This window comes from Pygocentrus nattereri, chromosome 11 (assembly GCF_015220715.1).
Source record: "Pygocentrus nattereri isolate fPygNat1 chromosome 11, fPygNat1.pri, whole genome shotgun sequence".
NCBI lineage: Eukaryota > Metazoa > Chordata > Actinopteri > Characiformes > Serrasalmidae > Pygocentrus > Pygocentrus nattereri.
Genome location: NC_051221.1, coordinates 20,449,593 through 20,520,713, shown reverse-complemented (window position 1 = coordinate 20,520,713; position 71,121 = coordinate 20,449,593). Strand labels below are relative to the sequence as shown.

General features: G+C 39.9%; 4 protein-coding genes across 6 annotated transcripts; 2 read left to right on the top strand and 2 right to left on the bottom strand.

Moving 5' to 3' along the window:
- Window positions 1–12,440: 12,440 nt before the first annotated feature.
- Window positions 12,441–40,669, top strand: si:dkeyp-19e1.3 (USP6 N-terminal-like protein). Of its 2 annotated transcripts, none has more exons than XM_017717520.2 (14): window positions 12,441–12,608; window positions 28,055–28,128; window positions 29,715–29,800; window positions 30,151–30,190; window positions 30,861–30,941; window positions 31,047–31,154; window positions 31,793–31,902; window positions 33,386–33,434; window positions 35,317–35,437; window positions 36,128–36,222; window positions 36,356–36,421; window positions 37,139–37,238; window positions 38,071–38,223; window positions 38,522–40,669. In XM_017717520.2, the coding sequence occupies exons 2-14, from the start codon at window positions 28,063–28,065 to the stop codon at window positions 39,637–39,639; spliced, it is 2,193 nt and encodes a 730-aa protein (XP_017573009.1). In that variant the 5' UTR covers window positions 12,441–12,608; window positions 28,055–28,062; the 3' UTR covers window positions 39,640–40,669. The 2 variants fall into 2 exon arrangements, with proteins under 2 accessions (XP_017573009.1, XP_017573010.1); XM_017717521.2 differs by having other exon boundaries at window positions 12,441–12,626; window positions 38,522–39,639.
- Window positions 40,670–41,665: 996 nt separating this feature from the next.
- uevld (UEV and lactate/malate dehyrogenase domains) lies at window positions 41,666–48,370 on the bottom strand. Its single transcript, XM_017717523.2, has 12 exons — window positions 48,147–48,370; window positions 47,832–47,916; window positions 47,662–47,727; window positions 47,334–47,497; window positions 46,809–46,950; window positions 46,462–46,553; window positions 46,171–46,276; window positions 45,421–45,591; window positions 44,449–44,622; window positions 43,775–43,862; window positions 43,196–43,319; window positions 41,666–42,144 (listed from the first exon to the last, which is right to left on the bottom strand). The coding sequence occupies exons 1-12, from the start codon at window positions 48,186–48,188 to the stop codon at window positions 41,980–41,982; spliced, it is 1,419 nt and encodes a 472-aa protein (XP_017573012.1). The 5' UTR covers window positions 48,189–48,370; the 3' UTR covers window positions 41,666–41,979.
- Window positions 48,371–49,856: 1,486 nt separating this feature from the next.
- On the bottom strand, window positions 49,857–54,443 carry spty2d1 (SPT2 chromatin protein domain containing 1). 2 transcript variants are annotated; one of them, XM_017717518.2, is made up of 6 exons: window positions 53,823–54,443; window positions 53,482–53,596; window positions 51,991–53,397; window positions 51,419–51,575; window positions 50,669–50,746; window positions 49,857–50,534 (listed from the first exon to the last, which is right to left on the bottom strand). In XM_017717518.2, exons 1-6 carry the CDS (start codon window positions 53,880–53,882, stop codon window positions 50,441–50,443), a joined length of 1,911 nt encoding a protein of 636 aa, XP_017573007.1. In that variant the 5' UTR covers window positions 53,883–54,443; the 3' UTR covers window positions 49,857–50,440. The 2 variants fall into 2 exon arrangements, with proteins under 2 accessions (XP_017573007.1, XP_017573006.1); XM_017717517.2 differs by having other exon boundaries at window positions 49,857–50,338.
- A 188-nt stretch (window positions 54,444–54,631) lies between these two features.
- On the top strand, window positions 54,632–69,767 carry tmem86a (transmembrane protein 86A). The gene is made up of 3 exons (XM_017717519.2): window positions 54,632–55,195; window positions 60,520–60,784; window positions 61,966–69,767. Exons 1-3 carry the CDS (start codon window positions 55,175–55,177, stop codon window positions 62,391–62,393), a joined length of 714 nt encoding a protein of 237 aa, XP_017573008.1. The 5' UTR covers window positions 54,632–55,174; the 3' UTR covers window positions 62,394–69,767.
- The last annotated feature ends 1,354 nt before the right edge of the window (window positions 69,768–71,121 follow it).

Sequence of the window (71,121 nt, the reverse complement as noted above, 5' to 3'; positions counted from 1 at the left end):
TAGTTGTTGACATTATTCAAGGAGTCAAATCTACATTTCTATGAGGAGCAGGCTTTTGTTTTTGGCTTTAGCCACTACTAAACAGACACCAATTCTTTTATAAAGCACACTTTCATCTGCTAGTTTTGCAACACTGACCAAATAGAAATGGTAAGATGATGAACTAAAAATATTACAAGACACTTATGCACTACCAATTGTTAAACAATAAAAGTTTCACAGTTTGCATCACTTTCACCTCTAAAATGTACCCTGAGAGTTGGGCATATTGGAGGGTTTTCATTTGTCTCCCTATGGATTTCCTATTTGAGTGACTGAAAAATTGCACAAAACAACCAGGTGGGACATGCCATTTCTGAAGTGTCACAGGAGCGGGTAGAATGGCTTTTGCATGGAGCTAAAAGGCCTGCTGTCAGAGAAGACGTGAAACAAAACAATCCGAATAAGACGTTATGTCTGAAATTGCTTATCGGGCCAGATATGAGTAAATTGCCTTTGAGGCTTTGACGTGACTGGAGAGCTGAGGCCCTCATAAGGCCAGATCAATGGCACTTCTGAGAGCGCCTTGCGCCTGGGCTGTGACGTGGACATGACACACGTAGTTTGGCTCGGTGGCGGCGGTCACTTCCTCTGGATAATGGCTGCAGCTGTGGCAAGCATCTGTGCCTCCACCCCCCAAACTCACAGAAGTGTCTCAGGGCCTCATCAAGCCACACACACAGCCCATTACTGCTGACTTAGACTGAAGAGGACCTAATAGATCCATAGGGATGCAGGAGCAGGCAGTCTTTACTCAGCTCCCTGTGTTTTGTCAATAGTGCTAGTGTTCAAGTTTGCCCACTTCATTTAACGTAAATCCCCCCATTCGATTATTCAGACTACTGGAAGCGAATATGCAGGACATCAATCTGATCATTTGTTATGTTCATATGCAATCAATATTTTTTTTGCAAGACACACATACAGGGGCAGGGAACAATGTGTGTAATTGTGTGTGTGATATTCTAAGTTTAATTTTCAATATCAGGACCAACAAAATGATTATGTAAAGCTACACACTTCATTTCTAGAAACTACATATTTCTGCTTGGTTCCCTCTTGAGGTTAAGCGTAGGCTTAGATTTTAAGTTTGGTTTTATTTTTGGACATACAAAGTTCTGATTACATTTAGAATTACTGTATCGCTGCTGTCAGAAGAAAACCTTGTATCTCCATTTTTGTCGTTTTTCAGTTTTTGTCATAATTTAAAAATGGCTGTCGTCCTTTACGAATTCATGATGAATGGACCAAAAGAAACAGCCCAAAACAACTTGGAAAAAGCTCTGGTTCTATTGACTGACATTAAAAGTAAAGTAGGTTTTTTCCTTCTCCTGTAAAGTTACCATTTTGGAAATACGAGGTTTTGTTACAACAACAGAGTTATGTTACATATCATTGCTGTCAGAACAAAACAAAATCTCCAAAATGGTAACTTTACAGGACAAGGAAAAAACATAATTAAGTATTGTTTGCAATATATTGGGCTGCACTTATATATTTTATTGTATTGCACTGTGTATTGTAGTTTACTGTATTGTATTGAATGGCACAGAGTTCTGTGTTCAACTCTGTTCCTTTTTCTCTTGGTACCTACAGTGACTTTTGTTTCTAGCAGTATCTGAGCTCAGGACTATACAGACCATCCAGACAGACAAAGCACTTCTTGTAAGTCGCTCTGGATAAGAGCATCTGCTAAATGCTGTAAATGTAAATGTAATTAAATTTTATTGGATGTTAACCCCTTAAAATCACTGGTTTATTACATACTACGGCTTATTCTTTAGTAACTGCAGGGACTTCAATGCAAACTGGTTGAGTTATGCTTGAGTAATAAAAGTGTGTAATAAAACCTTTGGCCCACTGGTGGATGCTGGCAATTTAAGGGCTTAATGTAATATGATTTTTAAGTCATTTTGGACCTTTTCTGTTGCTTCCTTTGTTGTGAAATTTTAACACAATGCAAAGGGTTAAAAAAAAGATAAAAATGGAAATACTATTTTTTTGCGTGACAGCAACAATATAGTACACATCTAGTTACACATAGTCTCTGTCATATCCTTGCAATTTCTTTTTCAGTTTTGAAATACAGTCTCCCCTTTATATTGTGTGAACATTTCATGATGAATGGACCAACAGAAATGGTCCAAAATAGCTTTTATTAAAGTGTTTTTGCTATAACTTACATAAATGTTAAGAATGTTTTTCCTACTATAGAGCTTTTGTTTCAATGCATAAAAATTCTTTGAACATATAAAATAATCTCATCTTTCAAACATCTTTCAATATAATAAAAAAAAAAAATTCTTAAACAGCATGGCATAGCATGCCATAATACATATACCACTGCTGTCGAAACAAAACCTCTATTTTTGCCGTTTTTCAGTATTTGAAAGTACCAATGGTTCTACGTCATCTACGTAAATTTCATGATGAAAGGACCAACAGAAATGACCCAAAATTCTTTAGAAAACGAGGTTTTGATCTGACAACAGCGATATATATATATATATATATATATATATATATATATATATATATATATATATATATATATATATATATAGTTGGGGTGGGGGGCAGATTGTGGAGCCTGGGGTGAGGCAGATATCAGTGCCTGAGGATTTTACAGCCTTTATTACATCAGAGCAGAGCAGCCAAATTCATTGCAGCCAAATTCAGTCAGTCAGAGCAGCCAAATTCATTGTAGCTCAGTCTGTAACCTTAACTGCATTAAGCTCAGCGTCTGGCCTCATTTAGTGGTTGCTTCAAATTGTTTTGGGAGAAGAAAGTTAAAAACGCATAAAATTACATAAAGAGTAAGTTTGCTGTCTGGTAATGGGATACATACTGTGTATATATAATCCACCATTCATTTAATTTCCTATCAACATTGGCTGGAAATGAAATAAATTACATTGAGACTGTATCTGATTTTTGCACTTTACTAGGGTTGTATAATAGTACTAGGGTAATGTTTACAGTACTGTGTAAAGCTGGGTGTAATGTTAAGACGAATAAACATAAAAACAAACAGAACTTCATAATCAAAATGAGCTCTGTTTGTAAGACATGCTTTTAGCACTGAGTATCAGTAGTTCATTTACTTTATTAATGCAATCTTAATATAAATATCAGATAAATATCAGATATCAGATATGGTGATACTGAATTTTATCAGTACTGCCAAACACGGGGACAAATTTTTGCACTGATGAGAAACAGCTTTTGTATCTCTTAAAAATACACTCTCTAACATCACTAACCAGCTCCTACAAGTAGAAGCTCTTTAAAAATAGGAAAACAGTCATCCTGCCTCCTGTGAAGAGACAAATGTGGAGGAGGTGTGACAACTGTTATCAGCCTTTGGCACATGTGTAGAGCAAATACCACTCAACACACACACCCTCCCTCTGACCAGCGGGAGTCCACTCTCTCTCTCTCCATACAACCACTGTCTCACACAAAACCTCCAGACACCAGCGCCTGGTCTGTCCAGGCAGCTAATATTTGTCCAGGCGGCTATTTAGGTAGCTGCATATGCCTGCTGGTCATGCAGAAAAGGACATAAGCAGCCTTCCCTGAGCTGTGTAACAGCCCGATCGGTGAAAAGGCCCATCGTCCGTCGCAGGTGTCTCTCATTGTGCATCTGACAACACGTCACACCACGCACATTGACCCATCTTGTTGTCTACAAATTACACCCCTCAGAACAAACAGGGCCGTCTCCTTCACGCTGGAAAGGATACTGTCACCGGCGCTTAACGCTGAGAATAATGTAACATTGTCATCGTAGCGTCAAATTCAGCTGGAGATTTCTTTTAAATGGGCTGAGGATTGAGCATATAAGAGTTTGATGTAAATGCAGACTGTTTTGTCATGACATAATGATCATAAAGGTGAAGACAAGGATAGGTTTATGAGCACTCTGATCATAGAGAGTGAAGAGAGAGAGAGAGAGAGAGAGAGAGAGAGATGGAGAGAGAGAGAGAAAAAGAGAGAGATGGAGGTGACATTAGGCACCAGAACAAATTTAAAGAAATGCTGAGGTGCTGCTGAGTGTTGGTGTTACTGATCTAGCAGCGAATTCAATCAATAAAAAACAAATCAGAAAAGAAAATAATGACCGCCACTGCATTTATTTGCCATTTGTCATTAAGAAAAATACTGGACTATATAACGTCTTACTATAAACCAGTTTAGATGAAATCATTCAAGGATTCAAGGATTCAAGGATATTTTATTGTCATTCGCATCACATGGTACATGAGGTGGAACGAAATTAAGATCTCATGGTCCAGTTTACACCCAAGAGCTGTTATTAAAATAGATAAATAAATAGAAGTACACAAGAGAGGGAGAGTAGGAAGTTAGCAGCAATATGAAGTCCAGAGTGCAAGTTTGCTATAGCAGCATGATATTGACTTAGAGCAGTGGATAAAGTGTCTAGATAAAGTGTCTCAGTGCGGTTTTTAATAGATGATGAAAATTACTAAGACTAATAATATACACACACACTCAAAAAAAGGTACTAAACTTTCACTAGATTGATGCTTCTTATGACACTCATTGGTATTGGCTTTGCAGATTGCATTGACTCCACAGACCCTTTCTTGAATGCAGGTTTTTAATTTTATGGTGTTCTGTTTTGAAACACTATGTTGTGAAAAGGTATGAACATTTACCTTCTATGAGCCTTTTTTATATAAATCAGTGGTTTATATATATGGTTCTTTACTATATGAGGTTTTTACATGTTGAGTGTACATTAAGCCTTTGAAAAGGAATGTTAAAGTCGCTGTTATGGTTATGGCCTACTTGATATTTCGCTTATTCTGTCCTAAAAGGACAGCAAGTTCATCAAGGAGCTCATTCTGGTTTCCCCTTCTGTAATAATTACTCTTTGATTTTTTTGTTCATTGAGCTGATGCAGTTTGTAATCAGTCCTTTGAAATAGTGTCATTCAATGTGATCTGTTATCATCATTTTGATTGGCTGTTTCATGAAACGTGTTCCATGAAGTTGAATTTCACATGAGAGTACAATTCATTTTCATGTTGCATTTAAGTTTTGCTGTGTGAAGCCAACCCATAGACACTTAAGCAAATGGTCTAAAATCATTTATCTGGGCAGTAATTGAGTTTCTCCTAATAAAACACCACATTACATTAGAATACACCCAAAAAACATGAATGCATTTTTTGTCAATACCCGCTCCGTTGCACAGATTTGGGTCCATATCATAGGGAATTACATTTTCTTCACCTTTGAAATTTTGAAGTTTGATGTTATTTGTAAACACTATCAAAACTTACCAATCACTTTGCAGTCCATACAGTCCTTATCTTGAAACTAACCTGCAAAGCCTGTTTTGATTTCACTGTTTTTGTAAGGCCATGAAAATCAATGCATTTACATGTTATACATATAAAGTCCAAAATCAGCTGGTTCAGATTCTTCCCCCGGTCATCAGGCTGCTGATCAGCCAGTAGTGCTGGTGTATCAGTCTACAGGCCTGTCACTGCACCGTTGAGTCATCATCTCCATGGACAATCGCCACCTCATCCACATCTCATCAGCTTCACTCTGATCCTCCTGCACCTTCAATCTAGCAAATCTGTATTTACACATATAGATTAACATCTTGTATATCTTCTATCCATATCCTGTACAATCTGGAAGATTTCTATATCAGTATTCTGTGTACCTGCATCTCATTTATTATATACCTCAAACTAACTGCACATACAGAATGTGTACAACAGCAAATTTATAGTTTTATTTCATAACTTACTACTGTACAACTGTACATTGGAATAGTGCAATACTAGTGTATATTGTGTATATGTGTATATTCAGAGTTGGTGGGTGTGTGTGTATATATATATATATATATATATATATATATATATATATATATATGTTTTTTTTTTGTTTTTTTTTTGTTTTTTTTTCACTGTAAATGTGATGTGACAATAAACGTGATTTGATTAAACGTGATTTGATGCCTGCTTATTCAGCCTACAGGAACTTTGCCTGGACTGATTTTTTAACGAGACATGATACAGGACAGCCACTTAAAAAAGAGGATATTTGCATACATCATTGTTAAAGGCACAGTAACAAATACAATCTGTTAGGTGATAAAGAGAGGTTTGAAATGATCATATTAAAATGATTTTCAACACATAAAAACACAAAAATGAAATTAGTGGATAAATGTAGGATCAGAGCCCTTTAAATTCAACAGTACACCTGGTTTGATTTAGTGAAGCATTATTAGCTAAAACAGCTCCTGGACGATAATTATCAATAATGCTAGGCTTCCTTGAGGAAAGGTTTGGAAATGGTTAGACAAGCATATTAACATAAAATCTAGGGGTGTAATGATTCACAGAATTCATGATTTGTTTTGATTTGATGGTGTCATACATTTTTTGATACAATAAAAAAAGTTACTGACTGATAACCTGCTTTTTATTAATGTTCCCATTTTCAGTTTATGAGGGGAACAGTATAAAAGTATTTTCTAATAATGCACTAGTCAAAACACTGATGTGTGCTGAAGTGTACTTTTCCTCCCTGCTTTTAGTTCTGAGGTAAAGTGATATTTTGCCCTCAGTGTGGACTTTTTTTTGTGGATTTTTTAGTAAACACCCAGCTATATAATCAGTATTAAATGCAGGCCTGCATTGAATGATAAAAAATGATGCACTGTATTATTACACTCACAATAAAATCACTACTCACTGTATTAATGTTTTGATAAAATGTATTTTAAAAATTGTTCTAGGTCTCTATATACGCTTTTGGCAATACAGTATTTTTCAATATTTTTTTAAGTACTTTTGAAGGTGTTTATTTTTCCAGTAAAATATCTGGATATTTTTGAAAGGTTAAATCCTCTAGTGCACTGACTACTAAACTCCACTTCAGTCCTCTTGTAAATGCAATCAACGTCTAAAAATAGCTATTCCTAAAAGTTGCACAATCACATTTGATCTTCTGTTATAACACAAAGCAACTGGTAAATGTCAGGCCATACATGAGACTTTCCAGAGACACCACACTCATACCCTCCAGGCTGAAGACCCTGTCACTTCCTGTCCACTGCCTGGCACTGGCACTGGTTGTCAGGCAGGAGACAGAATAAGAGCAGAGAGTGACCTGCGCTCGACCTCTTACCCTACCTAGCAGAGACATAACTCCTTAACACTGGTGCTTACTGGAACAGACCACTGCAATGTAGACAAAATGTACAATCATTGCTAACAGATGTAAAAAAAAACAAAAAAAAAACAACAACTATAGAGCCATCTAAAAGCCATAGCTCAGCCTAAAATTCACCTATCCTCTGCTGCATCACTAAAGAGTTCTAAACTATCTCTGGAGGTGACATCAATGCAAGACCTGTGGATCAGGAGCTTCATGAAATGTGTTTTCATCAATGAGCAGCTGCACACAAGCCTAATATTAATATTATTATGATCTTAGGCTTGCAATTGCCAAGCACTCATTGGAGTAGTGTAAAGCACACTTGTCAGTGAACTCTGGAGCAGTGGAAATGTTCTCTAGCGTGCTGAATCACTCTTCACTATCTGGCAATCTGGTAGACAAATCTAGGTTTGGTGGAGGTCAAGACAATGCTGCCTACACAAATGCATAGTAGTGCCAACAGTAAAGTTTGGTGGAGGAGGGATAATGGCCTGGGCTGTTTTTTGGGGCTTGGTCTCTCAGTTGCAGTGAAGGGTAACATTTTACACTATTATAGGCTCCCAACTTCATTGCAACAAGTTGGGGAAGGCCCTTTCCTGTTCCAGCATGACTGTTCACCTGTGCCCAAAGACATGGTTTGATGAGGTTGGTGTGGAGGAACTCCAGTGGGCCTGAGCTAAACCCCACTGAAAACCTAAAGGATATATAGAAACATCCAGCACAACCAAAGCCCTCTCGTCCAACGTTAGCGTCTGACCTTACAAATGTTCACAAATATCACCATTTTTGCTTTCAACAAATTGGTGTGAAATGCTAGTAGTTAAAAGCAATGGGCTTTGTCTAAATAATTTTATATCAAAGACCACCATGTCATATTTCTGCATTAATACTGTGTTCTAAGTTGAAACATTAAAAAAATGAAAAAGTTCTGTAGCTTCGATTTTGGCCCATGTTATTAAAAAATAATTATGCAATTACAGATGACATTTCTTCAAGCATGAATCAAACTAACGGCAGCAGCTCAGGGGCTGTCATAGAGAGTAAGAGCAAAACAGTTGTGTCATTTTAATCGGAAGAACTGTACAGTTTACTTTCTGCTCTGTCCTCATTGTCTTCCCTTTTTAAAGCAATTTGTATTAGTATTGAGCTTATATTTATCACGTATTCAAAACTGTATCAAGAATTTAAAAAATATAAAACAAACAGCAAAAACCTCTCCAAACAGTTCAGAGGCTTAAACAAAACAAAGTAAGTTCTATCAGAATCCAGAAACCCAGGTCCTAGATATGATAATGATTCTACTGAAAATCCTAAATAATTAACCGCTAATATTAATCTTTGCACAACTATATGTGACAGTAACCCATTCAGTAACAATACATTTTTAATTTTTCAGTGTTTCAGAGAGAAACACAGCACAAACAGATGAATAGAAAAAGAAAAGAACCTTAACCTCTTGCTCTGCCTTGTGGTTGAAGGTAACGATCTGTATTTACAGCTGTTAAAGCTCATATTTAAATTATAATAAATGTGATATGGTCTTATAAATGAATATCAGATTGTAGATATATAGGTTCATCCTATTGCTGAGGACGTTAAACCCACTTTATATTACAGATTAAAATATACACTCATCAGCCACTTTATTAGTAAACCTAGTAAAAGGTTTACTTGCTAGTAAAAGATTGGACCCCCTTTTGCCTTCAGAACTACCTTACTTCTTCGTGGCATTCTTTCAACCAGGTGTTGGAAACATTCCTCAGAGATTTTGGTGGTTATTTGAGTTCCTGTTGCCTTTCTATCATCTCAAACCAGTCTGCCCATTCTCCTCTGACCTCTCACATCAACAAGGCATTTTCGTCCACACAACTGACCGCTCACTGGATATTTCCTCTTTTTCTGACCATTCTCTGTAAACCCTAGAGATGGTTGTGCGTGAAAATCCTAGTAGATCAGCAGTTTCTGAAATACTCAGACCAGCCCGTCTGGCACCAATAACCACACCACGTTCAAAGTCACTTAAATCCCCTTTCTTCCCCCATTCTGATGCTCGGTCTGCACTTCAGCAAGTTGTCTTGACCACCTCTACATGCCTAAATGCATTGAGTTGCAGCCATGTAATTGTTATTTGTGTTAACAAGCAACTGTACCTAATAAAGTGGCCGGTGAGTGTACATCAAAAACAGATACACAGTGACAGTGACTATTGTGAGATTTGCCTCAACCAAAACATGCACAGTGATGCAGCAAAGAGCTTAAGGAGAAGGATTTATGTCCTCTGATAGGTTCTTAAGACACAGTCTACTTTATGATTATTAAAATGTACAATTAATTGTATACATCACATTAAAACATACTGTTCCTGCATTGTTTTTTATAAATGTTTTTGTACATTGTCCAGGTGTAGCTGAAGAGAAGGCAATACATTACTGTCTACTGCAAAAGAGAATAAATAAATTCTACAATTTTCCATTAAAGAGAGAAACTCAACTAGAAACCAACACGATACAAAATAAGTTTGAAATACAGGAAATCAGGGTCTCGATAACTGCCCCTTAATTGGCCTTTCATTGACCTTGCTCAGTATAAGAGCAAGAAACCCTCTCATGGCGAAGGCTGGAATAACAGTTATTTTCCTTATATATTATTAGATAAGATATTTACAGCCTAAACAAAGGAAAAGATGGTTTTTTTTTTTATTGTTTCATCAGATGTCTGATTATAAAACTACATTCCATCAGACTACTCACTCTCTTCTGTATGAAAGTGTTTCTAATTTGTGGTACTGATGGTCCTTATTATAACTATAAGAACTAAAAGATTTTAGACAATTTTCATGGCTGCACAGTTCAATGTAAATCTTCATATAAATATTTGTATACATGATAAAGGATATAGGTAATCAAGGTGGTAAAAAATAATGTGATTTGAAATGTTATAGTTCACATTAATAATCATTTGCATTTGTATGATTCTGAATTACTTTTATACAATTAACTTAATTAGCCTTGGAAATGTTAAAAGGTGTAAATGTAAAAGAATAATGCTGTATTTTTCATGTAGTGTAAATACATATGTACATATTAATAGCAAAATTCTCTAAAAAAATGTAACTAAATTCTATTTAAATTTTTCTGCTAAATATTTTTGTGAGTTTTCTATTGGTGGTGAACTTTCAGTTGTTAGTCTTTATTTTTTTTCTGTTTAATATTTTGAAAACGTATAAACCTGCGTAAGTACATTATGTTAAAGGTTGTTGTTTGAGTACAAGTTTGCCATATTCCTATTACACTAATTGACCTCTTATTAGTGTGAATTACTATGTAAAATGTCAAGTTATACTTTATTTACACTCTAAACATGTTCAGTGATAAATGAGTTAATATTGCAACCGACAGTTTAAATGTTATGCTTTAATGGTTTACTGTATTTTCTCATTTGTCCCGATGCTTAGAAACGGAAAATGCATGTTTTAGTGATATATTGGTACAACAATCTGTTAATGTTAAATAAATTACAACTCATATACTTGTATGTTCGTTGAGCTGATTTAACCCAAGCTGAAGACCAGTCAAAGCTGCGTGACCATGTAGATCACTTATTGCCTCTTTTAGTTGGTTTAAGCCCAATGAGAACCTGCAGCATGGTGAAACATTCCTCAATTCTAAAGCAATGTTAACTTGCTCATATATGTATATATATATATATATATATATATATATATATATACATACATACATATATATATATATATATATATATATATATATATATATATATATATATATATATATATATATATATATATATATATATATATGTGAGTGTGTGTGTGTTATATATATTACATTTTAATAAGACCTGCATAAACAACAGTGAACTTGTCCTTTAGTTTTTATGAAATTTCCTAATAATCACATTTAAACTTATTTGAGAATAGCAAACAGCAGTTTAATAGAATAGCAGTTTAATCTGTCATAATGGAAAACTCACTTCACATTAACAGTGTTATAACGGTATAAATAGTTACAGCTGGTTTACATAGAAAAGTCATATATATGGTAGACAGCTGATGTCAGACACCTTGTTTAAAAACAGGATAAAAAAATCAGTATTAATGATGTGTGTTGAGGTTTTACAATGAACATTGGTATGAATATAAATAAATGGTGTTTCAGAAACATGAAGGAATCATAAAAAGGTCAAACATTTTGATAATTCTAACACAGCTAGGAGGGTCTTCAGGGGTGTGTTATGTGATAAAATTCATTATCTCACCGTTTATATTGATTACATTATATATATATATATATATATATATATATATATATATATATATATATATATATATATATTTCTTTAAATGTTTATTTCTATTTCAATAACAAGTTCAAAGAAAACAATGACATGCAACAGACTTACCTAAAACTAAACAATGAACATGAACGAAACAAAGGAAAAGGAACAAGGAATGAAGTATAGTCTTTTTATTTGGAGATTTCATGCTAATTTGCAACAACAATTTAATGGAAATGGTTAGGGACAAAGCAAAAGTACAAATTCTGAACAGTTATGTAGCTCAAAGCTCATTTTAAGTCTACTTTATTATTGGTTGTTAGTTAAAAAATAGAATTTTTTCCCTTAAGAAAATGCAGGCTACGTACATACATTAAGATCTCTATGCCCAATCAAGAAAATAGGGGGAATACAATCCAGCTATATGAAAGTTTACTTCCCCTCACTAAAGCTACCCTTGTCTGAATGGCCAGGCACACTGAGAGCTGAACTCTGAGGGTTTGTACTGACCGCAAGAGGGCGCCGCAGGACCATTTCTCAATTTCACTCCAATTAGGACCCCAGTATAGTTAGAATTACCTCAAACTACTTAAACTGGGTTGTAATCTTTCTAGTTTTCAGAAAGGCCCTTCGCATAAACGACATTTCAGGTTTACAAACTCTTGGCCTATACTGCGTTACTACGCATGAAGGATTTAATAAACGTTTGAACAATAAATGGTCTATTTTATCACCTCTTGTTCATTTAACTGTTCTGTAAGCGTACGTGTTGTTCTGAACACCGCAGGCCTTGCTGTGTCGCTGCGTTTCTGCCACACAGTGAGAGAGAAAGAGAAAGAGAAAGAGAGAGTCCGTCCTCCTGAAGTCAGGCTGAAAGTTGCTGCCCGCAGCGATGATGCGCGCATAGCCGGTGTGACTGTTCAGCTGCTCACATGGAGCCGAGCTGAGCTGAATGGACGCGTGTCGAGGGCGCCTCGCTTTCTCTCTCCGAACGAGAAGAAACTATGAGACAACTGTGTCTGCATAACCGCCACTGGAGCGCAGAAGACCACTCTTAAACGGTCAGTGGGCGCTTTTAGGTACGAACGTCTTATTCTGGCAACCAGTTTCTGAAACACGTTGGTGGTGATGGCCGAAGGAGGAGAGCAATGGGGACACCAGCTAGCTAGGCAGCTACAACACGAACAGGCACGTTTGAGTTGGAGTCGGGCTAGAGCTAAAATTGAAGTTACTTTCCTTAACGTTACTTACCTGACTGTAGCTGGACGTTAGTCTGAGAGAAACTTATGAAGCTAAACCAGTTAGAATCAGGGCGGGTTGTTTCCAATGCAGGTACGGTTGCATTCCTTCACATGGCTTTGACTCGGTGTCGACTCGGTGTCTGAACATGAGCTAACCCTATCTATCGTTACTCTTTGTGAAGAAGTTTCTAACGACTTTTGCCTCGTTTTCTGTGAGAAGCTTGCTCGTTTACGCTTTATTAGTGACTTTCTTTCTCAAATATGGCAGAAGCCTTGTGTCAAACAGCATTACAGCTGTTTTTCAGTGTGTTTTGTACCTTGACGACTCTGAACTGAACCTGGACTAACGGTCATGTTGGCGTTGCCTCAGAAACCAGAGTCCCCTGCGTTTGTAAAGCTGTCTGTCAGCTGTGAGCGGGGGGAGCATAGCTGGTCTTCTGAAGGGTAGCTAGTTAACGCTGGCTGATGGTAAAATGAACTAACTAGGTTAGCCTTGGCGCTTTGAGTTGTGGCGCCAGTCTGTGTTTTAGGTCCCCCTGTAAAGTCCACCGTGCTCCCTAACCTCTGTTGAAACACAAACAGAGCTAACAGGATGCTTTGTGGTCACACGGCAGTGCTTCCTTCACCACCTAGCCCCACACGGGTGTGGCCAATGTCAGTTTCCTATTCAGGGCCCGTTATCTTTGATGGCTACAACAATCTGTAAAGGTTTGGGGGTAGTTTGTTCCCCGAACTCTCTTTGTGGTCACCGTGTTTCACACGGTGTAGGACTATGCTGGTCAGGGGTACGAGGGCCAGTACTAATCCCGAGTTTCCTGAAAGATTATCATAACAATCAGACCGAGTATTCAGGGTGATCCTCAGCCTAGAGCTTCTGTTTTTTCCTGGCTTTGTGATGGAACATGCCTACTGGTGAGACACAGCAGATGTGCCCATCAAAAGTAGGCCATGTAACCTCAATTTAGTGTCAGGCAAAGTCAGTCAGATGCTGGTTAAATGTGGAGCAGTTCACCCAACTGTGGTAATCCACTCTAAGCCAAGAACCAGGGTTTACAGCTGTGAGGTGATGTACACTGGCATGGCTTTGGCAGGATGGCTGTCAAACACATGGGGCAGTTCACCCAAGTTGAGTGAAATGCTCTACATACAACCTACATTTAGTCAGGCAGAGTCACTCAGAAACTGGTGAACTGTAGAACAGTTCCCCCACCAGTGGTGATCCAGAGTAAAGCAAGAATTTGGGATTACAGTTGAGAGGTGTTGCTCTCTGCCGAGGTAGTGGCAGGATGGCCGTTAAACTCTCTGTTCTGCTTGACCTCAGGCTACCAAGATCTTTCTCAAACTATAGCCTAATTATAGAAATGCGAACGCTTTTGTTTAGCTTGTAGATGAGTGCGGTATGAGTCAGAGTCTCTGTTCTGTTTGACTGGTTTCACAAGATGTGTCATCTGCAGAATTAGGCAGTGAACCTGACCAATGTGGCTTTGTAGTTGTTCTGTTCAGGCACTGCAAAGAGCGTGAAAGAAGCTTGTGATCTGCTCTTCAGAAACATTGCTGCAGATTGTTGAAGGGACAGTTTTTGGTCATACGCAATGGTTGGTCTGCTCCAAATAACTCAAATAACCAGAATAAATAGGAGTTAGGCAAACTAGATTGTAGTATCTGAATTTGGTGCCTGTCAGTATATTCAGATCCCTTATCTTACTTGACTATGGGTTTCATTCGATGTAAAAATGGCTCTCAAACAGTGTGGAAAAAAGAGTTTTTAAGACACATAAGACTGTAGTGGAGCTTCCAAAGATGCCCTCCAAATCTGTTCTGGCGTTGCAGGACAGTGTTGTGGTTTCTTCCCTGGCAGTAGATCATGTAAGCCAGGGGATTATCAGTATAGAGCATGTTGCCCTTCATTTGTGCTGCTTGCTGGTTTCTCAGTATGGAACTCTGTCGTCAGATACACAGTCAGTGGATTTTATATATATACCAGAGCAGAGGTGTCAACTAGTGCCATGCTTAATTACACTAGTGAGGCTTCCTCTTCGTTTATTTTTAGGGTTTTCTTTTGTCAAAACTTCATCAAAGCCCAAGAAGTACTTACAAATAAGAGGATTAAATGATAACTTGAGTAAATGCTCAAATGTAAAAGTGGATTTGACAGCTGAACAAGTTGGAAGCAGCCACAGAGAAGCGACTTTGTATCAAGGGCCAAATGTCTTATTTCTTCCATTTAGCTTTTTTCTTGTTGGTATTGACATAGAAATAGCAGGACTCTATCAGGCTCTATCGTGACTTGCTGAAACACAAGCTTGTTAAGAGAAGTTACAGTGAGGAAAAAACACAATTGTGAGGCAATCCATCTTCTCTAACAAAGAGAGGGCAATAAAATAATTAAAGATCAAATTCAACATTACACAATTACATAATACACTTTCCCCATTAAAAGAAATCTGACAGCAAATGAATGAAACACACTCACCAGGCAAAATGGGCAATGGACGCCACCCAGTTGTGTTATGACCTTGTCTAGGGTCATAACACTAGTGACAGGCTTTAGCCGCAGAGATGTCTTTGTTTTTGTGTAGTTGTGAGCTATGGCTTGTCATTGAAACCTGTGAAAGCCTTTGAACCGATGTTGTCTGTCTGCTTTGTTTCGACAAGATCTGGCTACAGATTGTCTCTGCATTTCATTCTACGTGCCTCAGAGTGTCTTAGTGTCTGAATAAAGAAAGAAGAGAGCAGGTAGGTGTAATAATTGTCCTGTAAAACTTCTGTAGAATAATCTCTTTATTCTGCAGTCTCAGAAATAAAGGTCCTAAACTGGTATTGCTGGTCCTAAACTGGTATTGCTGGAGCAATACCCCTCTTCTCACTGGGGTGGTAGCCTCATCTTGGTACCGTAGGTCAGGGAACATAATTGTACTATAATCCCTTGAAATTACACACACATATATATATTTTAATTATATTTATATTTTTTTATTTGTCTTTTATTGTATTGGTCTGTTTTAAAACGTTAAGCTTTGAAAAGATACAAATATGTGCTTTTCCACCTGGAAAGATTAGGTACACAGTTGGACCTTGAAACCAATGTTGTACCTTTGAGGGCACATTTATATTGTTTGTAATGAAAAATGTGCCTGCACATTACCTCAATTTCTAAAAGTGCAGGGGTACATAATCGGAATTGTCCGGGGTCAGAATCTGCATCTGGGTGCTGTGCATGCATGTCTGTGCATCTGTCAAGCCACACCACCTGCCTTCATTAATTTAGCCTGCAAAATGTGAGCGTCAGTTAAAGTGCAGAAGAACCTGTAATTGCCTGTAAAGACAATCAGAAACAACCATATACATTAATGATCAGTGCACACTTTCTTTAAACAGGTGCTGAATTCAAAGTCACTTAACAGCTGCATGTCAGCTGTGGCTCCACTCAGACATTTTCACAAGCTCTTTAGTGAAACCTTCAGCAGTCTTATTTTTCACTGTGTGTGAGCAGAGCAACCAGAACAGCCTTTTGCTTTTCATGACTTGCCAAATTGGCAGCCCTCCTGGTTTAAAATCTAGCTCTGTATTTGCATGGCCATCGGAGGTGAGAATATGAAAATGTTTTACTACCTGAAAACTACTTGAAAACTCGGCTCTGATTGTGTTTCAGCTGTCGATCACAGGCCTGTATTTTCTCTTATGGCATGAGGGTGTTTGCTTAGCAACAGTTTAATCCATTTTGATTGTTGATTTTCTTTAAATAAATTGTTAACAGCAAATACTTTTTACCCATTTTTCCACTTACCCTTAATACATTTGATCAGTCAGGACATGTTTAGTGGTCAAAGTGTGTGTCTTAAGTTTTGTGCTAGATAAGCCTGTCAACATCATCAAATTTTATCTCATGATTAAATGGTATACAAATATTTGTACTCAGCAGGTTTACAATGTAGCAAACACCCTGTGGTAAATATTGAGTGACTAGATGAGAGAACCTTCCGAGCACAGCAAGAGACTTCTGTTATATTAAGCTCATAACCCTGATTCAAACCTAAAGAAACAAACTTCAGACAACAAACATGTCCTGACTGATCAAAAAAGGATCATCAGTTAAAATGGATTTTTTTTGGTGGTAATTATTGAAGTCTTACCAGGAAAGATTTTTAAAATAGCAGAGTGGTGTTGTGATAAAGACTGCTCCTCTGAGGGATCGGTCATGTCCCTGAGACACATGCTGCAAAACCAAAAATTCTGTTCCCGCTTTTGAAAGATTCAGCCCTGTTCTCTCTCTGCTGTTTGCATCACTGGGTAAAATAAAATTTCTTTGCTTGTGAAACTAGAAAAAGCCCAGCAAAAAAACAGTTTCTTTTAATAGTAAATCTAGCCCGGTTCTGTGTTTACGTTAGACTTTTGAATCCAGACTGTCTCATCCTGAGAAAAAGCGTGCATGTGCCTAGTTTGTTTATTATGTGGAATTTAGCCTATTTATTTTTTGGTGCATGAGTAACCATTGCCTTTTGTAGAACGTCTAGTGTTAAAATATCAAGGGGAAGTCCAAAAATGATCTGAAACTTTTGCCTTATGTTGTGGAGTGTTTCTTTTCCACTCTGGGCTATAGGTATGGGACCCAGTGTAACTACTGTTTCACATGTCACTGGGTTGAGCATACTTTTAGATGAGAAGCATAAGATCCCAATGGATTTAGGTGTTTGGCAATTCATCAATGATGAGAGAAAATGTTTATACGTGCTAGTTTATGTGTAGTAGTTGACTTTTTTGTTTATGGAAGCTTCAGAATAGACCAGAATAATAGAAAAAAATAATTTTATTTGCTTTCATTTAGGCATATACCAATAAAATAACTAGTAACATGATTATTACCAAATCTTTTATCATAGTGTAGGTTATCACAATGTTGTATTATGAAAAAATTACTGCATGTATAAGATAATACATGTAATTTTAGTCTTAATGTGCATCATGTCTTTTTTCCTATTGAATATTGCCATATATCTAATTATTGAATAATGGCATATGTGCACTTTTATTACATAATTTTTGAGTCACTCCAATTAGCAGTTTATCCCATGTAACCAGGGAAAGACTGAAATCCTAGAGCACTATTTGGAGTAAATAAATGTGTATAAAACAAGTACGAGAGTAAATAGGTGTCTTGCTTCCTGGCTGTCTTGTTTCCTAGTAGCTCCATGTAGTTGACGACAGGAACTAATAACGTTTGAGTAAGATATTACAAATATTACTCAGCACTGACCTCTAAAGGTGCAATATCATCAGCATTGAGTTAGAATTGGTGTCATCTTCATAAGAACCATAATCCATCCATCCATCCATTCTCCGTCAGGGTCGCGGGGGGGTGCTGGAGCCTATCCCAGCAGTCTTCGGGCGGAAGGGAGGATACACCCTGGACAGGTCGCCAGCCCATTGCAGGGATAAGAACCATAATGTCTCACAATAACCATGTTGTCTGCTTTCTTTACCCCAACCCAACTGATGAAAATGCACCCAATTCACATTCTTTTTGTTGCAGTGTGAATTATGAAAGCCAACAGCTGTAGAAAAATAATTGTGATCAGCTGATTATGTAAGAATTGTGACAGGCCTAATGGCGTGTTTAGTGTTGTACAGTGGTTTGGTATCTTGTCATAGTTAACTGAGAACAAGTCAACAGTTTCAGCATTTTAACTGATTCAGGATTGAATGAAAGTGAGTGGAATAACTACAGCATTGTTCAGGCTACTGTACCTAATGAGAAAAAACACTTTAAACCAATAAGAGGGGCCATATACACATGCATACATGTAGTCTAATTTTAGATGTGAATGTGATGCGATAAGATTGTTAATTCTCTACCTTTAAATAATTACACACTGCAATGGCACAACTGAAAACTACAATAAGTAGACTCAAGTCTGCATTGTGCAGAGAAAGCTTTACCACAGAAGCTGTTTTCACACCACATAGGCCACCACCAGTTTGTATCAGTGCTTGGTCAGCAGACAGACCTTATGAATGCTATCAAAGAGTGCAAAGTGCTAGCCTGTTATCCTGTGCTCAGTTAACTGAATGCATTTGGTGGTTTGTTGGCCTTTCCTTATGGTCTGTGTTTACGAGGGTTTTTAAGGGTTTTCAGACACCTATTTCTTTGAACCTGTACGCCGATGTCTTTAAAACATGTTTAGTGACACTAGCAGTAATGTCACAGTTGCTTAAACGTATTCAACAAGCACACAACCTTATAGTTTGGGTGCACCAATATGGGATTGTGGCCCGATGCTGGTATCCAATATTTTTTCATGCACATATGCTCATTTGTAGAGAGTTATGTAGATATTTTAGCAAAGTAACTCAGCTTTAACCTAAACAATCTCTTCTGTTGCACCAGCTGTACCTGTGCTCAAACCTAGGCTAGCTTCAGCGAGGCACAGCAGCTGCCAAAACACTCAAACTGAGGCTGCTAGCCAAAAGCCGTAGTTTAAAAAATGTGTATTTTGTTGTTGCAAGGAAGTATTATAGACAATGGCTATAAATAGACAGCTTTATTTAGTTCAGCTTGTACACTTCTGTACTGCTCTCTTCTATACTGGATATATAGTATAAGCTAGTGTTGCGTTTCTATGATAGAATGTTTATAGATTAGATGTTAAGAATAGATTTGAGCATATCTTTGTCATGTTAAAGCAGTGTATGCACTAGTTAGTCATTACTAGTTAAGACATGTTTTTAGTGTTGAAGTCAAACAATCAAATTTAGTAAAAAGATGTAATTGAAGTAATGTTAACTAAGGACTTAGTGAAAACTTAGCACACAAACGTAAATATAAACATATGCAAAACCAGTGCAACTCAGTCTTAAAGTGCAGTAAAATACTTGATCATATTCTAGTTTGAAATAAAGTTACATCTAAACTCTGTCTGATGGCAGTCATTTTTTAAGCAAATAACTACTGATGCTGATATGATTCCAATACCATTGTGCATCCATAATTTATAGACAAATTTTTACAGTGATTGAGGAACAGTGATCTTACTGACAGCGTTACTGGTTACGACACAGTTGTATATACGACACAGAGGATGCTGTTGGGTAATTAGCTGACTCTTAGCTGCCTCTTTTTTCTGATTCACTTGTTTTCACTCAGCCATCAAATCCCTAGCTTTAGCTCGATGAATAAGTCATACAAGTGTAACCGGCATAGTTTGGGCCCTTTTTTCTCATCCCTAGTCATCATCCGCACAGGATATTCAAGTACTGTGCTTAGTAAAGAGGTACTGCAGCAAAATAAAGAAACACATTACATATAAATAACAGCAAGTGCTCAAAGCACTCATTATTGTTCCACCCAGGCAGCGCAGGTAATATTGCAGCCCAGGTTTATCATCACACCATCACATTCATAAATCTGTGTATGATCAAGGATGAAAAGGTTATATTTTCCTGACCGGTTTTAATGTAAGAAACATTTTCAAACTGTCTTTTGATCCTAATACAGATTTTTGTGTAGGGATGTCACTATTGATTATAGTGGTCAGGTAATCAAGTAATTATAAATTGGCCAAACAATAAATAAAATAAAATTCAAATAAATGAATAACGATAACAAATAAAAAAATAACGATAAAACTGATCAGTAACAAACCATGCATAGCCATTTAATGATTTCAAACTGCTAGTAGTAAAGATAGTTTAAAAAAAAGTAGCGGGCATTTAAACATTAAAAATTAAGCCTATTTCTAAGAGAGCTCAGGTGGAGAGTTTAAATTATGCATTATGAATATTCAAAGTGCCAGCTCTTCATTGTTGATTGGAAAGCAAAATTTTATTCAACTATATTTTGTCACATAATCAAATTTTATCAAGTAATTGTGATGTCCTGCGTATATATAGTCTAATATACTTTCCACTCAACAGTGTATTAAAAACAGCCCATCAAAAGTGTGTAGCTTCTGAGCCGCCGACTGAGTATCAGTCATGTATTGATGTATTGCTGCATCTCTTCAAGCTCAGTCAGGGTTGAAGTTCAGCCATCTTTGTCAGAATGATTTTAACGTGGACAACAGATGAAATGCCACCTGTTTTTCTGAAGTGCTTTCTCCAGCACATAGACTTGCTGATGCTCTCAGCTGGCATCATGGTGATTCTAATCTGGCCTGTGACCAGAAGTATTTGTGGGATTATAGGAGTGAGAGGTCAAAGGATTTGTAGAGCAGTGGCTTTCCTTGTAGAAGGACAAGCCTGAATCTGCTGGGTAGATCATGAGAAGCAGAATGGTGGGGAGTTGTTATCCATGGATTGAATATTTTTGAGCTCTTAGACTACACAGTGGAGCTGTTAAAGCTGATAGAAGTGTTATATGCCTTTTGCTTTGTTAAAAGCCTATTACAAATATATCACTGCTGTTGGATCAAAACCTTGTATCTCCAAAAAACTTTACAGGAGAAGGAAAAAAACATACATTACTTTTAATGTAAGTCAGTGGAACCAGAATTTTGGGTCATTTCTTTTTGTCCATTTGTCATGAAATTTACATAAAATGTAAAAGACAACAAGCATTTTCGAATTATGTCAAAAACTGAAAAACGACAAAAATGGAGATACAAGGTTTTGTTCCGACAGCAGCGATATAGACCTTGATGGTGTCATATATCATGTTTATGTTTGGAGCGTGTACGTGATGAGGATTTAGTGTGCTGATATACCCGTTATCTAGAAATTGGCAAAAAACTGGCAGTGTATTATTGGTCTGAGGTGATTGCATAGTAAAGCTGCCAGAGAGTAGATTGTCATCTCTCTACCGCCCAACAAAGTGTGACCACTTTAATAAGTGAGCTTCCTTATATGCAAAGACCTTTTCACCTGCAACCACATAACTCTGGTTGCATGGCAGTTAAACAGTGGTAATAGGTATGCTTGTATGTTCAAATCTAAACACATCTAAAGTACATTGTTTATAATGTAGATTTATTTCTGTAGAGGTATTAAGAGAATTGGACAACTGCTTTCTCTACTCCTAGATAAACAATGTCAGTTATTTCACATAGAGCTATTCTCTTTTTAACACTGCTGTTTGGAGGCAAAACCCATTTTCCTCTGTACTTTATTACTCCCACTGTGACCCACACACTAAATCAAAACCATTATGATTTTGAGAAACCAAATAAGGAGTTAAAGCTGTGCCTAAACTTTCTCGGAGAGAAAGTTGTGTTATTGTCATTTGTGAAGTAGACCTGCTGTGTTGAGAGGAGACAGAAGGAGAGTGGTGAAAGAAGTGGTGGTAAAAAGCAAAGGTTCCATAAAGCCATGTCTTGTTGAGATCACCCAAGCCGTTAAACTGAACCAGAATATTTATTGCTTCTTAAAATTTGTTGCTACTTTTGCTGGATGCTACATGCATATATGTATTTAGTTTTAGTAACAAGTACAGAAGCAAAAATAAACTACAAACCCAAGTCCAAAAAAGCTGGGATAGTATATGAAATGCCAGTAAAAGCAGAGAGTCATGATTAAAAAATTCATTCATGTTCAAGTCTATCCATGCCATTGGCTGCAAACAGACCTATACCATAACCGACCCTGGCTTTTGAAATTTTTGCTGGTCTTTTTCTTCTTGGGCCCAGGGAGCAAAACACCCATTATTTCTATAAGAAATCTAAAAGTACTCATTTCCACTGTGCGTTTCAGATGAGCTCAAGCCCAAAGAAGCTGGTTGTGTTTCTAAACATTGTTGACATATAGTTTCACTATACAGTCTGAACTTGTGAGTAGTTGTGACAAATATTGTCTTCACAATGTCAAAGTATTCCCAAGTCCGTACAGTGATCTCTATCACAGAAACAGGTTGGTGGTCAAGGATTATGGGTATAACTATTGTAGTGAGTGAAATAATTGCAGTTACTTGTTGAAGAACATTGTTCTTAAACAGTTGGACCTTTTGCTGATGATGATCCTAGTTTTATATTTGCTGTGTAGCATCATTCAAGCAGCCAGCCCAGGCAGCCATGTAGCTGCAGTGGTGCGGTGCTCAGGCCCAAGATCGTCTGAGCCATGAGGGAAACTACTGCTATCAAACCTGGTCTTGGGCTAAAATGTATTACCATATCAGAGATTAGGCCTAATTCTAGACTAAACAGCATTCTCAATATAGATTCTCAAATGGAAAAAATATGGTCCTGAACTAGTCTTAATCCCTGTCCCAGGAAGCTCACCTAAAGAGATTTTGCTGTTTGAGTTCAAGAAGTGTGACCATTGAGAACAGAAAATTATATCTGTTAGTAAAGCACTGTTTAGCCAAAGCTATTGAAAAACAACATTAAAGTGTAAAATTGGTATCGTATCAGGACCTAAATTTTCATATTTGCTGAGCTCTGTTTGTTACTGTGTAGTTTGTGTACACTGCTTGTTGTTGTTGTTTACAGTCTTTTGAGAATATGGCCTTAAATATCCAGTTGTGAAGTTGTGAGCAGAAGTGTCGTTTATTACTGCTCTAGACAAGTCAAATAATGCATGCTTACCTCATCATTTTGTGTTCCAATAAATGTCTCTGATGTGTTCTGAGACAACATGCAGTTTCAGCTGTCACTACAGCCGAGTGAAACTGAAAGTATGACGAGAACAGGAGTGTTACAGTGGCATATAAATGTGACTTCATAAACTGCTTGAAAAAAACCCACTTGTTATTTCCAGTGACATTGCTTTAAGGTTTTAAGCCTGTGCCTTGTAAACAAATTAGGACGTTGACACACAATGTTTATTACTGTCAGTAATTTGTATATAAGCAGAATCATCTGACTGAAGTGTTTCTCTCATGCAGGTTCAAGTTTCTCTGTTGATAGATTGATTACAAACATCAGCATGCAGGCGTTCGAGCATCCCAACAGTAAAGATTGTTTGCGTTTTTTATTTAACATAGTCTGTTTATACTTTGCTGGAAGTTCTGTCCATAAGTTAGGCTTACTTCTAGCACCATAGGTTGTAGGAATAAGTAGGATAGTTGACCTAAATCTGTAAGTTTTGTTAATATAGTTTTTTTGAGTACTAATGATGCATACAGTAGATTCAGAACTCATTCAGTAATTCCTCACATTGTCTAGCTCTATTGGTACTCGCACTGCATGACCTTATTTGAGATATCAGAGTCTTGCTTGTCATGCACAGTGTCTACATTAATGCCCAGGGCTCTGTAATCTAGGTCATAGCCTAGAGAAATTCCTTAAACAAATTTCTCATCAAAAAAAAAAAAACCCACCATGAAAAACGGGCACAGAACACCGTGTGCCCTGCCCGGGATAGGCTCACCGGGACCTACCCCTGGAGCCAGGCCTGGGGGTAGTGTCACCCGTCAAGCGCCTGCTGGCCGGGCAACCCATGTAACCTGGCCGGGCTCAGCTTAAAGAGACAACGTGGGGGGATCATGTGGGCCCACTACCCACAAGGTACAGCATGGGGGAGCAGTGCAGTGCTGCACAGGCAGTGGGAGATTGCAGGGGGGCCCTTGGTGGCCTAGGCCCTCTCGGCAGAAACTGGCTCTTGGCACGTGGAATGTAACCTCACTTGGGGGGGAAGGAGCCGGAGCTTGTGCAGGAGGTTGAGAGGTACCAACTAGATATAGTTTGCGAAGTGGGGATACTCACGAGTCTCCAGCTGGTGGCTGTGCAGTTGGGAGTTTGTCCTGGTGGACGAGAGAGTCACCTCAATGCGAATTAAAATCGCAGAGAGGAAAACTTTGACTGTTGTGTGTGCTTATGCACCAAACAACAGGTCAGAGTATTCGGCCTTCTTGGAGCGAGTGGGCGGAGTTCTGGAAAGGGTCCCGCCTACAGACTCCATAGTCTTACTGGGGGACTTCAATGCTCATGTTGGCAATGACTGGGAGACTTGGAAATGCGTGATCAGGAAGAACGGCCTGCCCGATCTAAACCCGAATGGTGAATTGTTATTGGACTTCTGTGCCAGGCATGGATTGTCCATAACAAACACCAAGTTCAAACACAAGGATGTTCATAAGTGTACATGGTACCAGAGCTCCTTGGGTCAGAGGTCAATGATCGACTTTGTTGTCGTTTCATCTGACTTGGGACCGTATGTTCTGGACACTCCGGTAAAGAGAGGTGCTGAGCTGTCAACTGATCACCATCTGATGGTGAGTTGGATCAGATGACAAGGAAAACTGGTGGTCAGACCTGGTAGGCCCAAGCGAATAGTGAGGGTGTGCTGGGAACGACTGTTGGAGGCCCCTGTTTGGAATGATTTCAACTCCCATCTCCGGGAGAGCTTTTTTCATGTCCTGGGGGAGGTAGGGGACATGGAGTCTGAATGGACCTTGTTCAAAACCTCCATTGTGGAAGCTGCAAGGCATAGCTGTGGCCAAAAGCTTGTGGGTGCCTGTCGGGGAGGTAACATAAGAACCCCCTGGTGGACACCCGTGGTGAGGGAGGCCGTCAAGCTGAAGAAAGAGACCTTTAGGGACTGGATGGCCCGAAGGACTCCCGACTCAGCAGAGAGGTACCGACAGGCGAAAAAGGTGACAGCCGCAACGGTGGCAGAAGCAAAATCCAGGGCGTGGGAGGAGTTTGGCGAAGCCTTCAAGGAGGTTCAGGACAATTGTCTGGCAACTCAGGAGTGGTTGGGGTGGCTGCGCCCAAGCTGTATTCGGCAAGGGTGGAGAAAATCTGACTTCAAATGAGGATATTGTTGGTCAGTGTAAGGAGCGCTTTGAAGAACTCCTTAATCTGGGAGACATGCCTCCCTCACAGGAGTCAGGGCCGGAAGCCTCTGGCGTGTCAAGCACTTGGCAAGCTGTTCAGTGGCAAGGCACCGAGGGTGGATGAGATTCGTCTGGAGATGCTTAAGGCTCTGGATATTGTGGGGCTGTCGTGGCTGACACGCCTTAACAATATTGCATGAACCTCAGGAACAGTACCCTTTGACTGGCAGACTGGGGTGGTGGTCCCCATTTTTAAAAAAGGGGACCGGAGGGTGTGTGCCAACTCTCGGGGTATCACACTGCTCAGCCTCCCTGGGAAAGTCTATGCCAAGGTGCTGGAAAGGAGACTCCGACCAGTAGTTGAATCTCGTCCCGGCCGTGAAGCAATGGACCAGCTTTTCACCCTCTCACGGATTGTTGAAGGGGGCATAGAAGTTTTCCAACCCAGTCTACATGTGTTTTGTGGATTTGGAGAAGGCTTATGACCGTGTTCCCCGAGATATCTTGTGGGAGGTCCTCCAGGAGTGTGGGGTACCAGGGCTACTACTCCGGGCCATTCGATCTCTGTACTCCCAGAGTGAGAGCTGTGTTCGTGTACTCAGCATTAAGTCGGACCCTTTCAGTATTAGCGTTTGCAGATGATGTTGTTCTTTTGGCTGAATCACATGGTTGCCTCCAGCGCTCACTGGATCGGTTTGCAGCTGAGTGTGAAGCGGTTGGTATGCGGATCAGCACCTCTAAATCTGAGTCCATGGTCTTAGCCCAGAAAAGGATGGCATGCCCTCTCCAGGTAAGGGGAAAGGACTTGCCCCAGGTGGAGGAGTTTAAGTATCTCGGGGTCTTGTTCATGAGTGATGGGAAGAGGGATCGTGGGACAGGCGGTAGCAGTAATGCAGTCACTGTACCGGACTGTAGTGGTGAAGAGGGAGCTGAGCCATAAGGTAAACCGGTCTACCGCACAGTCTACAGCCCGACCCTCACCTACGGTCATAAGCTGTGGGTAATGACCGAAAGAACAAGATCGTGAACACAAGCGGCGGAAATGAGCTTTCTTCGCAGGGTGGCTGGCTACACTCTATTTGATAGGGTGAGGAGCTCAGAGTAGAGCCGCTACTCCTCCGCATTGAGAGGAGCCAGCCGAGGTGGTTCAGGCATCTGATTTGGATGCCTCCTGGACGCCTCCTGGCGGGGGTGTACCAGGCACGGCCTACCGGAATAAGGCCCCAGGGTCGTCCTAGGACCCACTGGAGGGATTACATCTCCAAGTTGGCCTGGGAGCGGCTTGGGGTCCTTGGGAATGAGCTGGAGGAAGTTCCAGGGGACAGGGTCATCTGGGTTTCGCTGCTCTCCCACTGCTACCAACCTCGACCTTATCTGGATTAAGCGCTCAACAACGATGATGATGAAATTTCTCACCCAAATGATTCCACTTTGCTGCATGCTGTTAGCTCTATTTCTGTCTGGTATCTGGTGTTAGCTTCTTTAAGAACCTTTCAGGCATGTCTGATGTCTATTTAGGTATTTGGTCATGAGCTTGACCACCAGAGCCAGAACTGAAAGGAGGGCGACCTGCATTACTGAAGGTACTGGTGATGTCAGCTAAGGTGGTCATGTATGGCTTGCACTTGCCTGTGTTTATTAATGATGGAGCCCAGCACATTGTTTTTCATGAACATTGACTAATGGATAGATGAAAACTGCAGAGTAAAGATAGATGGGTAAATGTATGAATGTCCTCTTTATTTAGACCTTGTGGTGGAGAGACAGGTACTAAGGATGCATTCACATTACAAGCCTTAATGCTCAATTTAGACTTTTGCTCATTGTGAACCTTGTGCTTTGACAGTTTACATTCATGGCTGAAAGTGACCTATATCTGTCAATAGTGTGAACAGCATGTATACTTTTTAGTGTCTGTTTATTCTGCCATTTCTTTCATTCACTTCATTTTCCACTTTATCCAGTCATAGTTGATGAGCCAAAACATCATTTTGGTATCCAAATTTATAGTTTAATGCTGAAATTCAGAGGCTAATGTTACTATCGAAGCTGCAGTTAAGATGCAGATGTTACTAACAAACTTTAGAAGGCAATATTAATGCAAAATGTTTTCCTCAAGCTGCTGAAACTGCATGATGATCTTTTTTTAAACCGGCTTTGTCAGTTTGATCTAGAGCACAACATGATGCACTGTAAATTATAAAAGTAAACAGTTCACCATGTAGCTTGAACACAGATTTTGTGCTCAAAAACTTTTTTTTTATACTAGCAGGACTTTAAGATAAAGGGCACCTTATGAAAAACAGTGGTTTGCTATTAGTGTGCTAAAAGGCTAACATTGACAGGATAAACATCTGGATGTGGTGCAGCATTAATAGGAATCTGTTGAATGCATAGGCCAGTCATGGGGTGTGGGGCTGGGGGGGGTGCATGTAGTAAACTGTCAAAGGCAGAAAGCTTGTTGCTGATGGTAGACTGGGATAGAGAGCATGCCACTTCTCATTAGGGACCTGTTTATATTGTATTAAATAATCTTTTTTCTTTTCTTTTGTTGTTTTCCCAGATTTTGAGATGAAGAAGGACATTGATGCAATAATAGCTGAAGAGCGAGCTGAAATAATCTCAAAATATGACAAGGTTAGTCACATTTCATCATGAAGTTATGTGTTCTAGCATTAGCCATGTTGGACTGCAGCCATTGTAAACTGTTCCCTTTGAACCCTCCTGCTTAGACAGGATTTTATTAAAGCCCCACTCAGACACTACAGCAACTGGTTAGTGAGTTCGGACCATGCCTTCAACATGCAGTGGTATTATAGCCTGACTGAGGGAGGGGGAACTCTTAGAACTTGGGCTGGAGTTCTGGGCAGCTTTCCTCTGTAGTTAGAAGGCCAGACCCCCATCACAGCTGTGGTTAGACTGACGTAGGACTGACATAGGACGAGATGGGGTAGCGGTGGGGATTGTGAACACTTGGTCTCAGGAATGGAAGGTGAGGATGTGAATGTACAGGGCAGCAGATTGAAAGAAAGAGGGGTTTCAAGCCTGTTCCTGCCCCCATACGTCAGTTGTAACATTAGGTTTGGGTATCACAGTATATGAGTGTTTAAATAATGAGCAATAATGAAGCAGTCATTAAAACAGGTAACATGTTTGCCAGGCGTATGCTGGAGTGGTTAACATGCTGCTTCAGCATTTCCTGCTTGGGGCTTTAACATCAATAGTCCACTGAACAAAATGCATTCCACAACTTTGTGTTGTGAATGTTGTAACCAGAAAGCGCTCCTACATCTGTTGGCCAGAAAGTAGTCTGTCTTCATCAAAGCTTATGGAAACAGTACATAGGCCAGTGGTTTGAGGGCCTGGTTGGTCAGTAGAATGATGTGCTGGGCAAAATCTCTGTTGGAGAGCTGTTTTGAAGAAAACAATGTACAGAATGCTGCTTTGGCTGCTTCTAGACAATGGATCAGGGAGAGTATCATTAACTCATTAGGAACAAGCAATGCCCTGGTAATCACTTCAGCGGCTCTTTGCCCTGGAGCTAAGGAACTGTGCTGGTGAAAGCGGCTATTCGCTGATCTGTGCTTAGTTTTGTGGTGTGTCATATTTGATTAAAGTCAGGAGGTGGATGGGGAAACTGAGGCTGCATTAGAGTAAACAGTTATTGGCTTCTTCTGCCTAGAGATAGAGGGGGAGTGATGAAGGCTTGCTGTGATGGAGCACAGCTGTGTGTCAGACTGTATCTACACTCACATTTGGCAGCCGTTGATTGCAGTCAGAGAAGTACAAAGTCAAAATGAAAGCAAGCAAAATGGGCTACATGAAAGCTTACTGTTCTGCCTTTTTGGTTTCTCCTTTGTTCATTCACGTTTGGTGCAGGGTACCAGATAATTCTTTAATTTGTTGTGTTATATTGAAGATAGCATTGATCAGTGAATAATATGACATGTTAGCATCAGAAAAACTCATCTTGAACTACAAATGGTCAAGATGCTGTAAACAAACATAATTGGTTAGAGGGCTCTTATGCTTAGTGTAGTATTATGCAATACCAGTATTGCAAAGGTCAGCTGATCAACAGAAAGTGTATTGTGTAAAAAGTTGCAGCAAATTAGACCTCCACATTCCACATCTTTCCAGTAAAACTTGTCATTTCCAGTGCATATTTTGTGTGTTCTTTGCTCCTGTTTGTTTCCCCTGAAGTATTTTTTGAATGGTTGCAGGGAAGAGCAGAGGGTGTACACATTAACCCTTGGGAGGATGCCAACTACAGCCTCTATAAGGTCACAGACCGTTTTGGCTTCCTGCAGTAAGTCATACAGCTTTCTTTGCTCTCTAACAGCCATAGTGAGACAGATTTACTGTACTGGCTTCAGGAGGAGGTTACTGAGAAGAAAGCAGGAGTAGAGATGAGCCATTAATCACTGATAAAATGTACTGTAATTGGCACACACCAATTGTGATCCAGATTGTCTGTGTTGCTTTAAGTCTTTGGAATATTTTTATGGGATTCACATAAAAGTGACCTTAAATTCCCCTGGCTAGTGTAGATTTGGTTCCTTTTGGTACTAATCCTAGTTACATTATCAAAGATGAAGCTAGTAACAGTTATAGTTGGCCTTTTGTGTGTAGTTTTATAACTTTCTTTTGTCTGCCCAGCGAGGAGGAGTTGCCCACCCCAAGTGCAGTGGAGGAGAAGGTCAGCTCAACTGCCCTTCACATTGTACATATATAAATACACATAGACACGTCATAGATGCTCATTTTACATAACAGCATATAGTGTACACCCATGGAAGAAAACCCCTCAAACACATGCATGCATTACAGTATGACCCATAACCTTCGGAAAATTACGATAAAAAGAACATCAAAAAGTGGACCCATAACATGGAAAGCTGAATTTACTTCTAAGAGTTTGATGTACATGTAAAGTATGTAAACACCGTTAAACTTTCTAATATGTACTTTTCACTTCCTAATGTATCTTAAAAAAAACAGCCTGGTTTGAATTCACTCTTTTTGTGATGAAAGCCAGCATTTTTTAAACATGTATCCATCACAAAGACACAATGGTAAAAACAGCCTGCTTAATTCTAATGGATAAAGAGAGGTTGGAAAAATGTGAAGTCATTTGAAAATTAATTCTGAATTTTTTTGTGGTATGTGGTAAATCTATATGTGGTAAGTGGACAAAATAAGCAATAAGAAAAAAAAACATCAAGAAAGGGTGTAGGCTTTGGCCCCTGTTAATGCACTATATAAACTTTATACCGCTGATGAATCTAAAAGAGTGTAGAGAGCATAATCAGTTTGTGATCAGTTCATCATGCTTTAGTTCATACTTGCCATTCTTAATTTTTTCACAGCATAAACTTCAGGAGATTGAAAGAGTGAATAAGTGGCTTAAGATGGTGAAAAATTGGGAGAAGTACAAGAACAGTGACAAGGTAATGACACACTCTGCTATATGAACAGTGATGCAGTGACCATGGGCACAGACAATTGATCCCATTCGAGCATTTCCTCATCCTGTGTGTGTTTGTGTGGTACAGATGATGAAGCGTGTATATAAGGGGATTCCCCTGCAGCTGCGGGGTCAGGCTTGGGCTCTTCTGCTAGATGTGGAGGAGGTAAAGGAGCAGAATAAGGGGAAGTATGAGGTAAGACAATGGGGTAGGATACATGTTTGGGTTTAAAAAAAAGGCAGGAATGATGATCCATGCCGCTGGACATACTTGATGTTAGTTTTTTGTCCTGATGTGCCTGTTTTGCGCATTAGCCAAAAAACTAGCTGTTTTATTGACGAGCAGGAGCTTCCCTGTAAATAAATGCGATATTCAGCATTACGAGCTTTCTCATTCGTTTTTCAACTGATGAACTCTCTTGTGGAACTGTAGGCTTGCCTTTTTAACTGATGGCACTGGTGCACAAAAATTGCAGCAGGCAGAGTAATACATTTGAAAATGCTTCATTATTCAAAAAATAGCTTTTGATCATTTGATTTTCCTGTTTTGAATTTGGAGGCTGCCTGAGATGAGCTAATGATGTGGCAAGATATTTGTTTGCCAGAGAAATAAATTTTTTAGCCTGCGTATTTTCTGTGATGAAACTTAATACATAGCAGAATAGTGATTTCACTGTTAGAATACTGGCACCTCAAAAGGGTAACAGAGTACTTAGCTGCCTGTGTGCATCTCTAGTATCAGCCATGGCAATTTGAATGACTGGTAGAAATTTTGTTTGTTTGTGTGTCCATTATTACAATCAAAATAATGCTTGACTTTTTCATCTGATTCAGGAAATGAAGCAGTATGCCAGGATTGGTTCAAAAGAGATCAAACAGATAGACCTGGACATCAACAGAACCTTTAGAAACCATATAATGTTCATGGAGCGATTTGGAGTAAAGTAAGTTAATGGAATACTAACACCCCCCCCAACACACACACACACACAATCACACGCATATGCAGAGAAACTAGAAACAAAAAAACTGGTGCTTGATGAGTGTGTTGCATTTTCTGGGCTACTTATTATTATTATTATTATTATTGTTCAACAAGCTGGAATAGAAACCATGTTTAACCATGTTTGAATTTGCTGTAAGTGAATGTTCTATTGGTCTTCGGTTTACACATGTCTAGCTCTCCCCTCTTATTGAAAAGCACCTTCCTTGGAAGCTCTGCAAAAAAATCATTCCAGATGTTATGTCTCATTTCTCCAGAAAGCCAGTGCTGCTTCTCTGTGTTTGTTTACGTTAGTCTACAGTTCTTTTTGCCATTGTATCTCCATGGTCTCTTGCCTTCAGGTGCATGTGAAGTGAACAGTGCGGACCTTGTTAAGGCCTAACCAAAACAAGAGCCACTTCCTCTGTCTCACCGCCTTTTTTTCTTTGGTTCAACTTCCTGAAAGTCAGTGAGGTCTTACAGGAAGTGACAGCCTCACGACTCACTGCCATTATGCCCAGAATAAACACTCTGTTTCATCCTGAACAAATGAAAATCTGCTGTTGTGGGGAAACCCATTTCCAGCCAGTTCCCTGCTTCATTGGAGGATGGAAGACACACTTCCCAGGATTAAACTTATCTTTGAATGGAAGTGCACAAAATAGGACTTTAGAGCAACATTTATGTGAGGATTGTACATTTTGCTTTCTGATTAATTTGTGCTCACTCCTTAGTGAAGGCACTAGACGGGACCATATGGTGTAATGACTAATGGCAGGACCTGTGGGTTTTTTTTTGATGTTCATGTGCTGGTTATTTCCACATGTCCAAACTGAAACTTTGTCACATTTAGTGGTCTGCACTCACAGGCCTGGAGGACATGACAGAGTTTCACACTTGTGTGTGGTTTTGATGGGTTGCACAAAGTGGAGGAAGTTCAGGGAGATTACATCAGAGCAGCAGCTCACTGCTGCCACACTTCAGCAAAAAGAGCTACCTCATCTGCCTGTCTACCTCATTTACACCTGCTTGACTGTAGGACTAGAGTACAAATATGTTGACACGTCTGTAGTCTTTTGTTTTCCCTGGGAGCTCCCAACCAACAGAAAGATCATTTCTTTGCTTTGGCCTGTGTTCAGCTCCATCCCGGCACAATATTTATTATTAATACAGCTTTCACTTTTGGATGTCATAGTTTATGCATGAATAATCCTCTGCTGTTGCTGGGTTAGTTTCTTCCCTGTCTTTGAACTAATGTCTCTGTGTGTGTGTGTGTGTGTGTGTGTGTGTGTGTTTGTGTATGATAAAATTATCTCCTTAGTTGTCATGGTGTTATCAGAGCCCAAGCCATGCTTATAAAATTCATGCATAGTTTGAGAAAAGTACTTAGTAATTGTTTTTGCAATATTTAGTAATTTTTTTAACCCTGATTATTCTTTTCATAGACAGAAAGCCTTGTTCGATGTGTTGACGGCCTACTCGGTCTACAATGAGGTGAGTGTGTGTGTGTGTGTGTGTGTGTGTGTGTGTGTGTGTGTGTGTGTGTGTGTGTGTGTGTGTGTGTGTGCGTGTGTGTGTGTGTGTGTGCGCACATGTCCTTTGTGTACAGTGCTGTGCAAAGCTCAGAGACTATTCATTTATTTGATTTCCAGACTCATTTTTCACTGTCAGGAAAGTAGGCAGAAAACATATTTAACCCTAATAAATGGCCAGGGCCCACCAGCAGAGCACTGAAGTACCTGTAGTTACTGAATAGTAAGGCTTAGTGTGTAATAAGCCTGGGATTTTAAGGGGTGAACAGAAAATTACACAAATGTCTTAACAACTAAATATAATGTTCAGTTTTTCAGTATTTTGTATGTACAGCCTTTGTCTGTTTTGTAGCTTCCATTCTTTTAGGAGACTTTTAGTCTAGGCTTTTAGTTTTTCAAAGAAATCTGCATTTTCTTCTATGTAATTGCAAACACATGGAATGATGTTGAGGTCTGGGCTTCGGGTGGTCAGTCCATTAGTATGAGAACACCATTAGCAGCTTCTTTTTTTAATTTGCACATTTTCTTCTTTTTTGATTTATATCTTTTCTCGGTAACAGCTTCTCGACAACTACTCATCCTTTCAGACTAATAGCGTTGAGTTGTCTTCTCACAGTGGAAGGACGAAACACCTGTGTGTTTTTTTCTGAAGCAAGCGTGGGCTTGATTTTTCGTATCTTTCAAAGATGTAAGGTTTAAGTACTGTTTATCTGATGGTGATGATTTTTGTGGTCTGCAAGGTTTGACATGGTTATTAGGAGTCCCATTTTCTCTAAATCTAAGAACGCATGTTTGAACTGCTTTGGAAACTCCTGTTTTGTCCTTTTTTTCCTTTGACTTTCCCCTTCATTATGTAATTGGATTATCATATACCTTATTTTCTCACAAATATCTCCAAAAAATAAATAACTTGTCCTTAATTTTCAGTGAAAACGGCAGTTAAATAAATGAAGCTTTCTTGATGAAATGAAGTCTTAGCAAAGTACTGTACATTTTTCAGGTTCTGACTATGTTGGAAAACCAGAGATAAACAGGGCTAACCTGTAGTGTAAGGACCAACTTTTGCTCCTGACTTTGTAAAATGCTTCACCATTGCTCTTTGTTACATATGGGACATATGCTTGACCCCACCGTCCTGACATTGTATAAAAACAACAGTGTTATATAACCCAGCACACCGTGTACTGAGCTGAACAGGGCTGAACCCCACACCCCTCTCTTTGCTTTTATTTTTACTAGATTCAAAGCTGAAGCTAACAGCATGATGTGTTCAAGAAGGCAGGCTGATTTGTAGCTTATATACGCGGAAAGCCTTATCTGTTGTGTGATGTTCAGAACAAGAGATTCAAAGCTGAAGCTAACAGCATGATGTGCTCCTTAATGAAGGCACTCAGGAACACTACTTCATCTTTGTGGTGGTCTCTGTAGTACTGATGAAAACTGGGTCACCTGAATGAGAGGAGGAATGATGCAGGGAAATAAAGAGAGGAGATGCCATTCTAGGGTAGAGTTTTTTCCACATAGTACTTCATCTCTGAAAGGTTTAGGGGTCAAGTACTAGCTTTCTGTTGCTGTTACGTCTTGATCAAATGGGAGATGCATTAACAAAGTGATGATGAATTATTCATGATCCAGTACTCAGATATTTATAATGAAGTAAATATGCTTAGTCAGATATTTCCTGCTATAATAGAATCTAAATACAATGTGTATTGTGTGTTTTATACATTGCATTTGACTGTGGCACTTTTAGTGTATTTTAGGGGTTTGCAAGGCAGGTATTTGTAACATGGAGATTAAATTTGTGATCATTACTGAGTGTTTGGCTTTTATGTTTTCTGTAGGAGGTCAGCTACTGTCAGGGCATGAGTCAGATTGCCGCCATTTTGCTTATGTACCTGAACGAGGAGGATGCATTCTGGGCCCTGTCCCAGCTGCTCACCAACCAGAAGCATGCTATGCATGGTGAACAACTCTGATTTAAATCTGATTTTGAATTATCTCAACTTTGTCATATTAGTAATTCTAAGAAAATTAAATGAGCGTAGCACCCCTTAACCCTTGTGTGGTGATTGGATCTGTGTGACCGATTTTACATGTTTACCAAAAGAAAACAATATGCAGTGTATTGCTAATTTAGCCCCTCCTTGGCCTTTGCTCATTTTCTGTGAAGAACATATAGAATAAGACATTTTCATTGACTTCACGTTGTGCACCTTGTGTGGTGTTGGGGTGAACTTGAGGGGAATAAAAGTATGGAGGTGCTGTGTCCCTTCACTTTGTTCTCCTCCTACATGGCCTGCTGTTAGGGTGTATGTGTTGGTATATGTGTGTGTAAGGGTGGACATCATGGACAGACTGCTACTGGCTACAGCTGCTAAAAGAAAACACCACATTGGCCACTTGTGTGTTTTATCTAGTATTTTTACATAAATTATTATGGCTGGATTGATTTTAAAGACCAGTAATGTGTTGGGTCCACCAGACCACAGAGTAACTAAAACATAAACACCACACAAGGGTTAACTTCGCCTGTTAACTGAATTTATCCAGTGAATTGTTTTGTGTTGGATAATTTTACAGAGTAATATTTGTAATAAATTGCATTTGACTGCGTTTTATGTCTGAAATCCTATTCTGCATGATGATTCCTAGGATTCTTCATCCATGGCTTTCCCAAACTACAGCGGTTTCAGGCTCACCATGACCAGATACTGGCTAAACAACTTCCAAAACTCAAGAAGCACATGGTAATATTTTTTTCACTCTTATTCTTTTGTTGGACACAAACTGACATGCTTTGGTAACCCGTCAAATGCTCTTATGCTCTTGCAAGCTTTTCAGATTCTGTTCTTTCCTGTTCCCTGTCTCTCTCCTTTCCAGGATAAGGAGCAGATGACTACTGGTATATACACAACCAAATGGTTCCTGCAGTGCTTCATTGACAGGGTGAGGAATTCTGGTCCTATTTGCTTACTTTTTACATGCATAGTTTACACTGATTCATCTTGATGTCCTAACTGAATCATCAGAGACTGTAGTCACCTCATAGACAGACCTTCACATACATGTAGTCTGACATCTTGTTTCAAATCTGGGATTCTGCTCTAAATGTGATTTTGGATAATGTTTTGCAAAACTTCTTGTTCCTCACATCTTGAATGTCCCATTTTGTTTGGAAACATATGTATGTGGTCAGGTATTGATCTAGAGGACTTGAAGTGATTCATGCTATTGTTTATTTTAAAAATAATAGCAGTAGTGTACTATAGTAACATAAATCATGCCAAGTCTGTCTTGTACATTTTCATGGACGTTGCTTACCCCTCTTAGTTTCTCTGCTTTGTCCCTCGCTGATCCATCATTTAATACTCACAGACCACATGCCAAAAAGAATAGTTTGTTAGAACACAGTGAAAAGCTTCACTTCTCTTTTATGTAGGACGAGCATTACATCACACACACACACACACACACACACGCTACAGTGTTTTAACAAACAAAACTGGGACTTCTCTGTGAATTTTTTATTCGGCTTGGCCAAAAACCGAGAGAGACAATCTTTTATTCATGCTTCTCCTCAGATTCATCTTATTTGGTTTTAGATAGGATATATGATTTGTCTCATCCTTTGTCACTTTCCTCCTTTATTATTCTTTCAAATAGACACCTTTTACGCTGACTTTGCGTCTGTGGGATATTTACATACTGGAGGGAGAGAGGGTTCTGACTGCAATGGCCTACACAGTCCTACGAATCCACAAAAGTATGTATGGTGTACTCACTTTAGTTAATTTAAACTAAAATAAAAAATAGGACAATAAAAATATTGTCCAGTGTGGTCATTTTACAGAAGAAGGAAAAAACCTTCTTAACTTGTAATGGAAGTTTGTGAGCTTGGACCATGCCTTCCAACATGTGGTGGTAGTTTGAGGGAGAGGGGGAACTCTGAGAACTTGGGCTAAACTTCTGGGCAGCGTCTGCCTGTAGCCAGAAGGCTGGACCCCCCAACCCTAATAGTTGTGGTAGGACTGTAATATTGACACAAACTACAATTTCAAATTACGTTTTTAAAAAAAAAAGATACAAGGTTTTGCTCGGACAGAGACGGTATAATAATGTCATTGTTCTGAGACTGATCTTGTTTTTCCTTTAAAGCTCCCATATTAGTTTCATATTAGACATCCAGCCTAAAGCGCGTTACAGCCAGACAACCCTGACTGGACAGAAATGGACAAACACAGATGCTTACTGAGTTCAATTGGTTGGTGTCCAACCCATGTTTGATTGTTGAAAGACTAAAATATTCTCCTCACATTCACTATAGTTCATTTGGCTTCTCTGTTCTTTTCCTGAACATTCTGACATTTGCAGACATCAGAGTGTTAGTGTTTGTGTTTATCTGGTTGGTGTGCTCTGGCCATTAGCCTAAAGTTGTTTTCTGTCCTTCCTTGTGGTTTGCAAGGGTTATACCAGTGCCATGTTAAGTCTATAACCTTATTATAGAAGATGAAATAAATATAGAATAATTTACCTTTTGCACTGTTACAAGTGTTCTCATGAGCTTTAACATGTCATAACATAACGTCTCTTCTCAGAGCGTCTGCTGAAAATGTCTTTGGAAGATCTGCGGGAGTTCCTGCAGGAGAGCATCTCCTCTTCCTTCAATCAAAATGATGATGCAGTCATAGAGCAGCTGCAGGCCACCATGTCTGATCTACGTAGAATGAAGCTGGATCTTCCTCCTGCATGTATGCTATCTGTTTCTGTCTGTCAGTACACATTTGCGTCTAATGGTTACGGTTACAAAAAATTAAAGATTTACCTGAAATGTAGTTGATCAGCCAAATCATGGGCTGGAGCTACGAGGCTAATGTATGTAACAAGTGACTTAGGCTTAGAAACCACTTTAACATCCTGCAAACAGCACAGTCATGTGATAGTTTATTATATATTCTGTGTATAACAGCATTCATTATACACATCTGTCCACAACACTACAATGTAAGTACGGAAATAATTGTTCTGTGTTCTTTAATGTTTTTCCAGCAAAAGGCGATGAGCTCCCAAAGAAACCCCTTGGTCAGCCAGACAAAAACAGTCACTTACAGGACTCCAGCACCCAAAATCAGACACGCTCTGTTCCTTCAGCCAGCCCAGTCATACTGTACAGCCAAACAAAGGATTTAGTACCCCAGATTGTGACCTCATACTCGCAGCCTGGGTGTGATGGGTCAGAGTCTAGAGCAGACAGCCAAAATAGTGCTGCTGAGAGAAAGCTGGGTTTTCTGTCTGCTGGTGATACTCTCTCACAAGAGAGTGCTGTTCACAGGCCACCCTCAGGTGAGTCTGATTTCCAGGGATATGCCAGTGACTGGCCACCTCCATACCAGCCTTCTGAGATTGACGCGTCCAGTGTGCACTCTCTAAACCTTCCTGAACTGCCCCCTCCACCTCTTCCAGAGCCAGTAGTTGAGCTTTTACCCCTGGATAATAAAGCATTACTGCCACCCCCACCAGCACTGACTCATGTGGATCTCAACCAGTTGGATCCATGTTCCTCGCCATCTTCCTACAGAGCCCAACGACAGCTCAGCAAGTTCCCTGTTAGCTTGTATGTACCGCCATCAGCAAGCGATCGGCGGCCCTCTAACACCTCCCATTATGATAACCTGTCTGAAGAGGATGAGTCTCTGGAGAAGTTGCTAGAAATGACAGCCACCTTGCCACCAAGCCCTGAAACGGGCCGAGAACTCTCCAGCCTTCCTCCACTCCCAGAGAACAGTGCCACTTATCCTTGGCCCCACCCACCAGGATTCTTTTATATACCTGACTCTGCCCCACCTCCCCCACCAAAACCATGCCTGCCCCCACTGCCTCAGGAACTGGACTACCGAGGGTCAGACAACTGGGTCACTCCAGACTGCATCTTCCCTAAGCCCCCTCCTGACTTTGCAGATACACCGTCCCCAGTCCCCTCCCCTCTGCCCTCTGTCAGGTCCAATTGGGTCCAGAGTGACACTTACAGGAACCATCTGCAGACTCCCAGAGTCCCAGTAAAACCAGCAGCAACACAGTCCCCTACAACCCCTCCAGTGCAGTCTGAGTCAGGCTTTAACCGGACACACGTCCCTAGTTGCCAGCTGCCAAAGCCAGTGACCTTCTAACGCAGGAAACTTTTTTTGTGTGGCACTGTAATTCACAAAAGGTCATGTTCCGTGTCCATGATGTTAGAAATTTTCCACATCAGGCCATCCTGTTACATTCTGTTTTTTCTCGGACTGTTGTAATGTGTACAGCTTTTTTACCCTTTTGACCCAAATTTTAATTTCTTCCTGTGATTGTCAAATTTTGTCTAATGTAGCACATTTTTGCCACTGTATTGGTGCTTATATGTGTTTTGGGTGTTTACAGCCACTCAGGAGCAGCAATTATATGCTTGTGTTTATGCCTGTTTGGCTTAACCTGTGCCTTTTAAGCCTTTTTGTTTTGTAGTTTTCAGTATTAAGACTAAGATTTGTAAACACAAAAAGCTTGTTAAACTAGATTGTTTTAAGAGTGCCGGTGTATGTATCATCAAATTTTGTGCTCATAATTCCTCTCAGTAATACTTCCAATAATGAACGCCAACAATAAGTATGTTGTGCATGTGACACAAACATAGGCTTGTACTGGAAATGTCTCACTGATCCCCTTACAGGCATATGATTTACAGTATGCAGTGTTTTTCATTGTGAATAGTTTGTCTTGTGTGTGAATGGAGTGCATTGGTTTAGGCAGCTTTGTTTTTGTATTGTGTAAAGGTTTAACGCACATAGGCCCACCTTATTGTTAAAAAAGACTCATTCATATGTTTATATTCCCCAAAATTGTGCATCATTAGAGGTCCATACCAATGTGAGAAAAGGATGTTACCAGCTGCTCTGTTGTGTTTTGTGCTTTTTCTCTTAGAACGCTTTAGGTCAGGATTGGGAAAGGAGGTAGTCCTGTATTAGATTGAAAAGGATCATTTGAAAATGAAGTGAGGAAATCCCCACCGTGAGGGATTGCGATTTGCTAATCATTAGCACCATCTTGTGGAAGAACATGCTATGTTCTGCAAAACCCACATGCTTTGCCTGTAAATGTGTCTCGACAAAGAATTTGTACAGAAACTAACCCTGGTGGTGAATATTATAAGCCAAGGTTATTATATTATTTCATTTGCACTTTTTTAATTATATTTAAGAGCTTTCAGTTTTGTGTTCCTCAGGTGCAACTGCCTTTTCTTTTAAAAGCAATTTTAGACCCTTTCCAACCCAAAGACCGTGCTTATATTTTGGTTGTAATGTTGTGCAGACAGAATCGGAGACAGAAACCAAAAATATTTTTAAAAATTGTTTGCATTTACTTATAAACTGAGAAAAAAATGACAAGCTGTTTCCACACTGTGTTTATTTAGCATTTACATTATTGCTGCATTTTGTGTGGCACTTGCAGTGTGTATTCAGTGCTACTGCAGACAGTATATATTCCTTCAATACATCTACTGTATACAAATGTCTGAAGCTCAGGTAAGTGCATCACAGTAGTAAAGTACAATTCATTGCATAAAGGCATGTCAAGAAGCCAGTTCCTTCAACTGTTACTGATGTGCAAATACAAGGCACCGCTGGATTAACAGTACATTGTCAGCAATTGCAAATAATTTAATATTTTCCCCTCACCCACTCACTATAAACACTTCTGTAACTACATATTATTGCCATTTAGAGTCCTGTTATGCAAAATGGTTTAAAACATAAAAATGAAAATAGTTGAAGCATTTAATTCATTCAGAGTGCTTTGGTACAATTCAATCACAGTAACATGGGTTAGAAGAGTAGGAGGTTAACTTCACTTTCAAGTGTAATTTTTAATTCCATAAATAGATCAGCATGTGACAGGTAAGAAAAAAATACACTTAAATAGAGCAACTTTGTAAACATAAAATATATAAAGTACAGCAAGAATGTAGTTAATTAAAGAGTGTTACAACATTCTTCACGCACTACTACAATCATTCCCAGCAAAACTGCTTATACAACCTTTGTAGGACTGCAAAGGCTTAGGATGTTAGTGCTAGCTGAGGTCAGAATTCTTCAGAAGGAACAAATTTCAGCTATTTCAAGTAAAAACTGCAGATGAGACTACATCAGTCTTGTTTGACTGCAGTCTGATTTGGAGCACAATATGATTGACAGGAGATCCATTTTTTTTTGGTCATGACATTCTATGATTTTTTTTTTTTTCCTTGCAAGTTAAGTGTAATGCAGTTCAGGCAATGCCATCTCCTGGAAGCTAATGATGCTGCCTTATATTCTATCATCACATTCTTTTTTAGAAGGCACATGCAGTGTCGCAGCTAGTGAAGCTGTGAAAAAAGTGTGGGTCAAAAAGAGGTTAATTTTGAGACTTCAATTGTCCACATGATAATGAGGCTGCTTTAGATGTCTGCAGCAGTGCTGGTATATTGTGGGTTTGTGGAGTTATATCCTCAACTGCATGAAGAAGTTGCTTAGAGATGTGACACTTTCTCTCAGTTTGGCATCATCTTCTGGGCTAAGAGCCACTCCTGCCAGGCGAGTGGAGCCGTTCACTCCAAGCACACAAGGTAAGCTGAGGAACACCTCCAAACCAATTCCTCCCCATCCCTGAGATAAAGCACACACTATGTGTTTCAACACAGCTAGATTAAACAAGAACAAACGCAAACCCTAAAGAGGCACATACCAATATTTCAGAATTTCTGCAGAATTAAATGGATAAGATGCAAAGTCATTCAGAGTGGTCTGTTGTGAAGTGCATTATTCTAGAGAAACTTACTGAATAAGACTAGTTCACAGTGGTGGTGATGGGAACCAGACATATGAAGCCTCTTTGATCCCTTTAAAACGACCTCACAGAACATTAGTACATAACCCAGAAGATATGGGTTATATACATCACAAATTCTGGTTCCCATCACCAGCACTGTAAAGAATACTGAATCATTAAGTTTCGCTATTATGATGACATTATTCAGTGCCATGAAGTCAATTTTGATTCTGGCTACCATATGTACAGTGAGTCTTGTCATTCTTGATATTTGTGTCTTGAAGCTTGATTTGATTTGGTTTATTTTTCTTGACATCCAAGGTACAACAAAGGCATAAATATGTTTTCGTGTCCTGTTTCCAGTTTCTCTACAATGTACATTTTCACTTCAAACCACTCAGAAGTACATAGCTGAAGAGATCTGGCATCTTCTAGGAACTGGATTGATGGAATAATAAACACAACACCAAACTTGTTTGGGACGGCCTCACAGTGGGTGATGCAAACTACAGAAGACTTTAGAAAGGAAGCTCAGGGTCCATATTGATCAAACTTCAGATTAAGAATGATCACTTTATGCTTTTTACATACACAGCGGAGCAGGACAACATGGACTGATGGAATTCTGGGCCCATATTCACAAAGCTTCCGAAAGCAGGAGTGCCGATCTAGGATCAGATTTCTCTCTTATTTAGAATGATCTTACAGACAGGAACAGATCCTAGAACGGCCCTCCTAGTCTGATTAATTCAGGCCCTGATGTTAGATCAGTGCTCTTACTCTGAGATACTTGATGAACATGGGCCCAGGACTGCTTCAGAGGACTGTCTCTCTGTGCTGCGTTTACCTTCTGGAGGTTTACAGAGAACAAGAGACTGAGCGACTAACCTGAGCCAAAGTGGTAATAGAATGCGTTTTCCTCTGGTCTGTGAGAATGCTGTGAGTGATGTCAGCGATGGACAGCCCAACTGACCAGGATCTTTGACCTTTCCCCTTCAACATGTCGAATGCCCTGCAGAGTGTTAATAGGATCACAGCTTAGCACCCACACATGCCGTGAATAACAGAGACAGCAGCGTGCATTTGTTGGATCCAGGTCTGAGTCAAAGTGAATAGGAAATCATTACACATTTTCCCTCCATACCATGGAAGGGTCTCTGAGCTAGCTGAGCATTTTGCTTGGTGATAGGTGGTGGAAGGTAGACATGAAACATAAAACATAAGGTTAATATTATTTTCCCCCAATCACTGGTGCAAGTCAAAAGAGGTGAGTGAAGTCATTATATGCCAATCAAAGATATTTGATCTTTGTTTTGTCTTTTTAATGGGATGATGAGATTAATTTTGCTTAATATGACCAGGGACATCCATTTTAAATATTCTGGTGAACATTAAGCTACTTCTAAATATCTAAATAAAGATTTCAAATGCATTAAAGTTTGTGATACATTGTTCAACAGTTCTTACCTGTCCATCAGCGGCTTTGTGGAGCTGGACACTGGGATCAACGCGTGCTGTTTGTCCCCACTTGATCCTCCATTACCCCACACAGTAACTAATAAGGAATCAGAGATGTCCGTTAGCGATTCTTCAAAAATATAATTATTACAGTCTCTCAAATAGTAGTGTGACTCTTACGTAGGCATGATAAAAAGGACTCTCAACACTACACAACCACAAATTGTTCCATATAAATTCCATATAAAAGTATAAAACAATCTGATGCCAAAGACTGAACAAACTCAGTCAAGTTCTTTGTTTAATAAGTGAACATATCCTCTACAGGGAACAAAATTAAATATGCCATTTTTTGACTTTTTTTTTTAAGCCTAACATAGGGAAAAAAATAAAATATAAAATGATCCATAACTTTTGCACAGGCCACATTTTGTTTTTCTTCCTCTAATATGTTAAATTCAGCAAATAAATAATTACTGTGAATTAAATTGTGCAGAAGTGTGATCTCTGCAGAGGATGTGCTCATTTATATTCATTTATTAAAATCAACAAAACATAATTTGAACAGGGGTGCCCAAACTTTAGCAATCTTTTTTGCAACTTTTGCAACAGTCAAAATAAAACTTGACAAACAAACTATCAGCAAAGCACATGAATAGCAAAATGAAAATATCTGGGCTCACCTTTGTTGTCAGAGAGCTCTCCTATGACCCAGGCCTGTTTGTTTGTGGTCTTGGCCAGCAGAGCAACATTGAGGAAATAAGAGAGCCGTTCTGATTCCAGGTTACAGCCTGCACCAATCACGTGCGTCGGTAGAAAGCAACTCTGCCTCCATGCCACATGTGTCATTATGTCCACTAAAAACAAGATCAGCGCCCAGGTCACATACACACATGATTCAAAGCTATAATGCATTAACACATTACTGATGCAGACCATGCAATGCACTGTAATGTCAGAACGCGTCTCAGAGGCAGAGCTGTACACAAGTTCAGCAGCTAGCAGTCGTGCTGAAAAGGTTGCAAGTTTTTTTTGGCACAAATTAAAGTACTGTGGCATTGAGATAAACATCCATAGTGATACTTCTAAAGTGTTAATGGAACAACTTACTAATTAATAATAATAATAATGATAATAATAAGGCAGCATGTAAAAGGTTTGAATTTTAATTAACTTCCTCCGCAATGTCTGATCCCCCACAAGGAGGAGCCATTAGCACACTGTAGTTTTGTGTGCATCATTGAAAAAGAGGAAACCCACATCAGAAGGATTTCATGAATGCCAGCATGCTTAGAGACACAAATTTCAAACCAAAAAGTAAAACATTTTGTCATGTAAAGACTATCTAATGTCAATTAATTTATATAATAAATGTCATCACCATTGAAATACCTCATATCTCCAAAACAGTGAGTTTACATTAGAAAAGAATGATTTTATTCATTCCAAGTAATTTTTATTACTCCATTCATCATGAAATTTCATAATAATGTAAAGGACAGCTGACATTTTCAAATTGACATTTCAAAATTTAAAAACTGCAAAAATAAATATATAAAGTTTTGTTCTGACTACAGATATTTTACAGCCATAAACTAAACTTATCTGTCATTAGACAAAGTTTAAAGGCAGATGGGAATGCGCTGCACACTGACCAGGCTGAGAGGCGATGAGCAGCACTGCAGCGGGGCTGAGCTGGGCCAGGCTCGGGATGATGCGGCGGTACAGATCCACATTAGTCTGCACCACACTCACGTATGACTGCTCCTCACTCCAGGCATTTGCAGTCACCACCACCACTTTGGAGCCGGCTGAGGCTGACAGATCTGCAGAGAAGAAGACACTCACCCTATCAGTCCTAATTCCCAGTGGTAAAGGTGTTATTATGTAACCCTACACAGCCTATGACACATGAGTCATGTGAGTGGCATTATGTCAACAGTTCGTGTGCTGCTGCTTCAGAAAACATCTGCCTTTTAAATCTTAATAAATCTACTAACAAACTGAGAAAAATGAAATACTGAACATCATGAGGAAAGTAAAAAGAAAGTAAAAGAGTTCTGAATGATCCAAACACAGCAGATACAAAGATAGTGCGTTTTTATGCTTGACTTGCTCTAACACACATGACTCGGATTACAAAAGGCTTATTACGTACAAGATGAGTCAAATCCAGAATGGCAGAACTGAGAAACACTACAGTATCTATTTTAGAGTGACTGCTCATTAGAAACAACATAATGCTTTAACTGACATTCACATCTCCATTGTAATATTGAGCTAAAACATAGTACTGCGGCGTTGTCCAAAGCCATATCCAACAGTCTCCAAGTAAAATCCTGATCACTAAAAAGCCGAATAATTTAGAATGAACTGTTTTGTGGAAATGTGATATGAAAATGTACCTTTTGAGACTTCGACTTTAGGCAACTTGAAAATCTCCAGGTCTACTGTACCACCCTTGGTTGAACTCTCTGGTATGTCAATCAAAAACAATTTATCCACAAAGCCCTTTAATAAAAGAAGAAGACGAATAGAAAGGGAAAGAGAGAGTGAGAGTGATAGACAGCAAGTGTGTTTATGAGTGACCAAGAAAAGAGAGACAGGGGAATATCATGAGATCTAATGCTAGAATTAAAGAACTATTTATACTGCATTGTTCTGCTTTTTTTTTAATGAACAACTGAGTAATTTACTTTTGCCATAATACTCAACACAGCTGCCATCCCCAAGTCTCCCCCTCCAATCACAGACACTTTATTCACACTCTGATCAGGCCGGTTCCCACCTATGGAAACAAACCATATGGTCTTCATTTTTTCAGTTATTAAATACATTTTAATGATTGAATGTTTCCTTTATTAGTCATAGTGCTGTCTTTTTTCTATGTTTATTGGCAACTGAATTCTGGAAGAAAAAAAAAACAGTCAAACAAACAAAACAAGGCTATAAACATTCAGTCACAGTCAGGTTTGCAGGTAAATTAATAAACAATTGTGTGTCATCTCACTGAAGATGTTATCATGTTAAACAGCAAAGCTACCTTCCGTGATGTTTAGCTGGGACACAAAAGCGAGCAGCTCACTGGGGTCATTTCCATCTCCTGTAGATTTCATGCCCAGAGGAGGTTCCTCTTCAAACTTGGCAATCATCTCCATCAGCAGCCCAGTCACAGATGACTTTGGCTGAAACGTTGAACACATCGAAATTGAGGTGGATGACGTGGACATGGGCGGGATTCATTTAATTTCATTTAACATTGTGAATTGAAGAAACAACATTCCTGGAATTACTTAACTACTTGACAGCTCGAGGCAGGTTGTGTTTACGATCATGCGTATTTACATGAATCCTAAATGTAAACATTCATATTCACATCCATCAGGAATAAAGTATTTTGTGTGGTCCCTAAACTCAGATTAAATGAAGAGTTTTCATAAACCAAAGAAGCAAACTTCAGACACCAGGGTGTGGCTGATGGACCATAACCGGAGTCATGGAAAAACTGGCCAAGTTTGAACTTGAACCAAACTAAACGTTATTTCATAGGCTGTATAATCTCGCTTACGTGGTCCCAGTTGTGCAGGGCAGGCAGGAAGATCCTGCCCTTTGCGTTCACATGCTTCCCCTCTCTGATCACCATGTTGGCCGTGGGTCGCAGGAGGCAAATAGGAGGTGTGAAGGGGAACGAATCCAACAGCCATAACTGGATGGGCAAGTTGTAAGAACGTCCTTCAGAACAAGACACATGGATAAAGCATGGTCAGTAAACTGTATCCAGGTAAGATGCTCTTCTAACACAGTATAAACATAAGAGCACACAGACTCTCAAACCACTCAATCCATCGTGTCCACTGATTAACTGAGCAAGTGACCGACTCATCTCATCACCTCACCTCTGTATCTGACGGGGACGTTGCCCACCAACTTCAGCAGGTCCCTCTGGGAGCTGTCACTAAACGCTGTCGCAGGAAAGGAGAAGCATTTGACAGGGTGTTAAAGCAAACACAATGATATCCGAGAGCTTAAGTGAATGGAGAGCTTTATGTCCAACTTAATCACTCACTGTAAGCGCCAACCAGGAGTTTCATGTCAGGATAAACTCGGTTAACCTTCTGAAGCTCCTCAATGGCGACATCTCGGAATTTGTACTGTTAAAAAAGCAAATTCCGGTGAAGGGACAGCTCAGTAAATCTGCTGTTTGACTGCGCCATCAGGTCAGACCGGTTGTTTCCTCTGAGAGGACTAACTTTAGCTATCTGTAGGATCTAAGACGAAACCTCACATATAGAACAGCCAACCTAACCTACTCATCCCATCCTCACACACCCCAGACGCTAAACATGCGACCCCCAGAAAGCAAGTGAAGACCAAAACCCACCCTAGAGAGAATCCTTTTGACGGACTCCGAGCTCAGGTCCATGTTCAACAGCGCTTGTTCGGCTCTCTTCTCCTCTGTCAGCCGCTTCCGCGGACGCTTCGCTGGCTACGCCCACGAACAGCTACGGCGAGCCTGGAGGGGAAACTCGCCAACGTCGTGATTCTGCCTGAAAACACAGGCCACTGATTCCACCACGGGGGGAGCAGGTAAATAAAGGAGGGGTCTTCACTCACCCCTGCGCCTGGACTGGATTCACCTAAAGCTTCTCAGCACCATGATCATTCTGACGCGGCACAGCGAGCGTCCCCCGTACTCTAACAGCTCAGGTGGTCTTCGGCGGGGGGGGGGGGGGGGGGGGGGGGGGGGGGGGGGGGGGGTGTAGTCCCGTTTTTCAGTTTTTTCTATAACTGAGCGGTTGAGATGTAAACAAAGTCATTATATGTCGTTTAAGGTGAAACTCAGCTTTCTTGACAGCGGTCGTGATAGTACGGGAGTCCAGAGAGGCCATGAGCTGTTGATGTAATTTCTGGATTGTTATCTTGAGATAAGGAGTTAATTATCTTGTGATCTCAAAATAACCGAACTTCTTGAGATCACAAGATAATTAACTCCTTATCTGGAAATAATAGAGAAAGCTATAACTAGCTCGTGGCCTCTCCGGGCTTAAAATTTCCGGAATAAAAGTAATTTTATTCACCACCTAAAACCACCAGGGACCTTAGGAGGGAGCTGTTTCATAAAGATTTCTCAGTAATCTGCGTACCTTAAGCCATAAGCTGATCAACTATAAGCCTTGCTTTTTGGGGCCTGCATGATCAGGCTCACTGAGTAATGTTGATAATGGTTCAATTGTAATAACAACATCTATTTTGCCTTATGTTATTTTGCCTGTATCTCTCAGCAAGACATAATAGGTTAAAAATCTCAAAACTATCAAACAATATCTCAAGCGTCCAGCAGTGTACTCTTCATTTCATTCAACTTTCTGTGAAGGTATTAGACGCTTCAGATGGGTGGTTCTGCAGCACCATCATGAACATTTTTGACCCATAAAGTTTCTCTAGCGTTAAGCATTTCACATCGAACCACTCTATATGACTGTTTACCTCTTACAAATCATACAAAATTTAAAAAAAAAAGGGTGGAGTTCTCCTTAATCACTAACATGCTTTTGAAAAACTAGGCCCTGATCATTCATTCTGTATTGGCCTTATTAATGCTAAGATTATATATATATCTTCTTTTTTTTTTTTTACAGTACCGGTAGTACAAACCTATCAAAAGGACCAATGGTTCTATGACTTGTAACAGAACCATTTTAAAAGGTTCTTTTAAAGAACAGTATACAGAGTTTCTATCATAGAGAACCATTTAACCATGCAATAAATCATTTATGCATTCAAAACTGTGCGTCACTACAATCCTGTATATAAGCATTGCCTTCACTGAAGAACCATTTTTAAGGATGTACAGTCAACTGAGCATCATCATATTAAGCAACAAGCATGAACACGGTTCTGCAGCACTGTTTTAGAATCTTTTTTGCCGCTGAAAGTGTTGGAGAAGGTGGCAAAAAACGATCGATCCATATTATACAAATACATCCTTTTTCAACTGGACCCAGACAGTTCGTAACAGGTGTGTCTTAATGTAACCAGCCACATTCAAATACAACAGCACACAAGCAAAGAAAGATCACAGGACAAGCAGTTCTGTCAAATCACTTTAACAAGAAAAAACAAAATACATTGCAAAATTTGCAGTTTCTCATTTCGGTCATCAATTAAATAGTACAAGTAGTAAAATAAGACTCCCAGTTCATGTGAAATCCTGAACAAATGATGAAGCAGTTGTTGCTTGTGCTCTAAGGCAACCACGTAATTCCGTTCTTACTGATATAAAAATGTTAGTAATTATATATTACTTTCTCTACAGCTCAGCTATGAGAGATGGACTCCTGATAGTGCAAAACTGCTCCCCTATTTTGGCTATTTGAAATAAATAACGTAACATTAATTGCACAGTGGCACAAGGGAGTTTCAAACCCGATGCACCTGACTTCAGCCCACGGCAGTCAGTTCAAAATCATGCATCAAGTCTTTCTCCGTTTTGCTTTCATTGCTTGTTTTCTTTTCATCTCCTCTTCCTCCATACGTATGTCTTCTTCGTCCTCCTGGATACCCAAGCGTAAACTGAAGCAGAGAAAAAACAAAGTATTAAGGTACACACTGGTGTTTGCGTTTAAGCGTCCACTTTGACTCGCATGTCAGGTTTTTTTTCCCCCTCCGAACAAATCATGTCATTTTTCTCCGTTTGGCCTCTTTCTGTTTCACTTCTTCCAGCTCTCGTCGTTCTTCCTCCTGATCCTCAAGCACAGCCAATCGCAGGCTACCAGCACAAGACGCCAACGCAGAACACAAAGAGGCACACGTTATGACTTATGATGATGCAAATGGATGCCAAATATACCTTGGTCTGCATACATTTCTTTAGGTCAAATAAATTCAGTCTAGTTTGTTTACCTTCTGGCCTCCTCCTTCTGCTGTTCTTTCCAACTGCTTTCCATAAACTTCAATGCATAGTCACTCTCATCTTTATATCTAATAAAAAACAATTCACACTTAATTACACATAACTTCTGTATGTTCAGCATTACATCAACAGTGTGTGAAGTAGTCCTCAAGTGAAATTTAATACTTTAAGACTCTCATGCCACTCTACACTTACAGTGACCATATTCCTGCATAATTATATGACTAAGACAAACAATGTAATTCAGAGTGCTTTGATGTGAGCTGCTTCATTTTAGAGAAGCCATGTCAGAACTGTCCATAGTGGCTACCTTACAGAAAATGGTTATGAATGTGCTGCCCTTTGTCTGAGACACTGTTTTATGACAGTTCTGAGAAGGTTTTGGCCTGCTAGTCTTTAAAATCCACTCATGACAGAGGCGTACTGCAGGATGTTCTGAGGCAAAACATCCATTTTCAAATTCACCACAACTTCATTATCAACATTGTGTGTTGATGTCTTCATTTGTGTTGTAGACATTGCCACCCCTGACACCCATCACTACTACTGTGAAGAAACCAGAGACAGAAAGTTTCTCCTCAATGCACCTCAAACCGCTCTCTTTGATCATTTATGTCCCAGTGACAATTGGAGGAATTCTCCTTAAGGCCTTAGTTTGGTAAAATGACAGACAAATTAAGACTTTTAAGGACCCACAGACATTATAAATCAAGTTCACTTTCAAACAGCTGATAACTTACTTGGTCCTATCATAGCCAAAGATTTCCCTGATGTGCTTTGAAATTTCATCTTGCTCTTCTCCTTCATCATCAATGAAGTCATCCATCTCTGGGTCATAATCTTCTTCGTCTTCATACTTACGTTTGTAGCTAGATGTTATCGGCGGCAGCAGTGGTCCTTTAAAAAGGGTCAGAGAAAGACACAAACAAAAGCCATTATAAATGTGAATAATCAAACATACTTAATACTTATAGTATTAGATGTTTATAATAGCAATATTTATGAATTCCCTGTAGAACGTGACTAAGACTACCTTGCCACAGTAATAATGAAGGTGAGTGAACCATGAGACATTTGCTGACTAAACCTGCTGGACATGCCTGCAAGTACCGTTTTTACAGGCACGCAGTCATTAAATCGCAGGGAGCTTCTACTCTAGCAGACTGACAAAAATGTAAATGTTTGGCAAAACAACTAATCAGCAGCACTTATTCTGGCCTCCTAGCTCTCAAGGCCTACAACACAAGTGAATAATTATATCTCTCCTGAGAAGGGAAAAAAAAAAAGATACCACAACTAAGAAATCTCTTACCAGGTGGTCTAAACAAAATTCTATGGCCAGTTGGTCCTATTATTGTTTTGGGGCCTTGGGGAACTGAAGGCCTTGGAGCCATTCCTGGTTTGGGTGCAAAGTTCTTAGATGAAATCGTCTCTGACACAACAGTGCACTGGGGTCTTCCAGGACCCGAGCCCATGCTGTTTAGTGGTCGTGCGGGCATGCCGCCACCGGGCCTACTAGATCCATTTGCAGAGGGTCTTCCTCCTCCAGGCACAGGACGGCCTTGCAAACTACCTCCAGCTCTCGGCTGCTGTGTGTCTGCTTGCTTTGAGGAGTTACCAGGTGCAGATCTCATAGTTCCATTGCCACCTGGTCGAGGAGCAGGGATGCCTCCAGATCGCGACACTTCTTTTCCAGGCTTCTGAGGCGGTCCTCCCTTGCTTGAGATACTCTGTCCAGGTCTGACCTGTCCAGATCCTTTGATCCCTTGCCCTTGGCCCGGCAGTCTAAACGGGTTTGATCCAGGTCGGTTCCCAGAACTACTTGATTTTTCTTGAGGTAATCCAGGATACCCCTTCTTCAAGGTAAGGACACTTGAGGTGGTGGGCTTTTGGCCTGTCTGCGGCCTGGTTACTGCATGCTTGACTGAGGCTGGGGAACCACTCTTCATGGTAGATTTACCACTTAAGGCACCTGAGGAGCTTGAGCCAGGTTTGGACCCGTTTCCATGAGATATCTTGGCAGAACTGTGCGGCCGCTCACTTGGCGTATGCTGCTTTGGCATTTTGCTATTTCCACTGGGGGTTTTTTCACTTGAAGACTTGTGTGATTTGCTTTCCCTACTGTCCCTGTCAGTCACATGCTTCTTGTGAGAATTTGAGGTGGACTTGCTATCTTTTTGCCCTGAAGTTTTTTCTCCTTTACTATCTCTCCCTTTATCTTGTTTCTTAACTTTTCGCTCAAGTTCTAACTCCCTAATTTCATCTGCTGTGCGAAGCCTGTCTTCAGTTTTCTTGACTGTAGATTTTAATTCAACAGGTTCAAACTGTTTTTTCTCAGCAAGCTTTAAAAGGTCTGCAAAGTTCATGGGCGGTCGAGCACTTTTAGCTGGAGCACTGGGTTTCCTCTGTGCGTTGCTCATTTTGCTTGACCCATCACTGCGGGCCTGAGGCCTTACTGCCACTGGTTCTGGCTCAGATTCAGAATCAGTTGCTTCATACTCATAATTGTCGTCATCATCATAAACATCTGTATTATCCTGCCCTTCATCAACCATTTCTCCCTTAGACCGCCTTTTCTTGGGTTGCTCTACAACAGGTATGCCATTGTAGCCCCTAAAGTTGTCCTTGGTGCGAGATGCCATGGCACGCGCCTTTCTGTCAGACTTCAGTTCGACCCTTTTAGCCAGAAGATCGTCTTTCTGCTTTTTTTTCTCCAGATCTGAAAGTAAAGTATACAGAATTAAAGAGAGGAATGCAAAATAAAATAAAACAATTAAAAAGAAAACCACCCGTTAAATATTACCTTTCTTTTTTTGCTCAGTTTCCTGCTTCTTCAAGAAAGCCTGTACTGCAGCTGAACTGACCCCTTTTATTTTGGGGTCTTTTTTTGGAGGACCAGGTTTCAAGCTATACCTCTTCTGCAAATACAGAGACAAACATCTTTAAAAAGGGGCTACTGCCATGTTAACAGACTGATCACTAGCTGCGTTGCATCTCTTCCTACGTTTCACAGGAATCTTATAAACTATCGGACTGACAAAACAGACAAAAGCTTAACAGTATAAAAACACCAGAGTCGTCATTCCACACCAGACATACGGGGCTGGCTAACACAATCTGACTCATGAGTAGATAGCAACCTACCGCTGTGCTGCTATGGCCCTGCTTTTGGGAAGCCATGGACAGGACGCTGCTGAAATCCATAGCGGCAAATGTCGAGCTGGCTACCAAGAGCTTCTAACTTCGCGATGTATCAGCTGTTAGCCTGTTCGCTAGCTGGCTGCGAGAGGCACGGCTGCTTTACTTTGCTTGTAGCTAGCTTTGTCCAGATAACAAAATCAGCTTTGTACGCCACACTCAGACGGCTGCATTTTACCAATATGTACTAAAACGAGCTTCTGCGACGGTATCAGTCCATTCTCGACGACGAACGAGCTACTACACCGACCTGGAGAGGCATATCTGGCCAACTTCAGTGAGCTAGGTTAGCGAGCTAGCTAACGTTAGCTTGCCTAGCCTATGTGAACCGATGTAAGATTAACGTTCCCAGTTAAAACGAAGAGAGTCGGTCGGTCAGATCTACAAATACACTAGTTAACTCCCATTTCTCGACATCTTCGGTGCGTCGCTTATGTAATTACGCGATACATTGAATCGAAAACAAGAACAGAAGCACGGAGAGAGAGAGAGGGAGAGAGGAGAGAGAGAACAAACACGTCCACTTCTAATCCGTCCACATCATTTCTGAGCGGTGAAGAGGCGCCTCATCCGGTCGGAGAACATATGTAACATCCGGAATGACCTGCCTGTCACGGCGCAAGACAGGCAGATGTTGTGGCGGACACTCTGTGCTGAGACGCGGTCTGAACGGGCAGGGTTTAATGGCTCACCGCGGCGGCCTCGGAACGGACACTTAGACCGATTTTTGACATATTATCGCGCTGCACATTTGCTGAGGAGTTTAAAACCCTAAAGAAACGCAGGACTAGAAGCGCCGCAAGGTGTCACAGTTCTCCTCCAGGCTCCTGTAAGTAGAGTTACGGTGATTTATAGCTTTTCATTTATCGTGCCACGGTCACTTAATCACATCTGAACCCACTTTTGTTTGACAAATGACCCTCACTGCGTCATCAGCACAGCGGGAACACACGCGTGCCGCAAACGGACGGTGTAAATAACAACCAGAGGGGGGCCCCGGCCCCGCCCCCAAGTGGGCGGTGCGCTTCGCCTCGCTCTTGTCCTATTTACCGACGGCAGCGCGTTCTGATTGGACAGATATTTTAACTACATCCTATCCGTGCGCTTCCTCTCTGCCTCCACCCACGGTTACAGCTGATTCTCTCCTCCCTCCGTCATGATGAACTGTCCCAAACAAGACGGAGAGAAAAACAGTTTTCCGCACAAAGGACCGTGAAATAGTCTTGCTCTGTCCTTCCATCTCCACTCCGGCGCCGATCCTCTGCCTGTCCGCTCAGGCGACATTCCTGGTACAGATCATGGTTTCACCTGTCACTGTGGTGAGTGGACGACTTATTCAGTTATTCTGCAGTTTCTCTGAAAAAGGCTTCTTCCCTGCGATCCCAAGTCATAGCACCGGTGCTGCTGCGCTCTGCTCATGTTATGTGTTCAAATGATTTCTCCCTGCCTTTTAACGCATCACAACCCCGCATCTGTCTGCTCTCCTTCAGTCCGGTGCTGGTTGTGGCGATTGTCTGCTGCAGCTGTAACAATAATGCACCATAGCATTGTTAATCCATAGGATTTGCCCCGTAATCTTAATCTGAAAACATTAGTCAATGGCAGTAGTCCTAAATATTTCCCTTTAGCGCGGAGATTATTCAATTGCACATCATCGAGCCTGTTATATCTGGATAAACAATGAGCACGTGATCATGACCAGCATGCCCATGTTTGTTTATGTATCTATTTATTATTATTATTATTATTATTATTATTATTATTACAGCCTTCGTCTCCATCCGCAGCTCATCTGATCTTAGGCTTGGTGCAGGTCTAACAGCAGCTCCTCTCCTCGGTTTGATATGAGAGCTATTTCTATAATCGCGCTCAGTGAAGCCAACTTTGGCTCCGTCCCATCAACCGGCACTTTGTAAGCTGCTCCGCGTAACGAGACAAAAAGAAAGATTCTCATGATTTCCTTATTGTTTCAGCGCTTTCAGCTGCTTTCAAAGGGCTCGCAGCGAAGCGCTCATGTGACGGTGCTTTTTCCTTTTTTCTTTCTCCGGGTGACGCATGCGCCCAGCGCGCCTGTAGTGGACCTGCACTCGCAGCGTTAGACACGGGGCTCTCAGACTCTCAGCAAGGAGCAGTGATTAAATATCCCGGCGCCTCATCTGAACGGCAGGCTGTCGGTCAGTAAACTAGCCCACTGAGGTGTGATCGCGTTCTATGGTCAGTTTAGTATAAATTAGTACAGTGTAGTGCACATCTATCCCATAATGTTTTATATCTAATAGTTATTCTATTATGTCTCCTCAGACATGTATATATTCACACAGCTCTTTAGCTCCTTTCACATCAGCTCTTTATTATTCTTTTTATTGTGTTTTTATTTTATTTGTCTCATAGTTAAATGTTGGTTAACAGTCTGTGTGCTTGTCTGGTCTGTTTAGTGTCGTACATGTGAGCACTCGCCAAGACAAATTCCATATATATGATAGAAACCTGACAAAAATAAAGCGTTTCTGATAATCTTGGTATAGATTGTTAAAGGGACACTCTGTCTAAAATGTTGTACACATGCCTTCTCGCCCTCCTGTAGTGGTGCTACAGTGGTCTCAAGAGTGAGATTTTCCAGTTTCAGCACTAGGAAAAACCCCTTCTGATGATGTATCTTGAAGGTGGGCATAAAACTGAAAAACAGAGCTGATTTGGAGTGGATTTTATGTGTTGGCTGTGGACGCTAGTCAAAGTTACTTCAAATAGCCAAATCTTACATCTGTATTTCTATGTCTCTACATCACAGGTACATGACTGGATTTATTTATTGCCAGAGGGCAGCTCACAGTGATTGAATGACATATTTGCTTATGAATAGGACACAAATAATGAATTCTGTCAAGACTATAAGGCTGAGGCATGCCATACTGCAATACACAATATTACCTAACGTGACAAATAACATATCTCATATATAGTAAATTAACAGTAGAAGGCAAAATGTTCTTAACTTTTAATGTAAGTCGATGTAAAGAGGTTTTATTCAAAGTCATTTTGCCTGTTGGTGCATTTATTATTTTCATTGAACTTTATTCTGCGTATTCACATTATATTGTTAATTTGATGTAATATAGTAGTACAACAACTTTCACCTTATTTTCACAGCGTGGGCCAGGATTCAGTTTCAGAGCTTCATTCCACCATCTGCACGCTTCCTTCTTACAAGCTCCTGCCAGTAACTGTGATTCTTAGCCAATTATTAAACATTGAAGTAATAACTTTGTGTAAATAGGCACATATTGAGTATTAGAGTATAACAAAGTGTAAAAGACAAGCCTACATGTAGTAACTGTTGGAAATCATTACTAATTTTACCTTTGAGACACTGATTTGCTGAGTCCTGTTCCAGAGCCGCAGTGGCTTACTGTGACCTTTCCCAGACTGCAGGGGTACAATCTGATTAAAATATAGGCTTGCTAACAATAGCCATGTTTCCAGTGGAACAGCACAACTTCAGCCCCCCACTTCCTCTCCTAGGCCAAGGAATCAAAACAGCCAAGTTCTCAGACTGGGCAAGTGCACTAGTCCTGATGCAAAGTGTATTCAGGGCAGCTTGCCATCTGGCATTTAAGTGTCTATATTATTAATGCTGCGTAAAATGTGCAGGGCACCTATACAATTATACCAAGCTATATATATATATATATATATATATATATATATATATATATATATATATATATACATCTTTCATCTTATACAAGCATTTAAGACAGACATTTATTAGGAACATGTAAAACACAAAATGAGAAAATTCCTAACAGGATTTTTTTTCAGAAGCACCCTGTTTTTTGGAGTGTTTTACTTAAACCCCTCCTTTCTGTGTTAATCTTTCAGGCTTTGATTTGGATTATGCCTGAGCTGTGAGGGTGCTTTGATTATTCTTGTCATTTCCTATGCTGATGTGTGGCATTTCACTCTCATTTTTATTCACTCAGAAAGATGCATTAGCAGCCACCGTGTTCTCTCTCTCTTTCTCTCTCTCTCTCTTTCTCTCTCAGAGCATGCATGCGGGGACACAAATGGACACAATGAATAGAATATTCTGATATGCTGTGAACACTAGATTGAGTGTTTTCGGCTAGTGCTGGAGGCCTCCAGCTCGGTGGGAAAAAGTGGAGCAGAAAAGACAGAATTACAGTCACATGCCCTACCAAGCTGAAGTATTTACAATATGCAGCAGGGGAGCTAAAGCAAACGTATCTTTCTATTGTGTTACGGTCATGGTGTGAAGAATACAGTTGTTCTGAGGCTGTTTCTTTGTTGTGCTGATATCTGTGGCTGCTTTAGCTATTCGGATTGGAAAGGGATGAATGATTGACTGATTGGAGACACAAACTGTGCTGCCATAAATTCACTAGAAGTACATCTGTGATCGTAAAACATTATTTTAGCTCTCGCTCCATCTGCCCCACTCTAAGAGCGCTGTGCGGTACTTGGGTCTTATCTGCCTTGGGTTTTTATCTATTGCCATAGATAAATACTGTACTGCCAGGCTATGGACAGAGAAAACAAAGCAGTACATCATCACCCCCTTATTTATTCTTTTCCGTCAGTGACGGTGGACTAATTTGGTTCATTTGTTTCACAGAATTATGCAATTGTTGGTAGCAGGGGACATATCATGCTCCAAATTGAGCCAGGCTTCTGGAATGAGCCTCTCCTTTGTGAGTCGGCCCCGGGGGTTTAAGCAAGAGCGCGGTTTTGCAATCAGCTTGGTCCCTCCGCTCGGCCTTCGTGCCATGCTGCTCTGAAGTGGTGGGATGCAGCTGGGTTGTTTTTGTAGGTTTCAGAGCACAAGGTGAAATGTTCAGCAGGATTGCTTTGCTTTGAGACATCCCCCTCCTCTCTCTCTCTCTCCCTCTCCCTCTCCCACTCTCTCCCACTCTCTCTATCACTCTCACTGCCAGAGAGATCTAGAACACTGTGGACTGGACAGCTTGCCCTTCCTCCCTTCATAAACACAATAACCCTGAAAAGTTTTTGTTTGATAAGCTTTAGATGTTGGATTCATATGTTCTGTGTTTTGACGCCATAAACAAGACAATCATATTAAAATAATCAGTTATTGAGAGTAATTGTTGTCACTGTGGTGAGTCATTAAACCATCTCAAACACAGATGATAGACAATGACTTACATATTGTCTACCCATTGTCTACAGTCTATTACATGGCTGGTTATTGAGAAGAGTTATCACTTCCATTTTGCCATACTATTAAAATCAGATTTTGAACATATATCTGTTTCTTTGTAAAAATTTCATAAACCATTAACCAGCAGAAATGCTACAAAAATGTTTTGGAATAAAATCATTTCACATTAACTAACATTAATAGTTAAAGTATTTGCCCTCTCCTATGAAGAGAACTCTTACTATTATGCGTAGTCGCATAACAAACTACATCTACCTTCGTTTCAGTGCCAACAAACAAGTAATAACTCTCAGCTTCTCTATAGCCAGCCATGCAATAGACTGCAGACAATATGTAAGTCATTGTCTATCATCTGTTTTTGAGGTCTTTTAATGACTCACAACAGTGACAACAATTGCTCTCAATGACCGATGGCAAAGAGGGTGATTTTTAATTACAGAAAACAACACTGTGGACACAACAATGACTTCTCATCAAATCTTAATAAAATATTTCATCTTCAAGTTACAAACGCAGATGTGGTGCTGATTGAAATCATCTGCTTGTCCTAGAGAATTTCCCTGCTTGTTTCAGTGAGCTGTGAATGAAAAACAAATAAAAATAATAATAAAATCAAGGTTTCATTATTATTAATAATAATGATATTATTATTATACCAAATACGAAAGAGAAGTAAAGTTTTAATTAAACACCAAGTTAAAGAGAAACATTTTAAAATGTTTTTTAAAAGTGTGCACTGAGCTTGTCTCTCTAATAAAAGGTGGAATCCTCAGTCTAAAATCATAACTGAAAGAGTCTCTCCACGTTTTCTGTATTATACAGAGGGTATTTGTAGAAGGCCAAGATCTGCAGATCTAAGATCATATGCTGGAACATAAACAGACAGACATTCTGTGATGTAAGCGAGTGCTTAAAAGTAATTTAGAACCTTAAAAACTAGTCGCAGAAGCTAACCTAAAAGATAGAGCCATCAGTGTACGTCTTTCAAAACAGGAGTGATAGGATCTCTCTTTTTTGATTTTGTTGAATGCGCGCTGACGCAAGTTGTAAAGGACAATTGTTTTCTTAGGAAGTCCAATAAGAAGAGCATTACAGTGATCAACACTGCTAGTAACAAATGCACAAACAAGTTTCTCTGTGTGGCTCTGAGATAGAAAAGGTCGAACTTTATCACGATTTTTCAAATTATAAAAGGCTTCTTTAGTGACTATGTTTAGATGCGGTACAAAAAAAGACAATTGAGTCTAAGATTCCACCTAGGTTTCCTATTTCAGGTTTGGTATATGAATCAAAAGAACCAAGCTTCTCAAAAAGCGGCTTTCTCTGAATTTTAGTACCAAGCATTAAAGCACAATACAGAATCCCTCCAACCATAAACTGCTGGCCTCACAACTGATGTTTAACCCAGGCACGTTTTGTCCTTTCTGCTCTGTACTTGGTGTCCAGGTGAAGAGTGAAGGCCCAAAGCTGGTGCCCTTCTTCAAAGCCACTTGTGTGTACTTTGTGCTGTGGCTGCCCACCTCCAGCCCATCCTGGTTCAGTGCCCTCATCAAATGTCTGCCCATCTTTTGTCTCTGGGTGTTCCTGCTGGCCCATGGCATCAGCTTTTTAGGAGCCCATTCCAGTGCCCGGAAGATCCTGGCAGGACTCATATTCTCAGCTCTCGGAGATGCTTTTCTCATCTGGCAGGAGCAGGGCTACTTCATCCATGGTGAGTTGACTGTATTTCATCTCTTCATGTAGCAGGAGGTCAAATAGGTGACTGTGTGATTTTTTTTTCAGTGTTGTAAGTCAATAGATGTTTGTCCCAAATGCTATGAAGCATGAAGTTACATATTTTTGCTTTTTTGTTTTGTTTGAACAAATCATTGTGTCTCCATTATTATCTTTTTTTTCTGTAGAATTTAAAATCCCAGCTGCTGTTTAAATGTATTTAAATTTATTGTATAATTAATTTCCATTTAAATTTAAGGATTTTCCTTCTCCTGTAAAGATACCTCTTTGGAGATACAAGTTTTTTTTGCTGACAGCAAGAATATACTATTGATCACCAAGGTACTGTCAACAATAACAACAACTTAATCCAAAGCCAAAGCCTTTTTACTGTGTATCTCAAATTGGGTGTAAAGCACTAGCCACCTTTGGCGTGTGCTGGTTAAGGTCCTCAGCCACAGATTGCTTTATGAAGCAGAAGGAAAGAAGCCAGGAGAGTGTACTGTGATTTGAAATTTCAAAATGTTAGATAATAATGTCTTTAGTTGTCAGTAGCTACATTTTTGTGTGAAATAATTTTCATTAGACTTGTTCAGTTATGCAGAGAAAGAGTATCTAGGATGTTATAGCCAAATGCTTTAAGTAAGTTGCTATGACATTAATAACTAATGTTATGGCTTAATTGATATACCGTGTGGTACCGCATGGATAGATGTCATTTCCGTTTAGTGCAAAACATTCATGTTTGATTTGAGATGACACTGCCTTTTTGATATCTAGGATCTAGAGGGGGAGGCGCAGAGTATATAGTGCTTACATTAAGACCCAAGATTAGTTTTGCATTGGAGCAAAGATAATGGATAACAGATAATGGATGCTTGTGGTCATTACTTTAGCCTAGTGCAAATGTAAATACTTAAAACATCACATGCTTGCCTCCAACCACATTCTTAAGTAATCTTAAATCTTATGTGGTTTCTGACACTGTATGACATACAGTGTGCAAAAATATAGACAAAATTCAAGGCTGCTCCTCTTGTTTAAGACATGCAACATACATTGATCGATTTTTAGGGAAAGGGATGTTAAACAATGTAAGTGGGAAAAGCCCATCCTACACTGAAATATCCAATACAGCATTAAGTGTTTTACTGAACCATGACATCTTTGTGTATACAGGGCTGCTGATGTTCGCCATCACCCACATCCTCTACTCCTCTGCTTTTGGGATGAAACCAATTAATCTACTGGCAGGCCTAGTTATAGCCACCATATCAGGCCTTTGCTACACCCTCCTCTACCCCTACCTGTCTGCACCCTTCACATACCTCGTAGCTGTCTACATCGCTCTTATTGGCTTCATGGGCTGGAGGGCCATCGCCGGTGTCCAGCTGGCCAACGACCTGTGGACCTGGACAAAACTATCTGCCTGCTTGGGAGCCGTTCTCTTCATGGTGTCTGACCTCACCATTGCCGTCAACAAGTTCTGCTTCCCCGTTCCACATTCACGGGCCATCATTATGGCTACATACTACGCGGCCCAAATGCTGATTGCCCTGTCGGCTGTGGAGTGCCAGGACGCTGACGTGGCCAGGAAGAGAGTGTGAGGAGCCCTGCTTTAAACCTGCCTCACACCAGCAACCTACAAAGAGCGGCAGCTTCACTCGTTTGGGTCCAGTCCCCCTCCCCACAAAGCCTCATTCTTTAGCCCCTTGGTCCCATTGTGGCTTCCCCAGCATGATTCTGTTTGAGTTGTTTTATGTTTCTGTAGGAGGTTTGACCATTGTTGGAGAGTGCGTGAGGTTCGGCCTCCATTTGGAGGCTTTATGTTGGATTTGTGTTTTATTAACTCAGCAGTCCGGCCCTTTCTTTTAAGTTTATATTTTCCAGTTTAGTTTTGGCTTTTCATATAGGTTTATGTCCATTCCGAAGTTGAGAAAGGAAACATGAATCTGTCTCATGACAAGTTTCTCTTAGGGATTCTCTTCTATTCTCTTAGTTGTTAGTAGATGCTCTGTAAAATGGCATTCTGTTCAGAGCACTCCTAGTGACTTGCTTATTTTGCTCAAGACAGCCACTCTGCCTTCTTTCTGTGTTTCTTTCTCCTCCTTGCTCTCCTGTTGTATTTTAGAGAGTCCCAGCAGGCCCAAGGAGACCTGACTGTTCTGTAGCTGTTGTGATTAGCTTTAGCTTCTCACTGGTGCAAAGGAATGGACAACAGTGTTTGTGTAGCTGGAACAGTTTTTATTTACGGGAGCTGGATTCCCCGTGTTATCTTAGTGTTAAAGACATAATCAAAGCATGACTTTTTATACTAAATATTCTAGTCGAGCAGATAGAACGGATAACCCCATGCTCTGTCTCTGTATGCATCCTGTCAGTATTCTGTATTTTTATTCTGTCTTTTTGTCCTTGAGACATTTCGCAGTATTTGCTCTGCCAATTTTGTTTGTTAAGCTGAACTTGAACACTCACACATACTGTTCTCTTCCTCCCCGCACACTTGTAGATGCGCATTCTAATGCTGGACAGGGTAGTTCTTGCTGCAAATCTTCAGCAGTAGTTCTATCTTTGTGCATGGAGGGGCATAACAGAAGATTATATCATATGATAGATAAGCCTATGCTTACAACTACATCTGTGTTGTTTTTTTTTGTTATTGTTTTTTTTTTTTACTGGAAAGCTGATGATGTCTATTTTTAGCTTAAGCATGTCACATGATCACCTTACAGGCACCAAACATGACGTAAAAGGGACTTGGTATCCTTAACTAAATACCAAGTTAATACCCCTGTAAAAGGGAAAGGTTACTTCAGGGGAAGTTAGTGCTTCTCATTCTGATGCCTTGGGTAGTCAATCATCAGTTACTTCACTGCTGTACCTCTCTTGTGAAATCTCTGCATTATCAATCCTAGCCTTTTTTTGTGTATATTGTGATGTTAGGTTTCAGGTGCATTTTTCACCGATGCTGTGGGAGGTTAAGAACTTTCTTTCTTGAAAAAGTAGAAGCAAGGCTACTTACCACATTTGTCTTGTTTTACTGACAGGTCACGGCCTATTCAAGTGATAACAGAGAGTCCGCTCACAGGCCATTGTATTGCACTGAGCCATAACTTAGATACAGTCGGTAATTTATCTCTCTCTGTGTGTTTTATCATCTCGTCTTCTGTCTGCTCTCTGCCTCCTACAGTGCGCGTTTGTTGAAACGGGTATTGTCAGTGATCTCTGTGTTCAAACATGAGAGGGAGAACAAACAAAGCTAGTACCTTACCTACAATGTGCTCTTATGCCATCCTCATGATACTCAAACATAGGCAACCATGAAGAAAAGACGAACAATCCAGGAAGCATCAGACTGATCAATATGACCACATCTTTATTTTATTTATTTTTGTTCATTTGGATCTTTTTTTATAGTTGCTTTTCACTCCCAATCTTTAAGTTATAGCGACCCCCTCCACTCTGGGAAAGCAAAGGCCATAGATGCCTCCTCCAGTGCAAGATGCATGAAAAAACTGATGCCACATTCTTAGAAACCACTCACCGAGAGCACCTCGACACACTTGGAGGAGAACATAATCACTTGACTTTGTGTGGCTGCCCAACTGAATGAATCAATTTAACAGCAAAGGAAGAGAAACAGAGTGGTTTCTCTGGTCACACTCCTGCCCTACACGGCCAACAGTGCTATAGACGGTACATTGTACAGCTCAACACCCCTTCACTTTATCCTGTGTACAGGATGCCTTGTGTTGTTGCAGATTTCCCATACAGTCATCCATAAAAGGGATCAGCACCTGGTTTTCTATCGCTGCTAAACAAGGGAAAACAAACTGTGATGGAAACGCTATCGGGCTCTTTATGTGTTCAGCTGTTGTACTGGAGTGGAGAAGTGAAAGGGTTTTTTTTGGTACATAAACAGTGCAGAGCACAAAGCCTTGCTGTCATTAAAGCAGAAGGCAGATCCTTATCAGGACTTTCATGTCCTGTCACTCAAGCCTGGGTTGAGTTGTTTTAACCCCCCTCCGCCCCCAACATCACATACAAAACGCACACCACACACTCACAATATGTGCATGTGGATATTGGAATATGATATATTTATCATTTACTTTCTTCTTTTACTTATTTATTGCACTTTTATCAACATTAAACAATGCAATTTCAGAAAATGTGTTAATTTATAGACATTTTATTTCACATACAGTAGTGCTTGTCAGTATCTTATAAACTTAACCAGCAGTTAACAAGTTCGAATTTTAGATAGATTGTTATGCTAGACAATTATAAAACGCTAGACAGAATCTAGCATAGGGCTATATGCGCACAGACATATGACCTTGCTTGTCCAAGCACCATTGCAACACGTTGGGTGCTTCAGCACTGAGGACAGTTTCGTAGGATAGGCCTTCCCTATCATCAGTCACGCTGTCAGCAAAACATTTGCTTAGTCAGTCTAAATAGTGTCAGTGGCAGCATTGTCAGCGAAAAACAATGTCTCATCCAAGCCATCATGTGTTATCTTCCCTAACACAATGTTTACTAGCCATCTAAGGAAGAGACCAAGTATTTAGAGATGACTGGCAGGGTTACAGCAGGTCAAACAGCGACTCACTGTCCCTTAAGCATTTTACCTCTTAATCTGCAGGATTATTAGACTTGTTATTTAGGAGCTACTTCAAACTAGCCTGGAACTACTATGAAATTCAGGAACAGAAAGAAAAAAAACCCTTCCCATGATTTTGTTCCCACTGCCTGGCTTCGCTTATTAGTTCAAAGCAGCAGCATAGAAGTCCAGGCAGTGGGAACAAAATCCTGGGGAGGATTTTTACGTTCTGGACCCATTTTCTCTCCTCTGGTTATCACAGAGTAAGGCTCTGAAGTTGAGGCCTACTTGCAGGCCCTTAAGGTTTAAGGGGTTAAAGCTTCTGAAATCTTTGGCTGGATTACTTTTGAACCTAACATGGCTCTTTCAAAGGAATGCTCCAGTGTTTTTCAACCTAATCTGCTGTATCTGTAGCACACAGTCAGTTACCACAGACAAACATTTTGACATGTATCTGCATACTGCAGTAAAACAACAGAAAATCCACTGACTCGAAGTAGACTTATAATAGAAGTCAGCAGGCAAGTGCTAAATAACTTGCTCATTGGCTTCTAGGCAAGTACTCCAGCACCTGCCTTTTGCCTCCTGTTATAAGTGTGATTAGAATCAATAGATTTTCTCTTATTGTTCTAGTATGATGGTGATCGAACTCTTGCATAAGACTGCAGTTAATTGAACTATTGATGTAACTGACTGTCATACCAACTTGTGATTACAATTGTTTGGATTCAATTATTTGGGTTTATGCTATACTCTAGTATAGAGGTTAGGTTGAAAACTGCTGGAGTATTCCTCTAAAGACAAACAATGGGGAATAATGGAATAATGTTCCTCTGATGTTCAGAGCTTGCTGTGTGCAGAGCTTGGTGCTGTAACATGTGATTTTGCTGTGGTATGTGAACAATGCAAAGATTAAGGCCAGTGCGGATGTCTACAGAAGCTACTGTAGTCCATGCAACCAAGCTAAGCTAAGCTTCTCCTCTGTTTGCAGAAAGTAAACGCCACTCAGGCTCCCCTACATGTGACTCCCCTGGGGGCTAGTTAGGCACAGACAGAGGACACCACACCTCCCCCCCGAGCAGTCTCCCCTTTGTCTAAAGCTCGTCCCATCAGAGGAGAACAGGTGCAGTCAGACATGTGGCATGGAAACCCAATCTTTAGCGAAGGAGCTGTGAGAGGGTGAGGAGATGCAAGACAACAGAGGGGCAGAAGGTTCCCTTTCCATCTGGCCTCAAACTCACAGGAGGCCTCTTTCTACCCCCTGCACTGCTGATCGGTTTACCCCTCTATCAACACTCTTACTGTTCCTTCTTTTGTGTGTAGAGACAAAGGGGATGTGGGAGAAAGTACTACGAATGCAGTATTGATGACTATGTGTGTTTGGGGATATCTGTGCTGGTGCTGAGAGAAAATGTAAGGCATCAGCAGAGAGAGAGAGAGAGAGAGAGAGAGAGCAAGTCAATAACACTTGACTAAAATGCACCCTTGTCCTAAGCACAAGAGAATGTAGAGCTGTATATGCACTTTTTTGTTTTTGCTTCCCCCTTATATGCCCTTTCTCTACCGCTCTGTGTAATATGGTCACTTTTGATATCAGTAGATAGTTTGCATTTATAATTCAATTATCTGTTTTCTTGCCGTTCACAGTAGAGGGTGATTTATTGTGATAAACATTGATAACTCTTAAAGCTCCTAGACATGGAGCCTACACTCTTAAAAAGAAAGGTGCCTAAAGCGGTTCTTTGGAGTGATGCCAAAACACGTTTGTTTCCATAAAGTAATGCTTTACTGTAGGGCAGAGTTCATAAGGCTGCATGAGCCATAAGTAGGCTCATCAGGACAATGGTGTAAACCTCATAGACATTCATAAAGGCTTTTTCAGGACAACTGGACTAAACCTACATAAACATTTTGTAAAGGCTAGTGACATCACTTATTTCTGTCACTGAGTTTTGTCATGACACTTTCTTTGGTAAAAAGGCATAGCTACACAGCTGTAATTCAAAGTGCTTGAAATAATAATGTAATTCAGTTTGTAATTTAAAAAGTAACAAAATAAAGTAGAATAGAAATTAAAAATGGGACTACAACAATAGATGTTAAGAGAAAAATCATTGAAATGAAATTTAAAAATATTTTTTTTTCCATTTGTGAAAGTGTTAAAATGATAAAGTGTCATTAGAGGAGAGAAGAGCAGTACAGCTAACAGTGTTTTAAACTGCACTGAAAGCTGCTCAAATGGGAATGTTTTCAGCCTGGACTAAATGACTAGTTGCTAATGATCTGATAGTTCTTCTTGGCTCATACTGCTGTCCACCAGATAATGCTGGTCCTGCACGATTGAGCGATTTATAGACCAGTAATAGTACCTCAAAGTCTATTCTGTAACTCACTGGTAGCCATTGTTAGGATGAAATAATGGGGGTGATTTTACTCTGGCAGCTGCATTTTGAATCATCTGAAGCTGTTTGATTGTGTTTTTTTCGAGTCCAGTTAGGAGACCATTACAGTAATCAATTCTGCTAGAAATAAAGGCATAGATGAGCGATGCTGATGGTTTGACATTGCTTAAATGACACTCACTTTACTTAAGGGCCGCAGATAAAGTTCACTCTTCTTCAACCAGCCTCATGTGGCAAGCTGTCATCAGCTTTATGTGACTGTGATATACACTGAACTACAAATCTATGTCATTTCACGTTAAAAAGCCTAATGTAAGTAAAAATTAATGCCACCTGACAGATGTCAGCTTGACATCAAAGTTGGCAGATGACAAATGATGCCTACTGGAATAAGTGTTTATAGATGTTTATGTAGGTCTTTCTGAGTTGTCATGAAGGGCTTATGTAGGTTTCATGTAACTTTATGAACACTTCCCTGAGATGTGCATAATGTAAAGGTTCCATACTAGTGATCTTCAATGAGTACTCAGGGCAATTAACATTTTTGTCCTATCCAATCCAGCAAAATATAGAAACCATCCTTGGGGACCACTAGAACTGGTTAAAAAAAATCATAGTTCAGTACTATACAAAAGGTCTTTGAGGTTCTCAAAGGTTTTTCTCAGAACTATAAATCCAAGCAAAGAACCATTGAGGAACATTATCTTTTAAAAGAGTGTAGGTTAGCATGATGAGTCAGTAAGGGATCTACAGCTGGTTCTGATGTTAATCTTTAATCAAGCTTCTTAGAAAGCTGGAAAACAGACTGTCACTATTCTTTCTTCTTATTCAGTTGAGTCTTTGCAGTATCGAGCTTGATACATACCAAACCTTCACTGGGAACAAATCTAATGACTCTGAAAGGACAGAAACAAAACGTTAAAGTTTGGGATTTTTTTAACAACCTGTGTACATTCACTCATTTATTCATTCCTACATAGAGCCTGACTTTAAGGTTCTGCATTACTGGACCTCCTTATTGCCTTCCTTGAGCCGAGTGCTGTGAGGAGATGTGCTGGCCACCATCCTCTGGAGATTTCATCTCAGAATTTGTTTTGCTCTCACCTTACATGAAAGGAGAATTCTGCTGATCATTCAAAATTTCTGCAGGATTCAGTGGTTGCGATGTGAACCAGAGTCATTCAGAGTGCTTCAATGTGAAATAGTTAATTGTAGAGAAAATTGTGGAGCTTTCTTTAGAGGTGGTGAACAGAGCATTTCACACCAAACTACTCTGAATGACTGTTTACATCTTAATGATTTAATTATGCAAATATTTCATAAAATCAGTGGAATTCCCATTTAGGTGGCCAAAACATTTCTGTGCTCACTAACTTATTGCATAAACTGCAACAGTTTGTGTAGATCATTTTTGATTAATTCTGATGATATTGTTTACTCTGCCATAGTGGTCAGTAGTAATAGGATGTGGTCTGTGCTCATCAGTTTTAAACACATATAATGCACATATAATGTAAACTTAATATGAAGTGGAGCCAAGTTGAATTCTGAGCATATACACAATACAAGGTGTGACGTTTTTACTTACAAAACATGGCTAACAGCATGTATAACCAGTGGGAATATTATGATCTTATACCAGTTGTCGGACTGTGAATGCAGTCTTTAAAGAGTGTAGTGGGTTTTAGGTTACAGAGACACAAGCTTAAAGGGAAAACAGTTCCGTTTTTTTTACAAATAATATATTAGCCTATAACATTGTAAAGTTGGCATTGTGTTGTGAATGAATTAGTGTTCATTTGCTAAATAATTCTGAATATTTTGCCTTATTGTCATAAATGTTCAGTAGTTTTTTTGTTCCTTTCATTATTGTTCTGTAGAAAATGGCCATATTGCTCATTTCCTGTAGTGAAATTGCTATGAATGTGATTCAATCTATAGAATAAACAAATGCAATTACAATGCAACAGATACACGCTCTGTGTCATTTGATCATTTTCTCGCCATCGCATCTGAGCTTTATCAGAACCAAATAAAACTTGGTGATAAATAGACCTCCATCAAGGATAAACACAGGAGCCTAGAGTCTGCACAGTGAAAGTGGAGAAGATTATCATCCAAGTAACCTTCACTGCTGCAGAGTCTGACAGTACTCAATCAGCAGGACATCCTATCTGAACACAGAAGTGGCCACTGGAGTGAATATCATATATCTGTCCTGTATGTGAGACAAATGTGTGTGTGTGTGTGTGTGTGTGTGTGTGTGTGTGTGTGTGTGTGTGTGTGTGTGTGTGTGTGTGTGTCCTTGAACACAGTGTGACCAAATCTGTCCAAAATTGTCATCCAAAATTAATTCTACATTTAAGTAATTAATATAATTATAAATGTGTTTGCTAGTATTAGAGATCTCAAGTGATCATGCCTATAACAGCTATATGGATTCAACTGTACACATTAGAGACTTAAAGGGGAATTTCTCTGATGTTTCAACATTTCTACATAATTAAATTATTAAAATGTAAACAAAGTCATTCAGAGTGGTTTGATGTCAAAGGCTCAGTTCTAGAGAAGTTTACTGAGTCAAAATTGTTTACAGTAGTGATAATAGGAACTGATGTCTGAGGAGTTTAATACCTTTTAAAGTTCCCTCCCAAAAAGGTATTAGATGAACCTGTTATGAATACACAAGTACATGCAAGATAATGTAAGGCAAATTGTAGGCTACCAAAGAAAACGTCCTTACTACTGTTTTGCCATCATCATTACATTTAAAAACTCAGAAGACACATATGGGCTCATAGGTCATTTTGGATAGCAAATAGCAGTGGTGGACAGTAAATGTAATTCATACTTAAGTAGTTTTTCCATGTATCTGTACTTTACTGAAGTTTTTCCATTTTGAGTGACTTTTTACTCCACTACATTATGTGAAATTTGTCATCCCTTTTGGCTTATGTGGGTATAAAAATGACCACCTAAATGATGGAACTAACCTAACTTTCTGTAAATAGACCACAATATAGAAATATGTATACATATGCAGTTGTTACTGACGTGTCTTTTTTCAGATATTTATACAAGCACTCTCAGTAGTGCGTCCTGCTATGATGTGTGGTTTGGAGACTGTGGCTCTGTTTAAAAGACAGGAGGCTGAGCTGGAGGTGGCAGAGATGAAGATGCTGAGATTTTCGTTGGGAGTGACAAGGCTGGACAAGATTAGAAATGAGCAGATCAGAGGGACAGTGAAGGTGGAGCAGTTTGGAGATCAAGCCAGAGAGGCCAGGCTGAGATGGTTTGGACATGTGTTGAGGAGGAATAGTGGATATA

Excerpts from the sequence above, each read along its gene's own strand:
- si:dkeyp-19e1.3 (XM_017717520.2), top strand. The coding sequence starts at position 28,063 with ATGAAGAAGGACATTGATGCAATAATAGCTGAAGAGCGAGCTGAAATA. Across the intron at positions 31,155-31,792 it reads AGAATAAGGGGAAGTATGAG|GAAATGAAGCAGTATGCCAG; the intron begins GTAAGACAATGG and ends CATCTGATTCAG. Across the intron at positions 33,435-35,316 it reads CCTACTCGGTCTACAATGAG|GAGGTCAGCTACTGTCAGGG; the intron begins GTGAGTGTGTGT and ends TGTTTTCTGTAG.
- uevld (XM_017717523.2), bottom strand. The coding sequence starts at position 48,188 with ATGGACCTGAGCTCGGAGTCCGTCAAAAGGATTCTCTCTAGG. Across the intron at positions 46,554-46,808 it reads CCAGCTAAACATCACGGAAG|GTGGGAACCGGCCTGATCAG; the intron begins GTAGCTTTGCTG and ends TTGTTTCCATAG. Across the intron at positions 46,277-46,461 it reads TGTTGAGTATTATGGCAAAA|GGCTTTGTGGATAAATTGTT; the intron begins GTAAATTACTCA and ends CTTTTATTAAAG.
- spty2d1 (XM_017717517.2), bottom strand. The coding sequence starts at position 53,882 with ATGGATTTCAGCAGCGTCCTGTCCATGGCTTCCCAAAAGCAGGGCCAT. Across the intron at positions 53,597-53,822 it reads AGGGCCATAGCAGCACAGCG|AAGAGGTATAGCTTGAAACC; the intron begins GTAGGTTGCTAT and ends CTGTATTTGCAG. Across the intron at positions 50,747-51,418 it reads TTTGGCTATGATAGGACCAA|ATATAAAGATGAGAGTGACT; the intron begins GTAAGTTATCAG and ends GTTTTTTATTAG.
- tmem86a (XM_017717519.2), top strand. The coding sequence starts at position 55,175 with ATGGTTTCACCTGTCACTGTG. Across the intron at positions 55,196-60,519 it reads TGGTTTCACCTGTCACTGTG|GTGAAGAGTGAAGGCCCAAA; the intron begins GTGAGTGGACGA and ends CTTGGTGTCCAG. Across the intron at positions 60,785-61,965 it reads GCAGGGCTACTTCATCCATG|GGCTGCTGATGTTCGCCATC; the intron begins GTGAGTTGACTG and ends TTGTGTATACAG.